The 71289-nt window shown below is 46.4% G+C and overlaps 1 protein-coding gene across 6 annotated transcripts; it reads right to left on the bottom strand.

Moving 5' to 3' along the window:
• Positions 1 to 4838: 4838 nt before the first annotated feature.
• On the bottom strand, positions 4839 to 33009 carry CXCL12 (C-X-C motif chemokine ligand 12). 6 transcript variants are annotated; one of them, XM_043476284.1, is made up of 4 exons: positions 32738 to 32997; positions 28611 to 28728; positions 26430 to 26516; positions 4839 to 5170 (listed from the first exon to the last, which is right to left on the bottom strand). In XM_043476284.1, the coding sequence occupies exons 1-4, from the start codon at positions 32796 to 32798 to the stop codon at positions 5086 to 5088; spliced, it is 351 nt and encodes a 116-aa protein (XP_043332219.1). In that variant the 5' UTR covers positions 32799 to 32997; the 3' UTR covers positions 4839 to 5085. The 6 variants fall into 6 exon arrangements, with proteins under 6 accessions (XP_043332219.1, XP_043332221.1, XP_043332222.1 ...); XM_043476286.1 differs by lacking the exon at positions 4839 to 5170 and adding an exon at positions 9992 to 10031 and having other exon boundaries at positions 32738 to 33001; XM_043476287.1 differs by lacking the exon at positions 4839 to 5170 and adding an exon at positions 17956 to 21177 and having other exon boundaries at positions 32738 to 32996.
• Positions 33010 to 71289: the final 38280 nt, after the last annotated feature.

Raw genomic sequence — 71289 nt, forward strand, 5'->3', positions numbered from 1 at the left:
TATGTATTACATCCCAGTGATGTATTTGTTATATGATTGAAGGTTTGTACCTCTTAATCCCCTTCCCCTATTTTATCACCCCCTCCCCTCTGACACCCATGCCTTGACCCTCTATATCTATGAATCTGTTCTTGTTTTTTCCCATTTGTTAGTTTTGTTTTTCAGATTCCACGTATAAGCGAAATCCTGCGGATTTCTTTGTCTTTCTCTATTTGATATATTTCACTTAGCTTAATATCTCCTAGGTCCATCCATGTTGCCACAAATGGCAATATTTCATTTCTCATGAATGAATAATAATCCAAGGTGTGTGTATGTATATACTACATCTTCTGTATCCATTTGCCTATTGGTGGGCAGTTAGGTAGCTTCCATATCTTGGCTATTGTAAGTAATGCTACAAAGAACCCTGGAGTTCATATAACTTTTCAAATCAGTGCCTTTGTTTTCTTTGGGTAAATACATAGAAGCAAAATGGTTGGATCATATGGCAGTTCTATTTTTAGTATTTTGAGGAATCTCTGTACTGTTTTCCACAGCTGTACCAATGGCAAGCCCACTAGTATTGCACAAGGGTTTCAGTTTTCCTCTTGTACATAGGGATGGGGAGAGACAGCGGCACCTGCCTAACGTGGTGACTTTGATGAGACTGTTCGCCCATGCATGTGAGATGTTTAGCACAGAGCTAGGCACACAGTAGGACATGTGCGTACACGTCAAGTATTAAAGCTTTGCTTGAGAAAGATTTAGCCAGCAAAATGTATTGGAGTGGAGAAGCTGAAGAGGGGGACACATAAAGATGCTACATGGCACAGTTCAAAGAAGAAGACTTGAATGGGGTAGCAGAGGAGGAACAGGGAGGGTGGCGGGGGTGGGGCTCACCGGGCTTCACCATGGAGTGATTTCCATTTAGGTGGGTGGTGACGTCTTTTACCAGTTCATTCACTCCATGAACAGCCACTGATCTCCAACTGCATTGAAGAACCTAGCAATGTGTGGGGAGGTGGAGGAATACTTCAGAATTACAAAACTGCTCCTCCAAAGCAATTCTATTTCTTATTTTAGATGTATTCTGTCTCTGTACATTACTTGATGCTCAGAGGCCAGATTTCGGTGAGTTTGAGGTAAATCCACAGGGCACCAGGCTGGAGATGATAATAGATAAGTTGAGACTGACTTTTGGAAGTGAAATGACGACAGAATGGAGATTTGGAAGCGATTTACCTGGAACAGTTGGGCCAGACGAGCTCCATGATGGAGACAGTGTAGGAAGCAGGGAAAAGAGGGCTGGAGAGACCTGTCAAGGATGGCGCTAAACTGCTTTATCTCTTCCCCACAGAGAGCACACACTAAAAACCGAATTTCTGAAGAGACCTGTTTCTCGAAGAACAGTGCTTCTGACTTGATGTTTGCAAGCAAGTTATCCACAGAAGTTCTAACCTATGAAATTTCATACACTGATCCCTTCAAAATACCTCTAGCTTTTTAAGGTTCCATTTTGTTTAGCTGATTTTACTTTAGAGAAATTATGTGATCACTCAGTTCTTCCTTTGCTTCTTCCTCCGTGTCTCACCCTCCCCTTCATTTCTTTCCTTATTTTCTTCCCCCTTTCACCCTTTTCCTCATGTATTCCTTGTCCCTCCCTCCCCTCTCCTCTTTTCAGTCGTTCTCTCTCCAAGCCCCCTGCCCACCCCCATCCCTCCCATAGTGATTGAGTCAGGAAGGAGGCAAGCATCTACACTTACCAGTTCATTTTCCTGCACCGGGGCTGTGGCTTCAAACCGATAGAGAAACTGTTTGGGAGAAAGAGACCTCCGAGGACTTGAGGACTCGACACTTATCAAACCACATCAGCATCTGGGCAGCGGCAGCGACTTCCTGTTTATACAGCTCTCCTCCTCCAGGGAGGCTCAGCTGAGCCTGGCCAGCTGTGGCCTGGGCAAGCCGCCTAGCGCAGAAGCCCAGCAGCCCACCAGTTGGTGTCGGGCCCAGGAGCACTGGAAACCCACTGTGTCCACACCTGCGGCCTAGTGCTCCGCACACTTGAACGTTCTCAGTTTCTCAACACCCTCCGTCTCCTCCCGTATCCTCAGCCTCTCTCCATCAGGTGCATGGTGGGGAGGGTGAACTCCTCACGAACCAGGCTGGGGCATCTCCTCCTGCCGCCATTTCCCTGTAGTACAGCCCATCCACAGCTGGCAAGGCTGCCTGGGCTTCTCCTGGGCCTTCTGGCCTGGAGCCAGGACCAGGCTCTAAACTGGAAGGCACCTGGGAAATCATTATTCATCCTCACATATTTATTAAATCCCTACTATGGTCTCTGCGAGAAGGAAATGGCAGCCCACTCCAGTATTCTTGCCTGGAAAATCCCATGGACTGAGGAGCCTGGTAGGCTACAGTCCATGGGGTCGCAAAGAGCTGGATACGACTGAGTGACTTCACTTTCACTTTTTCACTTTTTCATGGTCTCTGCAGGGTTCTAGGGTCCTGGTGATGGATGGAAATAGACAAGGTTCTCTGCTTTTATGGGGCTTCCTAGGTGGTTCAGTGGTACAGAATCCACCTGCTAATGCAGGTGACGTGGGTTTGATCCCTGGATTAGGAAGATCCCCTGGAGGAGGAAATGGCAACCTGCTTCTGTATTCTTGCCTGGGAGATCCCATGGACAGAGAAGTCTGGCAGGCTATAGTCCATGGGGTCACAGAAGAATCAGACATAATGTAGTGATTGAGCACAAGCCCAAGCTCTGCCTTTACACACTTACATTCACAGAAAGATGATGAGGGAGAAAATGTCAAATGATAAATGGGGTGGGATGCAGAGGCAAGACTGAGGAGGAGAGGGTGGTCTGCTTGGGGGATCCGAAGAGGCCCAGAGATGGAGGAATTTCTTTAAGTGTGGGAAGCAGGGACAGTGTGGGAAGATATAGGGACCAAGCAAGGGGACCCTCTGTGCAAACATCCTGGTCCTGAAAATGGAGCAAGGGGGGCTTGGTCGAGGGACAGGAAGTGGTGGGGAGAATGGATCACAGGAAACAGGTGACAGGGTGTTTTTTGATGAGCACGGGAAGGTAACCAAAGGCTGAGCTTCTTGGGCCTGTGGGTTCTAGAGAGATGCTTGAATTTTATTATTATAATAGCACAGAAAAAAAAATTGAAGTATTTTACTCCTGGAGAAGGATGTGAATAATTTTCATTTTAAAGATCAATTTGGCAGCTGCAAGCCTTTGGGTACCCAGTGGAGGGTCTGGTCCCATAGGGGACACACTGGCAGACACATGTTCTATAACTGGAGCTGGTAACTGCATACTGGACACCAGGAACTAAGGCCCAAGCCACAAAGATGCTACACCTGTGATCTCCATGATTCTCTTGCAGACCTGGGCTATAGATGAGCAGAGGGAGAGTGGCCAGGGCGGGACTGCAGTAAGAGTGTGGCACAGTCCATGGAGACCAACAGTCCTTCCCATGCCTCCCTGAAAGCCTCCGTTGCTAGCCTTTTCTCCCAGTCCATGAAGCTGGACAAGGAACTGGTTTTGCTCTTTCAGACCTGGAGACATATAGCTTCAGAGTGACTCCTACCTTCACATAATATGGCCCCCTGATGAACAGCATCAAACACTTTGTGCTTTTTATGCAAAGGTGTGGATGGGCCGTCTGACTGTGGCAGAGTGGTTGGATGGTCAGGAAGGACGGGGTGCCTTTATAGGGGAATTGTCCCATGTCCTCTTGCAGGCACTAAATTTGAATCCTATTTAGGAAAAGATTCTTACTGAAGAGCAAACATTTGAGATGGCGGGCCCAACACTGCAGTGAGTCAATTGCAAAGCCCTCAGTGACTGACAGCAAGATGCTTGTCCCAACCAACCACCCAGGCTGGCGGCCGGAGTCCTAGGAAACTGGTTGGAGGGAAGTTTTCTTCCTCAGACACCAGGTGGTAACACACCTGTGCATGAAGTGACCTTCTAATGATTGCAGACCTTCTGCCAACTAGGAGGAGGGCTTGCTATCCCAAAGCAGAGCCAGTTGGGCCACAGGTAATTTGGGACCCACAACTCAGAAAGGACAGACTAGGGGTTGAAGACCTTGAAGGAGCTCAGGCCAGACTGGGACCAAAATTACCTTGTTTCTATACATGTCTTATAGAAAACTAGAAGCAGGTAGCTCATTGCCCACCTTACTGTACTCACAATTGCTAAGTTATGAATACATTTATAGTAATTATATGAGAATTATCTCTGTGTTTTGAGGACGTGCTGGGTGTTCACTGTGCTAAATGTTGAAAATATATTATCTCAGTTATCCCCACAGAGAACTGACAAGGTTCTGCCAATGACAAGGTTGTTTTTCAGAGAGGTTAAGTGACTTCTCTGAGATCACACAGACCTGGACTGGACCCCAGGTCTGCCTAGCCCCAAAGAGATCTATAGCCTCTGAATTCGATGCAGACCATGAAATAAGTGTAGAATGAAGTTATAATACTCTGTTTCCAGAGTGTGAATTGAGTCATTACTGGCAAATCCTTTTGCACCATCATAATTTGCTGAATTAAAATCTTCCCCTGGGTATCGCATGCATAGATGCAGGGACCTGGGTCAGCTCTGTGTCCCCTTGGGGATGAAAACCTGGGCCCAGAGTGAGCCAGGTCAGGGAGCAGTTCCCTGCCCCTGCAGCATGCTGAATGCTGCCTTTCCTGATTCTTCTCTTTGCTGTTCACTTTTACTGTAGAAGTAACACCGGCTTGTTATAAGAAATGCAATCATGGGAAAAAATAATCTGAAAATATGAAAGTGAGTGTAGCAGTTATGGTACCAGCAGAGAAGAGACGGCACACTCCAGTTAGCGTCAGCTCAGAAGAGTTTATTAAAGGAACTAGTTACAAAAGTGCCGGCAGGACACAGAGTCACCTCCCCGGAAGCGGGGAGGGAGGGAGCAGTCAGTCACCAGATACAAAGTCAGGGAGTGACCCTGGACAGAGGGTCAGAGTTCCAAACTTCCATCAGCAGAAGCAGGAGCGGGGCAGGGGCAGGGGGTGTGCGTGGAATGACTTGGCTCAAAGTTCCAGGGAATCAACATCCCGTCGTCCTCAGCTCCCGCTGGTGATGCCGACAGTAGTGCTGGCCAGGTTGGTTCCCAGGGCAGAGGTCAGGCCCGAGAGAGTGGGACTGGGTCTGGAAGGTGACAGAAGATATTCCAAACAGTTCCCCCGAAATCCCATCCTATAAAGTAACCTCTGTTGGCAATGGAGTCTGTGAAGACCATTTTAGAAATGAGTCCTCAAGACATTCATAGAACCTGGATTGTTCCTCCCGCATCTCGCTTAGCCCTTAAGCTCTGCAGGGCACTGGGTGAGTGAGGAACAATCTGCCTTATACACTCCGAGAATCCTGCTAATAGAGTGAGAGCCACAGAAATTAATGAAGAGTAAGAGAAGCAGCCACACGGAGGCTGGTGGTCCATGGTGACAGGCTGACATGTGGAGGAGGAGGATGTCCAGGGCTTAAGGCAGCAAATGGGCAGGGCACCTGCTTCAGTGAGACTCCTGGACTGGCCCTGCCTCCGCCTCCTGACACCCCTTCCATCTCCACGTGCACTGATATCTTCATGTGCAGCCTGGAAACAGGTGTAACAAGCCTGGGGATCCCAGGGGCTGCGGGATTCTGTTAGAGAGTCTGATTTAGCTTTCAAACAATCCCTGCAGCTTTGTCTTTTCTCCAAAGCTAAGTATCCCAAGTCTAGAGTCCAGTTTCACTGTTGTCCTGTGTCCTGGGCCTGCAGCATCACAGCTCCTGGAACCCGTTAGAGATGCACCTGTTAGGTGCCACCCAGGCCTGCTGAGTCAGAAGCTCTGCGCTGCAGCCAAAAAACGTGTCCTAAGAAGCCCTCTGCTCACCTCTCAAACTCGAGCACCTCTGGTCTGGAGCAGCGATTTCCCCACCGTGAGGGTCCCCACAGAGCAAAACATACTGCCACGGGGACCCCACCCCCAGTCTCTGATTTTGTTGGCCACAGTCTGGGAACCCAGACTGAGCCCCTCGCCTGGACCTTCCCCCGTGAGGCCTCTGTTGTCTCTAGACTTCCCAGCTCTTTGCATTCCTATATTACTTTTACTAAATCCTCCTCTTGGATTTGCCTTCTAGCTGTCTCTATTTTTTTTTTTTCCATCTAATCACTGAAAATGAGTTAGGGTGATAATCTTCTTTCCAAACATTTACTGAGACAAAAAAAAAAAAAAAAGTGCCTCAACAAGATAGATTATTGTGAGCAAAGCCTCTGTCTGGGGATTTTGCACAAGTATGTTAAAAATAGTACGTTCCATTTTTCCTAATGCTTCAATCTATAGCCTTGGGGACTTACTGTGTTCCATATGAAACCTGCCAAATGAATTTTTTTAAATAAAATGAATACTATGGCTTATGTTAATATAGTAACATGCATTGCAAATGTAACCACATGAAAGTGTTTAGAGAAATATTAACTTGGCACATTATTCAAATTATGTCAAATTGACCAAAGCAAAGCCCTCAGGGCATGTGAGCAACAGCAAAAAAAAAAAGTACTGCTTTGTAAATAGTTAACAGGTGACAGACAGTTTTGCTGCCTTCCTTCTTGGGATAGTAGATCAGGCTTTGGCCAAAGAGCAGATAAACAAACATGGACTTGGCTGCATGATGGGAGATGTCTAAAACTTCCAGAGAGACAAGAATGAAGAATAGCAGCTCCCCTCAGAGGGTGTCCTAGCAGGGACAGCTGGGGGGTGGTGTGGAGGAGAAAGTCTGGTGGAGCTGGCAAGCAGAGGGAGGACAGACCCCAGAAACAGATACAGATAGGTGAACATGGGAGTGAAGATGTGCAGAGATCTGTGAGTTGTGAGGGAAACTGGGTGGAGCAGAAATGGTTCTCAGGAAGGCCTCTTGGTGGAGGGGTCAGTGCAGTTCAGTTCGGACCCTCAGTCGTGCCCGACTATTGTTGACCCCATGAACTGCAGTACGCCAGACCTCCCTACACATCACCAACTCCCAGAGCTTGCTCAAACTCATGTCCATCAGGTTGATGATGCCATCCAACCATCTCATCCCCTGTTGTCCTTTTCTCCTCCTGCCTGCTGTCTTTCCCAGCATGAGGGTCTTTTCCAATGAGTCAGTTCTTTGCATCAGGTGGCCGAAGTATTGGAGCTTCAGCTTCAGCATCAGTCCTTCCAATGAATATTCAGAATTGATTTCCTTTAGGATGAACTGGTTGGATCTCCTTGCAGTCCAAGAGACTCTCAAGAGTCTTTTCCAACACCATAGCTCAAAAGCATCAATTCTTCGGCACTCAGCTTTCTTTACAGTCCAACTCTCACATCCATACATGACTACTGGAAAAACCATAGCCTTGACGAGACGGACCTTTGCTGGCAAAGTAATGTCTCTGCTTTTTAATATGCTATCTAGGTTGGTCATAACTTTCCTTCCAAGGAGCAACTGTCTTTTAGTGTCATGGCTGCAGTCACCGTCTGCAGTGATTTGGAGCCCAAGAAAATAAAGTCTTTCACTGTTTCCATTATTGTTTCCCCATCTATTTGCCATGAAGTGATGGGACCAAACGCCATGATCTTAGTGTGGAGTTGGTTTTTTTTTTAACTAATTAATTTATTTTAATTGGGGGCTGATTATTTTACAATATTGTTGTGGTTTTTGCCATACATTGACATGAATCAGCCATAGGTGTACATGTGTCCCCCCTGTCCTGAATCCCTCTCCCTCCTCCCTTCCCATCTCATCCCTCTAGGTTGTTCCAGTGTACCAGCTTTGAGTGCCCTGTTTCATGGTTTGAACTTGTACTGGTCATCTATCTCACATATGATAAAATACAAGTTTCAATGCTATTCTCTCAAATCATCCCACCCTTGCCTTCCCCTACAGAGTCCAAAAGTCTGTTTCTGACATCTGTGTCTCTTCTGTTGCCTTGCATATAAAGTCGTCGTTACCATCTTTCTAAATTCCATATATATGCATTAATATACTGTATTGGTGTTTTTCTTTCTGATTTACTTCTCTCTGCATAATAGGCTTCAGTTTCATCTACCTCATTAGAACTGACTCAAATGTGTTCTTTTTAATGGCTGAGTAATATTCCATTGTGAATATGTACCACAGCTTTCTTAACCATTCATCTGCTGATGGACATCTAGGTTGTTTCTATGTCCTGGCTATTGTAAACAGTGCTGTGATGAACATTGGGGTGCATGTGTCTCTTTCAATTCTGGTTTCCTCAGTGTGTATGCCCAGCAGTGGGATTGCTGGGTTGTATGGCAGTTCTATTTCCAGTTTTTTACGGAATCTCCACACTGTTCTCCATAGTGGCTGTACTAGTTTGCATTCCCACCAGCAGTGTAAGAGGGTCCCCTTAGCTCCACACCCTCTCCAGCATTTATTGCTCGTAGACTTTTTGATGGCAGCCATTCTGACCAGCATGAGATGGTACCTCATTGTGGTTTTGATTTGCATTTCTCTGATAATGAGTGATGTTGAGCATCTCTTCATGTGTTTGTTAGTCATCTGTACCACTTCTTTGGAGAAATGTCTGTTTAGTTCTTTGGCCCATTTTTTGATTGGGTTTTTTATGTTTCTGGTATTGAGCTGCATGAGCTGCTTGTATATTTTGAAGATTAATTCTTTTGTCAGTTGTTTTGTTTGCTATTATTTTCTCCCACTCTGAAGGCTGTCTTTTCACCTTGCTTATAGTTTACTTTGCTGTGCAAAAGCTTTTAAGTTTAATTAGGTCTCATTTGTTTACTTTTGCTTTTATTTCCATTACTCTGGGTCATTAGAGGATCATTAGAAGATCTTGCTATGATTTATGTCAGAGAGTGTTCTGCCTATGTTTTCCTCTAGGAGTTTTATAGTTTATGGTCTTACATTTATATCTTTAACTCATTTTGAGTTTATTTTTGTGTATGGTGTTAGAAAGTGTTATAGTTTCATTCTTTTACAGGTGGTTGACCAGTTTTCCCAGCATGAATGTGGAGTTTTTAAGTCAGCTTTTTCTCTCACCTTTATCAAGAGGCTCTTTAGTTCCTCTTTACTTTATGCCTTAAGGATGATGTTGCCTACCTATCTGAGGTTATTGATATTTTTTCCTGGAAATCTTGATTCCAGCTTGTGCTTCATCCAGCCTGGCATTTGCATGATGTACTCTGCATATAAGTTAAATAAACAGGGTGACAATATAGAGCCTTGACGCACTCCTTTCCCAATTTGGAACCAGTACGTTGTTCCATGTCCAGTTCTAACTGTTGCTTCTTGACCTGCATACAGATTTCTCAGGAGGCAGGTCAGGTGGTCTGGTATTCCTATCTCTTTAAGAATTTTCCACGGTTTGTTGTGATCCACCCAGTCAAAGGCTTTAGCATAGTCAATGAAGCAGAAGTAGATGTTTTTCTAGAATTCTCTTGCTTTTTCTATGATCCAATGGATGTTGGCAATTTTACTGAGCCACATCAGTTCAGTTCAGTTCAGTCACTCAGTCATGTCCAACTCTTTGCGACCCCATGAATCACAGCACGCCAGGCCTCCCTGTCCATCACCAACTCCCAGAGCTTACTCAAACCCATGTCCATCGAATCGGTGATGCCATCCAACCATCTCATCCTCTGTCGTCCCCTTGTCCTCCTGCCCCCAATCCCTCCAAGCATCAGGGTCTTTTCCAATGAGCACATAGAGAACCCCAAAGCAAGGTGAAGCTGGTCTTTCTGCTCCAGCATCTAACATTTTCCTACCTTTGAGCTACTTTTCATTCTTCTGTAAGGAAAGACAGTTGAATCCAAGACCCAAAAATGTTCAAGACCATTGCAAAGGTTATCCTCACATTGTTTAAAACTAAATGTTTTTAATATTACTTTATAAATCATGTTTTTCTTCCATCCATTTCAATTTTTGTTTGTTTTTTCTCTTCAGGTTCATCTTAAATCGCTGCATATCTTTTCTTACTATGAATGACCTCCTTGGCCCACGTCCAGGGAGTCAGGAAGGCTCTTTGTTTCTCTTTCTGGATGGGAAATACAAAGTTCTGAGAACCTGCCTTCCCTTGTCCTAAGCATTAGGGACATACCCAAAGAGTCACAGAGCAGGCCAGATCTTCTCCCAAAGTCTGGCCCTGACTCATCCAGGTTGGATTTGGCTGGGTCCCTGAGATATGATTTCTCATAAGTGTCTTTAGTTCCTGCCACAATTCCAAGCCCAAACCTGCCAAAGATGCCTTTTTCTGTTTTGTTTTGTTTCAGTTTGATGCTGAATTGTGTGAGCATGTGAGAAAAAAACAATGGGATAGGTGCATTTCACTGCTGGAAACTTTACACCTTGTTCCACTTCTATCTGATTCTTATAAAAAAGCCCACAGTGTGTGTTGGGAGAAGAGGAGATTCAAGTCATTTTCAAGTTGCCTTGGACATCCTGCTAAGCAACCCCTGAGTGGGGACCAGGTTGTGCGGTGGGGGGTTTAGGTTGAGGGAACCAGGCAGAGGGCTCTATCTGTCTTATTTTATTTGAGAAACTTATTTTAAAAGTTAAAAAAAAAATCTTTTGTGCAGGAGGCCATCTGGCTGCACTTAAAGTGATCTACCTGTCTTTGTTACACTGGCATGAGGTGGTGCCAGGGCCCCCTGGCAGGACAGCTGATGAAATGAAATTGCTGAGGCTGGAACAATTGGGGTGAAGGATGAACACTGGAAATTTGAACCCCCAAGAACACGTATTTCAAACTGGAGATCTGTGGTTTGTGATCTCTCAGCAAAATTAAGAAATGGTGAAATCCAGATGAAAAAGTTTTCAGTTCACAGATAAAGGAGCAAATATGCTTTTCAAACCACACCCTCATCAGCAGCCTTATAATCAGATGTGCCCCGTGTGTGCTGAGATGTCACAGGGAGCTCCTAGGTCCAACCCAGACCACGATTGTCCCAACCCTTCCGGAGGTGCAAGTCAGGGAGCTGCAGCCAGTGGCAATTACATAACCTCAGGTGTTTTTGTTTAAATATTCTGTTCAACAAATAGTTAAAATTTTGCGCAATGAGTGAGTGGTGGCCCCAAGATGGAGATTGAGGAGTTGGAAATTTCCATGAAACTGGGCAGCTGCTGGTGACTCTTGGTGATGAACCCAGGGGAACAGGGGCCAAAGCCCCTGTGATTAGGAAATCTTGGAGGAGAGCTGAGCTAGGAGCTGGGGTCCCTGAGGATGGGTCTGAGACTGCAGACAGAGGCAGCATGGAGATGAGGAAGGGAGAAAGGAAGCAATGGGCTGAGCCCAGGGTGGGTGGGCTGTGGGCCTGTGTACCCTAAGGCCAAGGACAGAGCCTGAACATATGAATCTGGAACAATTCCTGAACCGGGGCTGCATGAGAACGTCCTGCCCTGGGTACTTCAAACAGCCCAGCAGGAGCACACTGGAGACAGGACTGAGGAAAAAGCTGAAGTAGGGGGGCTTCAACCCTTTATCCCAGCCTGGTCTTCTGCAAAGGAGCAACCTCACACAGACAGCCAAGAGACAAATATCACTAAGAGTGCCTGGCACTTCACTAAAACACAGGTTTGATTACAAATGGAGGACATAGGAGACATCGCTGAAAAATCAAAGAGCCTCATGATGGTGGTTTTGAGGGGCAAAACTAGGCAAGTGAAACCCTACTCAGCACTGCAGTCTCTGGAACCTGACATATTGAGCTGCAGAACCCCAACACGAGCCTGCCCACCCCTACCATGCAGATATGGGACAGATCTGGTCCTCCTCTGCTATTGATCCTGAGTATCCCTTCCTCCTGGGTATGTCAGGTCAAATGAGGTCCCTGATCTAGAGCAGCCAGCCCTGAGTCTGGCACTTAATCAGCATATGGATAACATTAGCTAGCATCCATTTTGTCCTCATTATTGATATTCCTGTTATTCTTTATCAGTCTCTGTCCTGGCTTTTGGAGGATGAAATGGCAATGCACTCCAGTATTCTTGCCTGGAGAATCACATGGACAGAGGAGCCTGGAGGGTTATAGTCCATGGGGTCACCAAGATTCGGACACAACTGAGCGACTAAACAGCAGTAGTCCTGGCTCCCTCCATGCCAACTGCTCAGGGCAAGGTCTAACTCTTCATTTTTCCAACACAAGAATGCAAGTCATTGACCCACGCTCCTGAGCCCATGGCTACACATGGCTGAGTGGGGGCATGTCAGTGCAGGAGACACTTCTGCATACCTCACGTGTGCAGGCCCTGTGAGAGTCATAGCGCCCAGCCCAGTGGATGGTGAAGGAGTGTCTAGTGACTTTTAGGTCAAAGTGACTCCCTCCTGTCACCACAGCCCCTCCCCATCCCAACACCTCCCTTCCATCCCTCCATGGCTGATGGTTACTTCTGAGACACATAGGATGAAGGACTAACTGGTGACACAGATGTGCAATAAAACATGTAGAGACTCAAGGTTCTGCTACTTTTACACACACGGCTTAGGAAAGTGCTGAACTATTTTTCTCATATGCAAAAGAGTAGCATCATCTCCCTTGCAGTGACTGTCTGTTAGTGTGTACTGTGTGTTGGGCACGAGGAAGGATGCAATGAATGCTAGGTCTGTACCCTTCCCTGCACTAAGGTGCCAGCCCTGCCCACCTCCAGGGCCATCCAGGGCAGTCCCTTCACCCTACTCTGTGAGTTCCAGATGAGGAACCACGGACAAGGAGATTGGGGCTCGGGGCGGTACACAGGCTTCCCTAGGTCCCCAGTGTGGTCTGTGGCACGTGGGCACTCACTACGGTTCCAGTGGTTCTTCAAAATTCTGTGCATTCTGATCTCTCCTCTTCCTAGGCCAGCTGCCGTATCTTGAACTTGGCCTCTGGGGAGAAAGAGGAGCCCAACGCTGGGCCAGGGAGCCACATGCCCCAAAAAGCAGCTCTGCTTTGGGTGAACAGAGATGAAGGCCAGGGGAGGACATGGGACAGGGACCTGAGTCTTGTTCAGCTTTTCTGAAGAGAGAGGAGGAGACAGAGGAGAAAAGGGCTGGGAGAAGCAGGGGTGAGCTTAGCAGAGTTCACAAACTCATTCATGCTTTGATAATTTATCATTCAAGCTAGGACATTTTGAGAGAGAAAGGATACTGTTAGTGATTTTGTTGGGACAACAGGCAGACACTGGGACTGTTTGGGCATATCCAGGTGTACTGTGACTCCATTTTTAAGAACTTTGAAAGGGCATCTTTATAGCATCACTGATGTCCTTGATTGTCCAGGTGATATTCCCTTTGATTTCCCTCTTTGGGAATCTTTGAGTTCAGGCTCTCTCCTTTCTGGGCCCCAGACCCCAGGTTCTTGCTCCTTGTGTCTTCCCGAGTGCAGACCAGGCTTTCGGAGGTCAGCTGGGGGCTACATGAGCCCCACCCTTTTGGAACTGGACTCCCCGGAAAGGTTTAATGACAGGATCTAGCTCCTGTCCTCCCTCCACTTGAGAACATGGGCTGGGAAAGTACCTGTGGGTTAGAACTGATTTGGTTATAAAAAAGCCTACAACTCTTTAAGAAAGGAAAAAGAGTAGTCATTTGATGCACACTGTTATTGTCAATGTATTCTGATTTTAGAAACATAAGGGTTTTTTTTGTTTTTTTTTTTTAAATTCTTTAAATCAAAGGAGTCTCCTATTATCCTCTGACTTCTTCCTTTGTACTCAGGGAGGGTGAGACCCATTAACCACTGGGGTTTATGTACACAGGACCAGTAATTATACTTGTGACCATCTACAAGAAAAATTGCATTTGACATTGTGAAACACACACAAACACACATACATGCAAATTGTTCTTCCCTTTAGTAAGTGTGATGTATGCCTGCCTGTGTTTTCCAATTTATCTTTTTTTTCTACTTGATACTATTTCATTTTTAAAAATTGCTGTTTCTGATAGGCTGTACTGACATTACACCCAGAGTTTGCCCAGCATTTCTTCCAAATGGTTTCTCATTTGAGATCTGAAAATATCCCAGAGTCATACAGGGCAGAACTGGATCTGAAGCCCAGCAGCCTCTGCCCACCGCCTCTTGCCTGGGGCTCCTCTCTGCAGATGGCAAGGACGACTTGTCTGGAGTCAAACAGCCCAGGATCAGATCAGGCCTCCCCGAGTCCCACCTCTGAGACACAAAGGCTCCATGCCCGTGCTGGACCCTGGTTCCTTGTCCATCAAGCGTGAGAGGGCTGGTCTCTTGAGGGACTGTTGAAAGGACAAGAAGATTGTGTCTAGAAAGTACTGTCAGGGCCCTGGTAGGCGCAGGCTGCCCTGCAAACATCAGCAGGATGGAAAGCGCCTGAACAAGGTGCTTGTTTGTTCTCGCTGGGAACTCTGTCCTGCCCACGTAAGGAAACACGCGGTGAATACATTAGCCTCCAGTTCCCCCTTGGCCTTCTGAGCAGGTGAACTATCAGTGGAAGAACTGGAAAGAGCTGGTCTCTCGCAGGCCTTGTTCCCAGGTGCTAAGGCCCCAGCATGGCTCTGGAGGTTCCCACAGCAGCTGGAAGGACGGTCACCTTCCCCAAAGCTCAGGAATGCCCAGAATGGTTGTTTCCTCACAGCCCTACAAGCCCCCATGACCCAGGCTGATGTTCCCACGTTCAGGAAAATGCCTAAGAAGAGGCCAGGACAAGGTGAGATCCCCATGGCTGCATCTGGGGCCTTCTAGACTGACCAAGCCTGGTCCCTCCTTCCTCTGGGGGACTTCCACAGCTGCAGTGCAGGGCTTGGCTGGGCTCAGGGGGGCTGAACACTGGATGCCAACCTTCCCGAGCCCTCGGCCACTGGCCTCACCTCCTCCACAGAGGGTCGGCCATCCTGCCTAGATCTGGCTGCCAGCATCTGTCTTGAGGCCAAGCCAGCAGCACCCAGCTGCTGCCAGGAAAGGCTTTGGGATCCGTATAGGTGAGTCAGGGGATCCCAGCGGTCATGGAGCTCAGACCTCCTCCAGTCTGTCACTCACTAGTGTCCATCTGTGGAAGGACACAGCTTCATTTCCCTGGAGCTGATCCCTGATTGTCCTTTTCTGTTCAGTATTTCTGGAATCACACTCTTCTAAGGGCCTGGCTGTATCCTAAGGTGTGACCAGCCATCCACTGCCTATGATGAAGCACCAGCAGCAGAGGTCCCATCCCCGGGGACCCACACTGACTGTGACACATGGAAGGCCTGCTGGTCCCTACAATGGGGAGGATGGAGGGACCTCTGGGGAGGGGGTGACTCGTGAGCCTGGACTCACAAGGAATGAACCACTATAGTTGGTCATGCGGTAGAGATTCCGGGGGAAGGAAGACTCTAGAGAAGAGACAATGTGTGTGAGCACTCATATACAGACATTAGAGTGAGATAAATTTGGGTCCAAATCACGACTTACCAGTGAGGCCTCGGGTGCACAAATGAATGCACAGTCTTGTGAGCATTGTTGTCTTTATTTTAGACATGAGCAAAGAAAGGGTCCAATGTGTTAGCATCTTGATTTATCAGGCAGTCATTCTAAACATTTTTCTTGAGTACCTTCTATGGACCAGCCACAAAGAATAAATAGTGAGTGAAAGAGGCCAGGCCCCTCTCTTCCTGTGTGGTGGTATTAATCCTCTCCTTCGGGGATGCGGTCAGCAAGGAAGTGAACAGGGAAGGTGGTGGGGACAAGCAGGATAAGGTGGCCAAGGCACATGCAGGTGAGGGGCCGCTCGCTATACAGGGTCGGGGGTCTGCAAAGCCATTTCTGACAAGGTGATGGCAATCAGAGATGGAAGGAAAGGAGGGGTAAACCATATGATTTCTAGGCAGAGGCCACTGAGTGCAAAAGTCCTCTACAGGGGCAGCCCTGGCCTATTCAAAGGCAAAAAGCCCAGTGTGGCTGGAGTATAGACGGGTGAGTTCAGAGACGTAACAGGGGCCGCAGGTATAAACCTCTGGCCACTGGAGGATCTGGGTAAGGGTGACACGGCAGGGCATGATGATCAGCCACTTTGGTTGCTGTGAGAGCAAGCAGCAGGACACGACGGTGAGCCAGCTAGGGGCCTGGTGTACTGGGTTCAGATAGATGGCTGTGGCTTGGATCGAAATGGGAGCATGAGGGGTGTTTGGGCTTTGGATGTATTTTGAAGGTAACTAATTGGGTTTGTTGATGGTTTAGCTGAGGGTTGTGAAATAATACAATAAATCAAAGATAACTAAAAGATTTTGGCCTGAGCCATGGGAAGACACAGAGTTGTTATTTGCATAAATGAGGATGGCAGGTAGGGGGAAAGTGGGAATTGGGAATTTCGTTTTGCATATGGTGCATTTCAGAGGAGGAGGTGGGAGTCTGGGAGAGAGATCCCTGGATTCCTTAGCCCTGGGCAGAATAAGTTTCCATTTCTAACTCACAGCAGGATACCACATGGGCTCACAATGGCAGTCCTCGGGGGTCAGTAGATCATCCCCTCCCTAGAGAGGTAGAGAAATAATCTACCTCTCTCAAGTCTTAGCTTCACCAGCACTGCTTTTAGGGAATCCTTGATGGTGCTCTAAGTTTCCATGATCCCTGGATGCACTCTGACATACACTTATCATGCTTTATGAAAATGCTCACTTCATTGCAAGTCATTCCCCGCCCCCACCCCTGACTGTAGGTTCTGTGAAGTCAGGGGACAAGCCGGCTTGCTCCCCACAGTATTCATACCACCTAGTAATGACCCTGACATGGCAGTTGTTGGCTGGCTAAATGAGCGCCATCAGTTGTGTAAAACATGGTAGGCCATGGACTTTTTTTTTCAATGCAACATCATTCTGAAGAGTCAATATCTTTCTGCGAAATGAACCCAGGGGTTAGGTTGTGGGTCCCTCCCTGGTGGTGGAGCATTCCGGGCCAGCACTGCACAGGCCCCAAGGCACCTACAAGACCGAGCTAAAAGGCTTTTCCCCATCAGTTGGCTAAGAGGGAGAAACTCAACTTTTAAGATCACTTTCAACTCCAGCTGGTATCCAAGCTTTGGCCAGAGTCTAAGCAGAGGCAGGCAGGGTCTCATCCCAACTCTGTAGACCCCAGGGAGCACCAGGGTGAGAGAGGGAGCAGGACGGCTTCCATGCACACCAGCCCAGCCTGATCCACGCAAGTGTGGGTGATGATAAGCTCCAGAGTTATGTGGGGAGGCTGAGACTCAGGCAAGGGTCTCAAATCACAGAGTGAGCAGAGAGAAGACCAGGATTCAAGAACTGGCCTGTCCCAGGACCCCACGGTGCCACTTGACATGGCCTCAAATCCTTCCTACTTCCTCCAGCCCATCTGCAGCTTGGTAACCGTATCACAGTCACTCTATAAATGACCGGGATGTACTGAGCACAGGAGTGACACAGTCACATGTGGGCCCACGGGCGAGAGAGTCTGGAGGACAGAACACTCTGGACTCAGGCATTCGGGGGCCTTTGTGCTGACTTCTCCTTTCCAGCATGATTGAGAGAAGGTAGTGGAAAGTGTGGAAGGCTGACCGACCTCTGTGTGGACAGAACCCAGTATCTGGCATCTATCAGGGGCCCTGAAGCAGGACAGAAAATAAGAAAGTGCTGGGTGTTTGGCCCTGCCATCTGGGACAGAGGCTCTGTTGCCTTCTACTAAGCCTGAGAAGTAGTAAGCCTGAGAAGTATCCCTCCCCATCGCTGATAGGCACTCAAGCCCTTACACAAAACTATCCCTTTGGGAGTAGAGGGCTGACTGGCCTTAAAGAAGGGCTTCTAACAAAACCAAGGGCATTCAGGGAAGAGGGCGTGCCTCTCCCCCTGCTAAGGATGCTCAACTAAAGGATGAAAGTCTGCCCCCCAATTCTTGTCTACGATGAGTGTTATTACTATGGCTTGTTTTCCACCAACTGTCGCAGCAGTGTGTGTTGGGTTTGAGGAAGAAAAACCAGGTCTGGAGAGCTCCACATGGTAAAACTAATTTCAAACCGTTGGCTGCTACATTTGAGTACATGTCTTTATTAGGAAAATTATAAGTGCATATACATCTTTTCATTGATATGATTTCAAAGTAGAAATTGTTGTTTCTCAAAAGGAGTTGTTACTTGTTTTTAAAAAAAAAAAAAAGCACACTGCATACAGGAAGCTGCCTTCTCCGGGACCATTTTCACATTTTGTGGGAGATGCCATTTAAACAATACAAAATACAGTATTTATCACATTTAACACTGAACCCATCACTGCTCAGAGACTGAGAGTCCAGCGAGGTTGCAGGATTACAATCTATGGGATTTTTCACCTTGGCAATGTCAGTGGTCTCCTTAGGGGACATGAAGGTTTTTCTAAGGGATATTTCCAAGGGATGGGAAATTTCCCAGCGAAGATGCATAGAGGGATCAGGACCCCACAATTCTCATCCAGCTCCAAAAGGGTGTACCACCTGGGAAAGGTGATAAACTCCCAGTGAGAGATCTCATAGTGATTACACCAGGCAGCAGTCAGAAAAGGAAGGTCAGACTGGATCCAGTGACAAGGCTTAAGTTCTCTGGACTTCACACAGGGGGACTACAACCTTTTGTTACTCAGGCCCTCTCCTCAAAGCTGGCCCTCCTTTCTCTGGAGGACCGGCAGATATGCAGAGGGCCCCTCCTGAGCCTCGCTGGGGTCTTAGCACCTGGCCAGAGTGGGGCAAAGAACAGTGCGAACAACACAAGGCACAGATTCAGATTCCAACACGCAGCACATCTGTGAGCTCAGTCCCCCCAGTCTTCCCTGCCCGGGTCCTGATGCAAAGGCTGGTGGTGGAGGACCACCCTGGAGGTTACACGGAGCACAAGGGAAGGTCAGAGAGGGGCAGCACTGGACCAGGAGGAACAGCTGGGTACTCCCTAATCAAAGTGATGCACAGGATTTGTATTTTGAAAGCAAAAGGGGATCAAGAGAGTCTTTTCCTGTGCAAATGGACTATTTAAATGCATATTTGCTTTAGCTGGGCAGTCTCCACTTAGGAGCACTGCAAGGAGAGGAATTGTCACACAAATCATTTTCCAGGCAGTTTCTCCTCTTATCTATTTTCCCCCCAATAGGGGAGAAACAAAAATCATTCTTTATTTAACTGCAGTCAAGATTTATTTAGGGCATATTAATTTTCTAAGAGAAAGAGATTTAATGGTTCTGGTTCATGGGTTCCAGGGGAAGATGCTTCTAAATTTTCCATGAGATTTTAAAAATATCTTGAATTACTTAGAAAATGATTCTCCCACTGACAATTCGATCATTTCATGTATAATTCAGGAGCCCTGTAGTGACAGGTTAATTTCAGAAGAGGGTTTTGAAACCAGTTCTGTATACCTTGTAACTAATAAAGGCCCCTCCATACTCTTTTTTTTATCAGTATAACAAAGCTGGTTTGACGATATGAATTTTTGTTTGGTTGATGGATTGGCCATATACCGTGAAGATCTAATTTAAAGGAATATTTATGGAAATGCCTAACACATGTTACTGATAACTCAAAGATTATTAAATCTGAGAACACCTACAATTCAAGATTATTTTACAACTATGTACTTTCTGCATGTTATTTACAGTTCCTGTCAATTGATACATTTCCTGGTTTGTCCTTTTTTTTTCTACTTTCTTAACTTAAAAAACTTTATTGGGAACTTTAACCAGAGTATTAGTGAGACCAAATGAAAAGCAAAACAAGCAAAAACCTTTCAAGTGCCTACCTTTCCAGAAAGTGAGATTTTTAAACTGTTTAATGCAACCATACAAACTGCTCTCAGTAAAGGGAAACACTCTAAATGTCAGGATTTGTAAGCTACTTTCCTAACCAGCCCATCGTTTTCTAAGAGGAATGCCCTGCTGGACATCCTGTAAGCACAAAATGACTGTGGCGGCAGAGAAGGTCCAGGGGCCACTGTGCAAGGTAAAAGATGACAGAATCATCAAATGGTGGAAAAGGTGAGTTTAGATTTTAATTGGGAAGGAATCTTCATGTTCAGCTTTGATTATTTTATGGGTCGGGCTTTCAAAACCAAAAAAAGTTGAAAAAAAGGTTTTTTGTTATTCCCCAAACAGTGCTGACACCACAGTGAGAAAATTCTCAGTAGTTCTGAGATATCAACAATTATAGAAGCCTTGAGGGTCTACATCCTCGGAGGTCCATACTGCTGCAAATTGAGTTCCCTTGGGCTCTGCTGATACCACCAGGGGTTCGTGATCATGGGGAAATCAAGGTTTCACCCAAACGGATCACAGCCCTAATCAGAAACCTGGTCAAAGGCCCCAAGGGGCACCTCTTCACTCTCAGCCTTTGCATACGAGGAACTGACAGCGCATGCACCAAGGACATTGGCTTTGAACAAAAACACAGGATTGGACGCTGGACAGTATTTCAAACAAGACATAGATGTGCACAGTGATTCCAGGACCAGGTAACACAAGACATTTTGGGTTGCTTCTTGGTGCCCAGTTTAAAGTAAAGCTTTGGTCTTGAGAGAGTCCTTTTCCGGGGTCACGGAGACAGTCTTGGATACACATGACGATGGATGAGAGAGAGAATGATGAGAAGGACGTGATGGGATGTAGAAGAGAGCTCGGGATGAAGGGTGCATCTCACCCTACCCTGGTCTCACACTCCTGCCTGCTCAGCTCAGGGAAGCCCTGCAGTGCTCACCAAAAAGGCCCACCCCTGCTCTCACCCCAGAGAAGGGTGAGCCTCCTGCCTGGCCCCCTAGAACCTACCTCCTCCACCACTCGCACAGGGCAGCCTTCACTAGAATCTGCCCAGGCTGGCTGGCGCGGACCCCTCCTGGAGGCTCTCCACCCTGGACATGGTGATGTGGGCAAGTCTCCCTCCTTCTGGGGTTCTGGGGTTCCCGCCTGCACAGCTCAGGAACCTCCGGCCAGATAAGGGGTTCCGTGGGAAAGATACAACAAAGCAGGTAATAGAATGGTCTTAATCTAAGTTCCTATCTGTTACCAGTGACATTGGATAATCAAACTAAATGAGAAATAAACACCATATATTCTGCTACATAATCAAATGGTGAAGTAAGGCAAACTGCGAGACAAGGCCCTCGGAAATGCACTCAGCCCCGCCTGGGTGCAGGGGGTGGCCACAAGCCCTTCCTAACACTGGTTTCAGACCCGGGCTCCTACTGTAAGGTTTCCTCAGGCGTCTGACCCAACCTGCGCCTCTCACATCTTGAACCTCCTGTTAACAAGAACAGAGGGAGACACCATTAAGGCGGGTTCCCGCAGTGGCGGGGCAGCACGCTTGAGACGCGAGACCCGCTCCAGCCGGGGACCGCCCCCCACTCTTGATTTCCCAATCGCTGCGGGGCTTCTCCCTTCCGAGACCCTGAGCGAGGAGACTGAAGTGAGAGAGACAGATGGAAGAGGCGAGGGACGGATGGAAGGCGGGAAGCGAAAAGGGCAGGAGGGCAGAGCAAGCACAGTGCGGAAGGACGAACGAGGGCATGGCACAGCGGTCACACGACAGGACGAGGCGCGATGCCTTAGCCCAGCTTAGGCATCAGCCCGGGTCACACAGCGCCCCGCCCCAGGACCTCTGGGCTGGCGCGGCGCGTTGGTCCTGGAGCGCGGAGCTCCAGCCGCTGGGCAGCGCTGGGACTGCGCATGCGCACCTGGTGGCAAACGCCTGAGCGCCGCCTAAAGTTTCAACCCACAATGGAATGGAGGTCCGGCTCTTCGGCTCTTCCACGGCGACCCTGTCTTCAGTGGGGCTGGGGCTGTGCCCGCTGGTCAGATACAGTGTGGCCCCAGGGCCAGTGGGGTAATCTAAGGGCAGACAGAGGCTTGCCTATGTGTCTTAATGGGGGAGGGAGGGCAACTCTCTGAGTCCCCACAGCTTGCGCTGACCCGGGGCTAGGTGGCTGGTGCTGTCTTCCCGAGCACTGCAGAAAGCAGTTTGCCACCTCAGGGAAGCAACAGCTTGACCCACAGCTGCCACAGGCCAAACAGCTCTCCCAGAACAGACCTGTCACCCTCTTTGGCACAAAGATATCCTGTTCCTGAGGTGTGAAGAAGGGAGCATGGAGGCACGTGTCTGGCCCACTTTTTTGTAACAGTAGTGCTACCCTGGCCGAGGTCTCGCAGACCACTGCTGCTGGTTTCCACAGAAAGGACCGCAACCCTAGACAGTCCAGCAACCAGCCAGAGGCCTTCAGAGGCACCGAGGGCCCGACGAGGTAGATGGGCAACCCACACACTCGGAAGTAGGCCTACCATTACCCCCCTCCCCTGCAAGAGGGGTACAGGCTGGGGGAGTTAGCCAGATACAAGGGATGCAGTGGGAAGTAAAAAGTCCTTGGCCACAGTGCCCTAGGAGGTACACTCCTCCAATGGGGAAAAGTAATGACTGTAATTCCTATGCCGTAAAACAAGAGGAGGACACAGTGCTCTGTGACCCAGGTGACAGGCAAGGACTCTGAGTTTCTTTGCTTGAAATCCATGTGCTCCATCCTTCAACCATGTCATCTTTCTGGATCTGTGTACTGAAATTATGATCAGGGGTCTGGGGAGCAGGGTGCCTGTGTGACCATGTGTGATGGGGGATAGGGAAAATAGTATATATATTCACGGTTTCCCTTTTCAAAGTATCACTGAAATCAGTCTCTCTCTCCCCTGGGATCCCCCCTCCTCCCAGTCCAAATTAGAGACTTGGGAAGAAATCTCAGCCATAAATCTGTGTGTGTATATGTGTTGGATTGGGGGCTGGTGAATGAGGACTGAGACAGCTGTGTCCCGGAACCTAATCACTCAAGGTCATGCAGAAGCGGGGGAGGGGACATGGTAGGAGTCCCCAGAGCTACAGGCGCTTCACACAACTCCTCTGCATCAGGGACTCCGGACCCGTTGAAAGAATCTACAAAGTGAATTAACTGCCCTGCAAAGAGGCTCCCTGAGAAGCATTTCCACAGCTGCTCTCTGGAAATGCAGAGCTGCCAGCCATTTTCCCCACATAGTCTGAAGAAACCCACCTGAGCTTGGAGGTAAAGCCACTCACACGGTCCCAGGCCCAGGGGAAAAGTCCTGTCTCCCATGGCAGAGTGGTGGAGGACCAGGCAACAGGCACTTGGGGCAAGGTTTCAGTTATCACCTGCAAATGTCATGACCACAGCCAGCTCTACTCCACAAAGGCAGGGATGCCCCAGGCAGGGGGCCAAACGAGAGGGTATAAGGTACATGCCTCTCGCTGGCTGTCTTCAGACACCCCTGCTGGACTAGCAGACTGCTCTGTGCAGAGTTCAGGTGGCCACACGCTGCCCTCAGACAGGAATGCAAATTGTAAGAGTGTGGAGCTGTGTCAGCTCTGCGCGATCCTGACCATGGGCCTTCCGAGAGAGGGAGTGGAGGGCTAGGTGGGAGGCTTATCAGCCCAGGGTGATGCTGGAGAGAGATGCCAGGTCACTCTAGATGGAGCCCTGAACCATTCTAGAGTCCGCTGTTCTAGATGGAGTCCTGAGCACACGGGCTCTGCATCACAGACCCCAACCCCCATCTCTGCAGAACTACTTTCTTCTTAACTTAGCAGACCAGGAAGGACCCTGAAAAGCACATAAATACAGGAGCCAGTGTGGCCACAGAGGCGGCAAAGCACTGCTCCCCCATGGAAGTCTGAGAGCCTGCCCCAGGAGGCAGGGGGGCTCTGCCCTGGAGGAGGCTGAGAGCAAATTTACAAAGCGCCGGGAGCAGAGTGCACTGCGGTCCATCTCGAAGTGGCAGATAACTAGTTTTTCCTTTTCTGAGCAGCCTTTCTCTTCTTCTGTCGCTTCTTTTTTCCTATCTTTTCTTTTTTCCCCACTTTTTCTTCTCTGCTCCCCCTTAGATAGAATTAGTAGAACCATTAATAATGTTGAAATAAACAGCAGTACATGTCAGTCTGTGCAATATTTAAAACTGGCCCGTGTATTTGTTTAACCCTGTCTTTAGTCTCAGGCCTGGAGGCTCCTGGGCAAAGTACTGTCTGTCAGTATTTCATTAAAATAAATCAGACATTTCCCCCAATTCCAAAAAAATATTACACGGGCTTCCAGAACACCGATACTTGTGAACTGGTTATAGCCATGATCCATTGGCCAGCTTGACCCCAGTTCCCCCTATTGCCTGAGGCTTCCAACAGGGACCAGGACTTGATATCTGTAAGGGTGGGAAGGCAGGCCCAGGGCCAGACTGTGTCACCCTAACCTGCTCTCCTAGAGCTTCTTTACATCTCAATGCAGAGCTGAACTCCCTGCTTTATCTTAAACATCTCTGCATTTCAAATAGAATAAAGGAGGCTGGAGGACCAAGGTTTGGATGACCATCCAAGAGAAAAAGAAGGCAGCCCGACCCCACCTTCTTTCTGGATGCCCGTGGACACCCCTGGAAATGACTGGGATTGTTCTGGAGAGCAAGGGAGAGAGCTGGTTAGCAGGATTTTATTAGAGCAACTTTATTAGAGCAATTGGCTCTTGACTGTCATATTAACATGATTCAAGCTGAATGGTATTTAATGATTTATGGGGTAAGGCCACCTGTTCTTGAGAAAGCTTGATATTAACCATGGGCTGGAATTATGGGATTTTTACATGGGAAAATGTGAAAGCTGGGTATTATGAGGGTTGAGTCTCTGGAGATTACATGGGGATGTTAGGAGAACCAGGGTGGAGGAGGAAGGGGAAGAGGAATTAGTGAGTCAAATATTATTCTTCAGAAAACTAGCACCACTGATTCCACTGCTTAAAAAAAAAACAACAACGCAAAAGCTTGAGTTGCAGATCTAACCTGCTCCTGAGCAAGGCCCATGTACTGTCACTTGCAATGTGAACTCAGCAGAAGGGATGCAAGGCACCTGACCAGCAGGCCAGTTTATGTTTATAAATACCAGAAATGTGTGTGAGCCCCATGTCTGACAATTAGTGGATTTTAGCTCAGGTAAATAAATTCCCACATACAGTAGGAGGTTTATACCATGAAACAACGAGCATTTTATTGCTAGTACATATAATGTCACATTTGATACAATTTTAGTACAAGTGAAAAAATACACTGTGGGTAACATTAAAAAGCTGCAATCACACTTATATATCATATATATTTCTTTACAAATTGCCAGTAGTTTACGATAATAGAGAAATGTAACCTACTGACATTCATATGGCTCCACTTCAAATATAGGAATTGTTTGACTATAAATATATTTTGAAATACATTTGTCTACTAAAGAAACGTTTAAAAAATTGTGCACGAAAATATATATAAAAAATGCCTTGCAAAAAGTTACAAATACCACCAGGCCCATCTGTGGATCCCATTTATGCATGGGAATTTCATCTTGCCAACATTTCTGATTGGAACCTGAAACTGTGCTGTGGCTTCAGGAGGAGGGGTTAGTGGTCAGAGGCTGTCTATTCATCTATTTTTTTCACTTCTGATTTCAGAAACCTCAGAATTTGTAGAGCCTCCATGGCCTACATAGGCTTCAGAGGCAATCGCAAAAACCAAATTCCTCAAAGCAAACCCTCAGATTGAAAACTGCATTTGATTTTGCAAAGACTGTCTTTCATGGGAAGGCGGAGACATGATCTCATACCCCCAGCAGAGGGCCAGCCCCATTCTGGAGAAGGCCAGAGAAGGATCTCACAGAGGGCCTGCGGAAGAGGTGTGGGCAAAGGGAGGAGGGGGGCTGCAGAGCTGGAGCCCCTGCAGTCACCCTCCTCCAGCTGGGTGCGTACAGAAATGAGAAGCAGAAGCAAGATGAAAGCATGCTCTGGGAAGCAGGGAGAGGCTGGGAATGATCCAGAAAGGGTCTCTGAGCACAGTCCCCAGTGATGGCAGTTCTACATGGAGCTCTCCTCTAATCACTGAGCTTGAACCAGGAGGTGTAAGGTAGTGGCCACTGCCGAGCACCAGCCAGCATCTGGGTTGTCATTCTAGTAGTGGTTCCTGCTGCCGGAGCTGCCCAGTCTTCCTCCCAGCCTCAGCGTCTGGAGGAAGAATGCTTTTCTCAGCTCCCTGCTTGGCCATCACCTGACTGTGCTCAGACTCCCCAGGGGAGAAAAGGAGAATCTCCAAAACAAACCAAATACAGAGCTTGAAGTAATTATCAATTTAAAAAAGGATAATGAGTGATGATGACTGTGATGATCATGAGGTAACTGACTGGTGGGAAATGCTGATGGAATGATATAATTTCTTAGAAAAACCCCAGTTATAAAACGGCCAATGTGAAGAGTATGGATGAATACACGCTGCAATATTGTACCATGTGCTATAAATGCAGTTGTCTACATACTGGGCAAACCTCACGTCCATCCCCAGGTCAATGCACTGCCCCCCAGGCATACCTGGTCCTCACCATTCAGCCCTTCTTCCCCCCATACCTTTGCCCTCTCATCTCATTCAGGTTTAGCTTTCCTCAGGTGGATCTAGTGGAAAGTCCTTTTTGGTTGTTGTGCTTACTTGTTTAAAGCTTTGTCCAAGTATTCCTGAATCCACTTCAGTTTCGGGTCAATGCACACTTGCCTATTGTTGTTCTTCAGCCTTGCCCTGTCAAAACAGAAGAGGCGACAGTGTGCAGCTGAACGGAAGGGGGCATGGCTGTGACCTGGGCCACTGCTCATCTGATACCCAGGTTTGGACCCGACTGGAGCCTCCCAGCTGACTCAGGCTTGGAAGGAACCCTAGATGTGCTAGGGAGACGAAGCTAGCCATGTTGCAGGTTTCACGCCAGAGATACTGGGAAGAGAAGGAAAGTCTTTAAGGAGTCCAGAGAGAATTCACACACAGAACATCTGAGTTGGCTTCTGAAGGATAAGTAGGAGTGGGCAAGTAAAGGGGGAAAGAAAAGTAGGAGCAAATACCCCAGGGGGTTGACAGTGCAGAGAGGATGTGGAGGAATTGGAGAGACAGGACACTGAAGAAGCCTGTGGCCAGGTGTAAGGAGCAAAGAAGTGGTGTTTTATCTGCAATTTTGTTTGTGATGGGAACCCGTGGGGACTTTGAACTGGAGGGTGGCAGAAGCCAATTTTTATTTTGATGGGTCATCTTGACAGTACATGGAAGACAGACTTACGAGTAAGCCTGGGGGCTTGGAGACCTACAGAGAAGTATGAGCAATAGTCTGGGGGATGGGAGAGGTGAGAGTGCAGTAGGGGGAGGGACAGTGTACGGGTGGGAGGGATGGGGAAGGGGGTGAGGGAGAGGAAGTGTAGGTAGTTTGCCAGAAAATGGTTTCCAGAGAGTATTTACAAGTTCATTGAATGTTCATGGTCTCATTTGTTCTCTGAAAGTTTGGTCTGCACCCTATCACCTCCATTCATAACCTCCCTCCCTAAAGACTTCTGGAGGAGAGCCTGGACTTATCTCTGGATCCCTCTCCATAAAACCCTGGTACCAGGTAATGTCAAGTAGCCTGAGGACACTACCACCCCCCAGCCACTCGGCAACTATGAGGACACCTGAGGCCAGCACAGTGGCTTGGCGACACTCACAGGAGTCTTCACATAGCCTGCCTGTTGAGCCAATGAGCTGTGCAGAGGGCCAGTCTCAGAGCAAGGTGGACTGAGCTCCAGTTCTGGGGTCTGCTGTTTTTTAATGTTGTGTTTGTGCAAACAGACCTGAGGACTCTATTTGGCTTCTTCCAACTCGAGATGCAGTTCCAGGCAGGAAATCTCCACTGCAAAGTGGCCCATCCTCACTGAATTCAATATCTGATTAAATACTTCTCAAATGAGAGAGTATTTTATTACAAGCAAAGAAAAAAATTCATCTTCTAGTGCCCTAAAACATAGTGTAAATGACAAATACATTCAAGGCAGGAAAGGCTAGGAAAAAAAGACAAAGAAAAATCAAACCTAAAACCAGTTGCTGTTGGGTGGAAAGTCGTCAGGTAGCTTTTGTTCCACCTGTTGTGTCCCCCACCAAGCTCACTGCAAGTGAGCACGGGGACACGTGGGCACTGGAGGTCTGAGCAATTGACAACCACGTGTGGCTTTCTTTCTGCACCCGGCCCAGCCTCCTGCACTCCAGGAGAGATCTTTGTCTTCTGCATATGTGATTTTGGTGTGTCTCGTTTCCCACATGAATGAAATCAAATGTTAGCAGCTGCCATCAACACCAGCAAAATAAAAACCTTGTGTGTTGGGTTTCAGAAAATGTAGTTAAGTGAGCTGGTGATTTTGAGTTTCACCAAACAGTTTAATGATGGCTTCAGCTGCATTTGGGTCTTGGGATTTTGTGCTGTGTAATAAAGGATTAAATGAGGGCACCAAAGCCCTGAAATTGGTAGAACTATTACTAGCAAGGGGCTGGTTAGTTTACTGTATTTCAGCCGAAAGAAAGTTTGGTGAAGTTCATGTTCCTCCAGTCTAAGGGGCACATCTGAATGTGCTCCCATCTCTTACACTAAAGGGAGGGAGCTTGGAAAGAGGAGGTAAGGACCTGTGGGAGCATGGAACCCAGGCTTTAGGGCACCAGGGCTAAGAGCAGCTTTTGAAACCCCTTCCTGGTGGTAATGTCAGCTGCTGCTAGTCATGCCAGGTTCGAGGTTAGACACTCGGCAGGTGTCATTTCCCTAGCTTTAACATGTCTACGGGTGAGGTGTCACTATGCCCATTTCTGGAGGATGACATTGAGACTTACACGATCTGAAGGGCGCAGTTTGGAGTGTTGAGGATCTTGAGGTGCTTGACGTTGGCTTTGGCGACATGACTCTCAAAGAATCGGCAAGGGCATCTGTAGCTCAGGCTGACCGGTTTCGCTGGAGAGGGAAATGAGAACAAGGCAGCTTGTTATTTTCCTGCTGGGCCTTGGGGATACAAGGGTGTCTGAGTCTACAGCCGAGGGATCAGGTGGTGGTTTGCTGGGGAGCAATGGGAGGAGTCATGGGTGCCTCGTGGCAGAGACCTTCACCTTGGGTGGCACAGGGAACTCTGAGTGGGCTTGGGCTCAGCTTCAACAAGGCAAGAGGCCAGAAGGACCTAAGGAGGCTAGACCCTAAGGGGTTAGGGAAGCTAACATAAGAAGCCTCCTGCTAGGGTGTCTCAAAAAAGGGCATGAATTACAGGAGAGGACTGTTTCAGTCCAAGGCACTGAGGTTCCCAGTTATTCTGTGCAAAATCAACTCCTCCAGGGCCTATTGAGAAAGACTTCCCCTTTCAGGGAAAAACAAGAGGGAAGAAAGAGGCTCCAGGCTTGCTCTCTCCTCCTCCTCCCCCGGAGAAGCCACTACAGCATCCCTGGGAATGCTGCCCTCCCCCACCTGCGGTCTTCTCTCCCCTCACATTTACCTTAAGCTCAGGCAAACCACAAAAGAATCCCAACTGGCTTCCTCCCTGGGAATCCCCAGAGGGCAGGCAAGGGCCCACCTTCTCCCCTGCACTTGCAAGGCTGAGGCACAAGGATGCTCCAACCTCCTGGGTTGTATTCCATCTTTGTTTGCCAATTCACCAATTTGCAAAATGCCATAATTGACACTCATTAGTGTAAATTAGCAAAGGGCTCCTGCAGAACCCACAGCTCACCCTGTAAGTCTAGAATTGCCAGCCCAGGAGTGGGGGGTGGGGGGGGAGGGTTTCGGGTGGCGGGTAGGGTTGGGAGGAGTGGATCCTAGGATTTGTGTGTGTGTGTCTGTGTGTGCATTTTCTGCAGATTTTATCCAAGCCCTTAATACCCCCAAATTATTTGAATTTGTGAATCCTTTCATCAGGGATTAAATGTATGTCTGAGAATATTTAGTACAGAGATTTTTATTTTTTAAGTTTGCCTGTTTACAGAGCTCCCAGAAGCCTCCTGATGGTTCTAAAGTTCCATGTTTTGGGACAAGATAGCTGGGGAAGCTTATGAGCAAGGGATTTTTTTTTTTTTCTTCTTCTAAAGGCCTAATTTAGTTGAGAGAGGGCATGGCCACCAAGTTAAGGGGGAAGCAGACCACCTGGCCCCTCCCAAGATCAAACTCGACTCCCTGAAAACCAGGAAGAAGAAAGCCTGGTTTCCAGGCGCTGGGTGACTGTGGCGCTAGGGAGCCCGGAGCAGCCTTCAGGTTTACACCTGGGCTGACTCCAGAAAGGCGCTGCTGGGGCCGGGCTTTTAGCAACCGCATCAGGTCCCCGCACAAGTCTGCCTCGCTCTGTAACCAGAGCACCTGGGAAAGTGGCCTGGAGCTGGGGGCTGGGCTGCCTGAGTGAAGGAAGAGTCAAAGTCCCCCTATTGAGTGTCCTGTGACCAGGTCCCAACTGAGCAGAACCAGACTGTGGGTCCCAGTGGTGAGGCAGGATTGGTCCCAATCCCAGCGCGTCAAGCCGGAAGGTGCACAGCGTGACAGCTGCTGGGGCGATGCTGTGGATGCTGGGGGCTGCTCCTCGCCCCTGTCCCCCAGACGCGGCTTGGACTCCATTAACCAAGCAGTGAGATCAGGCCAGAAATCAGAGCCCATTCTAAGCTCAAAACACAAGCTTTCTCTTTTTCTCCTCTCCCCTCTCCAACCCCCTGGGATTATCCGTTTCCTTCAAAGGCAATTTTTCATTCGTGCTCCCAGGACCCAGTTGCCTGCCTATCAAGTGGAGAATTTCAACAGGTTTTTTAAAGTGACAGAGCCCCAAGCGTTCTTACCAAGAGAGCTAGGTGCTGTGTCCACCTGGTGACCTTCCTGCCAGCTTTTTACCAATATTACTAACTTTTCCAACTGGTTTGCATATGTACAGGCAAGAGGCCTGACTGGCCCAGATGTTACCCAGGATTGGGGTGAACTTGGCTTCTGGTGAAGTTGGCATCTGGTGAACTGGGCTCTGCTCGGCAGCAGTCCTTCCACACTAATGCAGAGACAAGAGCCCCTGAGTTAGCCCCCCCAACCAGGCCTGGGACTGGGACCCAGCCTGGCTTTAACCCCTAGAAGCCCAGGGCATTCAGGAACCCAGCTTTGTGGTTGAGGTCAACCAGTGGAAGGAGGATAGAAGCCAGAGAGTCAGAGCCTGAACATGGGGACTCAGTGGGAGCACCCAGCCTCTCGGTGGTCACAAAGTGCCTCCTGACCTATGCATGCAAGGAAAGCATGACCATCCTGACCTGGCCACTCAACTGCCAAGAGGGCAACTCAGATGGGCAAGCAACCAACACTTGCCAGAGTTAGAAGGAACCTGTGAACGAGGCCCCCACTCCTTCTGTGTTCCCCAGGGTCAGCTGAGCCCAGGACTCCAAGACCTGGGTCCCTGCATTCCAGTCATTTCTGCAGTTCCCCAGGGGAGGTGGCAGCCAGAGGAAGCACCATTTCCTCCTCCAACAGCTGGATGGTAACACCTCCACTTTCGCCCAACCACTCAAATGTTAACATGCTCAAACCAGAGCATTCCCCATGACCTGGGGCCAGGACTGTGTAAAGAAAAGGCTAGGTTACTTTTTCACCTTACAGAAAATAAAAAAAAAAAATCTAAATCCCCCTTGGGGGCAGTTCCACTGTAGCTTTGACCAGCAACTTGCTACACTTTTAAGGAACACTTCCCAGGTGGTCATTCACTAGCCATGCAGAATGCAGCCTGTGGTCTTCTGTGGGAACCCAGCTGACTGCTCCAGGGTCTGAGCCCCCAAACAGACCTCAGCTGCAGGGAGCTCTCAGTATCCTTCAACCCTCTGCAGGATTGGTTAGAAACTTCACAGCCAAGAACTCTCAGCAGGGCCTGACCAGGCTGACATGGTTTTGTTTTGTGTGTTCAGAGGCAACGGTTTATTTTGGTTTGCAGCAGTGGTGTCCTGTAACAGGACAGTGAGTTTTCTCTTAAGCCTCAAAAGGAAAAAACGCTCTCTCCCTCTCACAGTGAAATGGGACACCACCTTTCCCCGTGGCCTAAGGCCTTGGAGATTGAATTTTGCAGCAGCGCTCAGCTCACTTCGAAGTAGAGAGCTCAGTCGGCTGGTGACAAAGGAGCCTGTCTGCAGGTGTGCTTGGGGGGCTGGGTAGGAGCATGCATGACCCGGATGGCGCCTGGGTCTCTCCTGGGTGACCCCAGGAACAGGCAGGGAAGGCACTGGCTGGATGCGCGTCCAGCTTCGCCGCGTGGCTGCGGACCGCACTACGGGTACGGAAGCGCAGCCAGGCGTTTGGCTCAAACCCGACAGCTGCTCGGAACGAGACGCCCGCGGAGCCCCACTTAGGTGGGTGCAGAGAGAGGGTAGTTCTCGCGTGAATGGGACGCCGCGCAGCTGACCAGATAGCATCGCCACCACAAACAAGTCGCGGTGCCAGACAGGCTTTGCAAAGTGCTCTCTCCATCACGAACCGCAGATCGCATGTCCGGTGCGATGCGCTGCTGGGCCTCGGAGCCCATTCGCTTCTGGAAACTCAACTGCGCTAGAGAAGGCACTAATCTGGGAGGTGGGTAGTCAAGGGCCAGGGACCCGCGGTTCCCGGTTCAGCTCCACATCTCTGCGCCCTCCCTAGCCGACTCCGAAAGCGCCCAGGGCGCGCTCGCACCCAATTATCCTGAGCGATCTCGCTCTGCAGCCCGCCCGAGGTCGGCCGGCTGCTCCCGGGTCCCGGAACCCGAGCCCTGTCGCGGAGTGCGAAGCCTCAGAGCTGGGAGCGCCAGGCGGGGGACTTCGAACACCGCACGCCGAGGGAGTGCGCCCCGCGAAGTGGGCTGCCTCAACCTCCGGGGTGCAAAGCGGCTAGAGTTGGGCTCGCTCGGGACGGCTCGGGCTGGGGCAGAAGAGCCGGGGCCCCGCACCGAGCCCGGAGCCCAGCGCCTGCCCACGCCTCGGTCGCTGGGCGCACTCACCGTCGCTGAGGCACAGCGCAGTCAGCACGAGGGCCAGCACGACGAAGACCTTGGCATCCATGGCACTAGCCGGCGGCGGGCGGACGGAGGCCGGACACAGAGGGGATGAGGCGGCGGAGAGTGAAAGTGCGGCAGCAAGAGGCGCGCGCCCGGCACTTTAGAGGCGAGAGCGGGGCGGGGCGGGCGCGCGGCGAGGGGCGGGCCTGGAGCTGAATCCGGGCTGTGGCAGGGGGCTTGGACCGGAGTCCCCTCCCAGCCGGCCGCTCCCCCGTCCCCTCCTTTCTCACTCCTGCCCCAGCGCTGGATGCTCCCGGGACTGCGGCGAGCTCCAGCTTTTGACCTCTCAGTTGCACTGGGCCCTGCTTTGGAAATGTGACCTGCACCGAGGAAGCCGGGGCCCAGGGAGGGGTGAGGACAGGGCTGGTAACTGTTCCCATTATGCAGATGGAGAGATTGAGTCCCAGAGGCTAGAACTGAATGAGAACTAAGGGAAAACAAACAGGTCGGTCCCAGAGGTAAGGGCCAGCTAGGCCAGTGGCAGCCTGAGTAAGCTAATAGCGTCCTGTTTTGGGAGTGCAGGACCTGGAAGTGACCACCGGCCTCGGCTTGCTGCACTGCGGCCGGGTTAACTGGAACCAAGGACACCAAACTGGTCTTTGTATCAGAGCTTCTCTGATTCCAAGCCAAAGCTATCACTTATGTATTAGCCAAGTCTCCCTTTTCTCAAGTATGAGGTTGAATCTTTAAAATAGAATACCGTGCCGTCAAAAGGAAATAATGCCAGTTCGCCCCGGAGGCTTTTAGTAACCACCATGCATTTATTCAGCGCTTTGCACCTGCTCTTCAACTGAGAAATGGGTTACTTCCCACCCTGCGAAGGGGAACTATGGAAATTGACTTGAGACCACCGCGAAGTGCTCAGCATTCAGTCTGGCACATAGTCAGTACTCAAGAAACGTAAGCTGTTTACACTTCAGTATTTTCTCCCTCGTCCCATCAGATGTCCTTACCACCCGAAACAATGAGAGAACTCTCCTCTCCTCCCCACACCCAGGACGGTGCTCCTGGAGATGGTCTTTTTAGTTTAGAGACTATACCAATAGGGTCGTCCCTCGGCGGTGTCCAGCCCTCCCAGCAGGCTGCTGCGCCCCAACCTGGACACATGAGAAGGTCCCGAAGTGGACAGGGGTGCAAGCAGGCGGTCTGGAAGGCGCGGGGGTGAGAAGAGTGCCCTTTTGATCCTCTCTAGTGATCACAAGCCTCTCCGGCCACCTCCCTCTGTTCTTTCCCTCATAACCTGACAGTGGAGTGGATTCTGTCCGCGCGTCCATCCAAGGGGCGCTTGCTCGGTGGGGACAAGTCTCTGGAGTCCCGAATCTCTGGCCTTGGGGGAGTGGGCGGGGCCTGCCGGGTCTGGGCTCAATTGCTCAAACGGGGGGCCAAGGGAAGGGGCAATCAGCAAGAAACAGCGAGAGCTCCGGGATTCCAGTCGTGGGGATGGGTGTCTTTTGTTTTGTTTTTCCAAACTACTGTCGCGCACAATTTGATGCCTTGTGAATCCGTGTTCATTCATTCATTCATTCATTCACTCCCGGCCGAGCTCACTTCTGGGTACTGGGCGTTGAGCCGGGAATCTCACTGACTTGATCTCTGCCCTTAAAGAATTACCAATCCAATGGGTAATACAGTCCTCGGGCATCCCCCGGCCGGCCATCGCCTCCTCTCGGGAAAGCTGAAGCAGATAATCTCCAAATTCCCGAGCCCTAGCCGACTGCGAGCAAGCTAGAGCGCAGCGGCCGAGCTCGGGCGCCCTCTGGTGACGAAGTCTCTCATTTCCCCTTCTACCCCTCCCCCATGCCCCTGGGGTCCGAGGGGACCAAGTCTCGCCAGCCCCAGATCCCTGAGCAGACTGGTAAAGCTGCAAGGTTCAGTCTTAAACGGGCGGCGGGGACTTAGGGGCCACATCGTGGAGCCTAGAGCCCGGCGAGAGATGCGCGGGTGGAGTTTTACTTGCAAGACCGGCCAAAGCCAATGTTAAAACCTCTTGCTTGTTTCCTTTTTGTCACAAAATCAATAGCTGCTCCCAGAGTTTAAGGGAGTCACTGGGAGGGATCTGCGTGGACTGGTGGGAAACCAGGGCCTTCTGCCTGGCTGCTTCCCGCTGTCCCAGAACAGACATCAGTGTGGACAGACATCATTGACCCTTCACTTCCTCTATTAATTCATTACAGTTCTTCCTGAGCACCTGTTACGTTCCAGATACGAATAAGTGTTTGATGTGTTAGTAAAGGAGGTACAAACAAACAAACAAACGAAACAACCCAAACCCCTGTCCTCCTGGAGTTTACATCCTGGGAGGTGGGGGAAAGAAAATGCACACTACAGGTAAGTAACTAAGCACATTATCTATAGAAAATCATCAGTTCAGTTCAGTTCAGTTGCTCAGTCGTGTCCAACTCTTTGTGACCCCATGAATCGCAGCGCGCCAGGCCTCCCTGTCCATCACCAACTCCCGGAGTCCACCCAAACCCATGTCCATCAAGTCGGTGATGCCATCCAGCCATCTCATCCTCTGTCGTCCCCTTCTCCTCCTGCCCCCAATCCTTCCCAGCATTAGGGTCTTTCCCAATGAGTCAACTCTTCGCATGAGGTGGCCAAAGTATTGGAGTTTCAGCTTCAAACATCAGTCCTTCCAATGAACACCCGGGACTGATCGCCTTTAGGATGGACTGGTTAGATCTTCTTGCAGTCCAAGGGACTTCTCCAACACCACAGTTCAAAAGCATCAATTCTTCTGCACTCAGCTTTCTTCACCATCCAACTCTCACATCCATACATGACTACTGGAAAATCATCAAGTGGTAGAAAATCTTTAAGTAAAAAAGTGGACCAGAAGAAAGGCGAGTGAGTTAATTTTAAATAGGGAAGCCAAGGATCTGTAAAATCCTGTAATCCACAGTTTATAAGTTGGCAAGCTATTTAAATTTAAAACTCTGTGCAAGTCAACACTCCGGGGACCAGGGACATCAGACTGTCTACCCTTTTAACCTGGGCTCTGTGCTCTGTCCCAGGGACCCCTCCCAAATTCAAGGCAGCAGGGCACACCACCCTTTCTCTGTCCTTTGCTTATGACACTATCCCTGCATAAAAGGCTCCACTTTCTTTCTCTGCCGGGAAACTCGGTTTCCTATCAAGGCCCAAAGCAATGCCACCTTCCCTGTGAGATCTCACACACACTCAGCACTCAGAGTTGCAGCTCCTCAAGGACACCTCCGTCAAGAGGAGTTCAAGGTTAGAAAGAGGCAGAGGTCTGGCTGTTGAGTTAACAGACAGATATATCTCCAAGACTATGGACTCTGGACCCCTGGTGGGTCTAGAGCCTCTCTGTGGCTCTCTGCCCAGCCTGGGCTGTTCATACCTTCAGAATTCAGTGGCGGGGATTTTGGAGGAGGACCTTAGCACAGGGTTGAAGGTTGGCACCCAATCATTGTTTCCCAGTGTGAAACCATCAAGGTGACTTTAGGTGGTACTCTGAAAACATTATTTTGAAAACCATGGATTTATATATTTATTTTTTTAAAGAGATAAGAAAAAAGTATAACTAGCAACTTAAAGCAGGCATTTAAGATATTGCTCAAGACATTTCATTTTAAAATATATGATTTAAGTTTTTAAAAATAAATAGATTTAAACTAACAAAGCATTCAATGATATAGGTGGTTGGGGAAAGAGCAAAACATCAGTGATACAAAAAGATCTGAAGTTTGAAAATAAATAAAGAACATTTTAAAATTACTTGATACTCCCCCCCTTTTTAAAAACAAACTGTTTGGTCTTAAAGTGGTAAAACCAAATCATACAAGGGAGATATGGCATCTTCACTCTTGCCATCCAGACAAGATCAGAAGGTGCTCACCCAGGAGTGCTCACTCAGGTTGGCAATCTATGAGATCCCAAACTCTGGCCCTGGAGACCCATAGCCCTCCCGCTTCAGTCATGAGTCTCCCTTCGCACATCTCTGAGTGTGGGCCTGAGGGGCTCAGCCAGGGGACAACTGCATGTGCTGCACCCGACCCCCGCCCCGCTCTCCTATCACTGACATCTAGCATTGGGGTTCATCAGGATGTGTCCCAGTCTGCGAACCAGCAGGCCAAGGGAAAAAGACAAAGCTTCAGAGCCTGCTGTCATCTGTGGAATGGGTCTATTAGCCCTCCCGTTGGCTTTGGGATTTACTAGGCGTGAAAGAAAGCCCTTGGCACAGAGAAGGCCCTCGGGAGGTATTAACACAGGACTTCAGTTTGGTTCTCTGCATTTGTCACATTTGGTTCTTACAAAGACGACACCTGCAGAAGAAACCCTAATACCTCAGTTTTGTAGACAGGAGGCTAAAGTTCAGAGCAGTTCAAGGCCTTGGCCAACCTGGCAGAGCTGGACAAAGACAAAGGCACAACTCTCTGGACCCGTGTCTCTGGGTTCTGAAACATCAGCGTATGTGGGGATGGAGGTCATTTTCGTGACAGGTGTCTAGGGAAACCTCTTATAGTCCTATACCCAAAGCCCACACTCAGAATCTGTCAGACTGACTCTATTTTCCTTGACTGGACCCTAAATTGGCCTCAGGAGCCAGTTCCAGGAGCCCCAGTCCATCCCGGAGGGAAGGACCCAGGGAGGCTGAGGCAGGGCTCCTGTATGGGGGGTGCTCATTCAGTGCTGGGTCCTGGCGGGCTTTGGGATCCACACGCGAGCAGGGCTCACCCTAGGTGAGGGTGCACCTCCTGTGAGTCAGATCTCCTGTGGGAGGCGCTGGACCCAGACTCTCCCTCCATGAACACTCCTAAAGCAGGGGTGGTATTTTCTGGGACATCTGCATGCCTCCAGCCCACACACGCCAACACAACTCTGCCTGCACCCATTGCCCAAATCAGTGGAGTCAAGTCCAGATTTGCTCTGCTGATCCTAATGCTTCCCCTCTTCTTCCTGTGTCCAGGGTAGCCTCTGGGCAGACAGGGCTCAGCATCTGGAGCTCCATAAAGTTTCTGGGACTGGAGTGTACCCCAACCTCTACCATAAACCCCTGGATGATAGGAAGTGTGAGCTCTGGGGGATAAACAATGCTTACACAGGAGTTCCTCAGTGTTGTTACCTTTATCCTCACATCTCCCTATGAGGCAGGTTCAATGTTAACCTCCATTCCCAAGATTCAGGAACTAAGGTCACAGAGCTACTCTTCGGCAAAGCCAGGATTCAAATCAACTCTGCCTGGCTCTGAAGGGGCTGTTCTTGGTGAAGGATGGAAGGGTGGGTTTGTCACATAAAATATAGGACACCCCATTAAATTTGAATTTCAGATAAATGTCTCTTTTTTTTTAGTATAAATATGTTCCAAATATTGCATGGGACATACTTACACTAAAAAGAATTATTCCTTGTTCATCTGAAATTCAAGTTTAACTAGGTGTGCAGGATTTTTATTTGTTGAGTCTGGTAACCCGGCTTGAGAGTCTACACTCTTCTCAGTACCATGAAGCCCCTCTTTGGCAGGCTCCCTGCCTGGGAATTGAGGACATGTGGGCAGAGGGTGGGAAGAGTATTGGGAAGGCAACTTCTGAAATCATCCACTTTCTCAGTGAAGGGATTTCTTGAATTTTATTACAACGGAGTTTTATTATGCTGGAAAGTGATGCATTAAAGCAATATGGGAATGATCTTTTCTGTTTTCCTTTCTGCTGTGAATAGTTTAATGAGTTGCTAACCCCAACTCTGACCTTCCAGAAATCGTCCTGCTCGTGCCTCAGGCCTCTTCTCTCCAGCATCCCCAGTCCTCCTCTTCCTCTGGTCTGTATGTGATGCATGGTCTGAAGATGTATGTGAAGCCCAGTTACTGACACCCTTTCTGTGTTTCAGGTGGCCTGAGCTGTGTATGGGGGAGGAGGTGGAGCCATCATCCCAGGAATGAGCATCACATGGGCAGTATCCTATCTAGAGGGATTTGCAGATGAAGAAAGAGGTCAAGAGCTGCTACGGTTCATGGAGGAGGAGCTGGGCCTACTGCCCACACAGCTGGTCCCCTAGTCAGAGAAGCCAGGATCCCAACCCACTGACCCTCCCTGTTCAGAGAAAGGACTTGAACATCTTTCCCCACCTTACATCCCCGTGGCCAGAGTCTGAAGTCTTTCTTCACAGATGTGCTGGACAAGACCGCACATGGAGGCTGCCCAGAGAGCCTTTCAAGGCTGAGTGCAAAGGCAGGCTGCACTGGCAGCCAAGTCCAGGGGATATAAGTGGGAGATGGACTTGGGTGGGGAGACTTGCCAGCACCTCTAAGGTATGTAACACCCACCCCACTGCTCAGAAACAGACTGAGGAGATTAAACAAATGGATCATTAAAAGATTTTTGTTGTTGTTTGGGAATAATTTATCAATTAAACTTTGTAAATTAGGGATGGCGGTGTTGTTTTTAGACAAGCCAGATCCAAGATCTTGACTGGGAATTTGGGTCTCTTCCATGACACCTCACTGGCTTCCAGCTTCTAGCAGCCTTTCTCTTCTTAAGTTCCAGGAATGAAGTTCCTATGTTTGCAGCCAAGTTGACTGATCCCGGGTGCGCCCCTTGTCTCTGTGGAGTACCCAAGTTTTGCCTCATAGCCCTAGGCTTGCCACCAAGAGGTGCTATACTTCCTCCATAAATCTGCAATCCAACCTTCCATCCATCCATCCATTCCTCCATATACCCACTCATCCACTCATCTGTTCATCATCCACCCACCAATACATCCACCCATTTGTCCCCTCATCCATCTATCCATCCATCCATTCATCTACTCAACCAGCCATCCACCCATCAATCCATCCTTCTGGCTCTTCCCTTCAACCACTCACCAATTCTCTCCAGGTACTACTCTAGCCCTGAGATGCCTTTTGCACCAGGAAAAGAAAGATGCACCTCCTGCTTTCTGGACCATGGGGGAAGATGAATCAAGCATCAAAGGCCGGAAACCTAGAGGTCACCCAGAAAGACCTCACCTTGATACAGATCAAAACCTTTGCTTTCTCCTCACCGAAGGAGTAACCTCTGTGAAAGGCAGGGAGGGCTTCCTGGCTTCCTACCCAGGCAGGAGCTAAGGAGGGACAACATCTGAGTACTCTTCACCCTTACTGCCCATCTCATGATTTTCTTCCATAAATTACAAAAAAAAAAAAAACAAAGCAAAGCAAAAAATAGCAAAGAAACAAATCTTTATTTCTCTGTTTACTCCTTTGCATTTAATGAGCAGTTGTTAACATGACTGAAACCATCTGATGATTTTTGCCAAATGGAAAAATCTCCCTACAGGGGCAATAAAACAAATATTCAGGATAGAGAGAGGCAGTCATAAAAGGCATTACCCGGTTGTAAACAGAGGCGGGTGGTGGTGATGTATTACCCCTGCTTCGGCAGCTTTCAACAAAGTTCAGAGATTCCAGGAGGGGCTCTGACCCGAGGCAATATTTACTTCTGTGGCTTCTTCCGCAGGTCAGTACGGGTATAATTCTGTCTACCAGTTGACTGCAGTTGAGGTTTGAGCAGGAAGCTCCAACCCTGAGCACTCATAACTCAGTAGGATTCACTCCCCCCTGCCCAGAACACACCAAGAAAAGCCCATTGTACTGTCCTGGCCAGGTGGGGTGAGGGTCTCTGCACACCCTGGATGGATGTGCAGAGCTGGATGGCTTTAGTTTGTACCTGGTCCATTAGAACCACTTGTCTGCCACACTGAAAGCTGTATTTTGTCCCAGTGTGCTCAGAAGGCCCGTGCTTTTCTGATGTTCCATCATGCAGAGATGGCAGTCTTAACAACCTCATGGTTTGGTAGAAAGAGCCCACTAGACTTCGTGCAGATCTTAAAGTCTGAAGTCAAAGCAAAATTTAAACTATGAGTTTAAGAACAGGAGTCCTACCATTGGGTCCAAGCACCAACCTGCCTTGTGAGGCTGCACTTAGCCTGTAGGTCTGTATGGTGACAACTGCAGTATAAACGAGAGTCAGACAGATCCTGACAATTCCAGAGATGGGTCACATGGCCCTCTGACAGCAGCATGGAAGGGTAAGTAAGCATGCTTGTCCTGGACTTCAGGTATAACCACTAATGCCCAGAGAGTAAAGGGGCTTCCCACCCCCTGCCGAGCTGGCAGTGCAGACCAGACTCCACCCAGAGCTCCTGCGATGGCCCCTGTGTTCCCATCATGCTCCAGTCTGGGTGTGGAGGTGCCCACCTTTGGTCACTTTGGACTTAGAAGATCAGCTTCCCCCAACCTAGAGCCCCTTTCCAGGAGCACTGACTGGTGTGCAGTAGGGTCTGAAGCCTCATTGTTAGGCTCTACCCTACAGCCAAGAGGATGCAGCTTAATAAATTTAACCATAGCTGACCTCGAAGAGCAGAATGAAGTCTGGTCTGTGTCTGATGCCTGCCGTGGGGTCTCCAGAGTCTCAGAGGCCCAGGCTGGCTGGGAACCCCAGTGTGGGCCATGGGCTCCCCTGTTTCATACCCCACTGACTCCTTCCCAGGGGACTCAAAGGGTCCCTAAGAGGCACCCCCTCACCCCTGCCCTAGCAGATCTGAAATCCTCATAGCTAAGGTCATGCCCAGGAACCAGCTTCTTAGGACAGAGGAGTCATTACTGGGGCTGGAAGAGGGGATGGGATCTGCTCTTCCCTTCCACTGGAGCCAGAAGCTGGGAGAGTGGCACTCTTCCATTCTGTATGTGCAGGGAGTGCCAGAATGTAATCTTATTTACATCTTCCCAGTTTACGCCTCTTGTTTTATGAGGCAGTTCTCACATCTATTTATCTCTCCCACCAAACTAGGGGTTCTCATCCCTATTTTGCTACCAAAGAATGAATCCAGGATTTAAAGACTTGAGGGAGGTTGCTCAGGTGATGGGTAGAGATGCAGGGTCCCAGGGGGTGCCATGCCCTCAGCTGCAGCACCTTAAGGATGATTGGGAAGTGCTGTCGGGCAGAAGCAGCTCATACAGGGGTGAAGGTGCACCTGCTTAAGCAGATTTGACCTTAGCAAGGTGTTGGGAAAACAATTCATTGCCCATAGTCACTGCCGCCACCGCAGTTCTAACAGGAGGCTTCTCAGGCAGGTATCTGCTCCCTGGGTCAGACCTGATAGCAAGAAAAACAGGTTTTAAGCTCCCACCCCTCATCCCTGCCCCCTTGCTGCTTTCATCCTGGTCCCTAAACATGCTCTTAAGTGGGAGCTTATTTTCTGCAAGCTCCAGCCCCTGGAATTTGGGCAATCATGGTTTCTGGGAGAACCAGCCAGCTCCAGCCTAGGAACTGATAGGAGATGGGAGTGAAGATAAATTGATCTCTTTACCCAGGGCCAGCTTCCCATCAGCACTGGGGAAGGGGAGGGGGAAATGGAAGGAGACAGAAGGAAGGTGGGAAAAGACAGCTGTACTGAGGTCCCAGGAGAGAGGGCACTTCCCAGGAGTGGCATCTTGGTGGGAGGAAGAGGGTGCCCATGTGGACCCATCAGTCATCCTCTCTGGAGCAAGCCTCCAGTTCCAGGATCCCAGGAAGTACAGTGAGCACAGGGCCAGGCTGGGGTGGGCTGCCACCCACCTGTCCACCCTCCACCCTGAACAAGAGGAGGCATTTTCCACCCAGGCCACAGTTAAGACCTGCCTTTTCCCTCCTCTCATTCAGGTGTGTCCAGCCCGGGTGTGTCCTTACCCCAGAGTACTTCTGGGGCCAGGAGGTGGCCGGGGCTGAGAACAGCTCGATCAGTTCTGAAAATGACCCTGGACCAAGAGAGGGGAAAAAAGAAAAAAACTTGTTTATTTAGGCGGAAATGCTTTGTGTGTGCAAAATTTGACCTCCATCTCCCCTCTCCAGGTTGCCAGATGGTAGATGTGTTTAGTTTGCAGATAAGATAAAGGCAGAAACTGGACTGGATGGAGAATTACCTGTCAGGCTTCTCTGTGGCCCGCTGCCCACTTCAGGCTCCCCTTAGTCTGTGCCCAGTGAGGAGGGGCACCAGTAGGTGGCATGACCCAGTGTGTCCCAGGAAAGATCCTTAACCTCCCTAACCTGGCCCCGTCCACCTTCCCAGCCCCACCTGCAATGTCTACTGTAGGACCCTGTGAACTGCTCAGCCAAGGCTGAGTTCAACTCAGACCACAGCGGAGGAGGGAAGAGATGCACTCAACACTTCAGGCAGGCAGCCGGAGTCTCCACCCAACACCCAGGCACCTTGGACAGAACCCATTTGGCTCCGGTAGCTGCAGATTGGGATGCTTTGCAGCTTAGCATGGGTGTGAGCCCCACACTTTCCACCCCTGGCAGGTCGGCTCAGGGAGGGTGGGTTAATGGTGAGGAGGCTAGCCAGCAGCCACGAAGGCGCTGTGTTCCTGCCCAATAAGCCCCCTGCCTCCTGGGATCCATTTGGGGAAAGAATCTGGAAAGGCACCTCTACTCCTGTCCCCGGGGCGCTCAACAGCCTCCTGTCCCATCTCCCCACTCTCTGCATGACCCTGAGATGCTTCCCCCGAGTGACCAACAAACCGAGTCGTCTCAGCAATGCCTCACCTCCAAGCCCCATGGTCACACCTGGGTGCGGGACTCACCCTCCCGGGCACCCAGCACTGCCCGCAGACATTCCTGGCTTCCAGCCTGCCCTGCAGTGGTGAGGGTGACTCCTCCCCTGGCGTCCCCTGGATTCTTCGTCCTCCCTCCCTTTCATAGGCAGAGACTGGAGGGCCTGGTGGAGGCTGATCCCCAAGGGTTTGGCTTCCAGGCAGAAGCTGAGTGAGCAACCCAAACTCGCCGGAACCCCTCTGCTGCCTGGAAGAGGTGTCCTTGGGGCTCACCAGGTGCCTCCACGTTGTTGCTCTTCCCTCATTGCAGACGAGGAAACAGGCTCAGGGAGTTGGTCTCAAGTAAATGGGAAAGAAGGGATCTGAACTCACACTCAACCACAAACCCCAGATCCTCCCTTCCTGTTTGCTGCACACACCCTCTCGGGGCAGGAGGAAGGGGGTAGCTCATCAAGATGGGCCTGGAGTCTTGAGCTACAACGAGGAGGGGTGAGGGCAGAGGAGAAGCACATCGTGGGGGAAATTTTAAAAGCTGGATGAAGGAGAGGGTTTTTGAGCTAAGTGCTGAAGATTAAAAGATCTAAAAACTAAAGATAAGACAGGTGGAAGGAGAGGGCGAGGGACACAAAAAAGAGGGTGAGGATGCTGGGGGCATGCAGAGGGCACCAGGGAGCATGATAAGGGGAAAGCGGTATCAGGTGAGGAGAGGATTATCACAGGGCTAAATAGGGAGGGCAGGTTGTGACCAGGTCACAAAGACCTCGAGTGCCTAACCAAGTTTTCCCACCTTTTCCAGCCCGTGGGCACAAATGGGCTTCATCTGCAGGAAAAGTCGCTCTCCTGCCTTTCACTGGAGCCCCTGCCCTCACAAAGCCCCTGCACCCAGAGCATATGATTGCAGCCAGTCATCTCATGGCCAGCCCACACAGCTATGTGAGAACACGCTGACATTGGCCCTACTGCTGGGACTGACCTAAAGCCACGGTGGGTCCACTGAGTGAGCCTACCAGCTCCAGCTGCCGAGGTGAAGGCAATGCTCCTCTCTGTGCCGGCTGCAGCAGCCCCTGTTTGTCCACTGCACCACACTCCACCCCACAGAGCTCCCATCTGCCCACAGTCCATCCTCAACCGTCTCAGACCTCCTCAGGGGGCTTGACCAGGAGCCAGAATGCTCTCTGGTCCTGCCACCTACAGCTTCACATCGCTGTTTTTCTCTCCAGACACCTTCTCAGCCATCTGAGTCCAGCCCATCCATCCATGACACCCAGGATGACCTGAACCCCATGAGTGGCCTCATCAAACCATGGCTGGGATTCCTGCAGAGCTCTGGAGGATAAAGGGTGTCCCCAAAAATATTGGAGCCCAGAACTAATAGGATCAGAGTCGATGTCTTTATCTGTGTACTATGTTAAGACACAGGGAATTTATTCTGGAGTGCTCCCAGGGTTGATAACCTGTGGAAGGGGAGAGAAGGAAGCAGGATTGAGCAGAGGAAGACATTAAGTGGTGGTGTAGCTTTAAAAGGATTCACAGGTGGCTTGATAGTAAAGAATCTACCTGCCAGTGCAGAAGATGCAGGAGACGTGGGTTCAGTCCCTGGGTCAGGAAGATGTCCTGGAGGAGGAAATGGCAACCCACTCCAGTATTCTTGCCTGGAGAAACCCATGGACAGAGGAGCCTGGCAGGTTACAGTCCATGGTGTCACAAAGAGACAGAGAGGTCTAAGCATGCATCTAAGAACATAGCCTTAAAAAGGTTCCAGTTAAGAGCCCTGGCTGAAAAAAGTGTCCCTCATGCTCCCACCCTGGTGTTGCTGGTGCTGTGGCCCAAGGAAGGATATGTCTGTGGCTGAATCTGTTCCCCTCAGCAGAGGACAGTTTCTGATGGGGTGGCCTTCAACTGATGGCACTCCCAGCATTTGTAAGAAACAAGTGCTTCAGGTCAGAAACGGGATGTGGTAGCCCATCACACATCACAGCCTCTACTACAATCCACCCCTTGCCTTGCCAAGCCCTATCTTTCAGGGAGAGTTTTCTGTTAGAAGAGGACCTGACTGGTTAAGGTGCTGGACTTAGACAATGATAAGAACCCACACATGCAGGAGGCTCTTGGGTGTGGGTGGTCTGTTTGGACAAGCCAGGTGGACAAGTCCTCTGAACTCTCAGGGTGCCTGATTGGAGTTTCTTGGGTCACCTTTCAGAGTAGCGGTTTGGCTTGGTTTCAGATGAAGTGTAATTTTAAGAAATTTTATAATGGAAACAGCAGGGACATAAAAATTCCACCAGCTTGTAAGAACAGAATGTCTACAAACCTTCTGCAAGGGTTCTTGTATCAGCCAATTTTTACAGTCACAAGTGACTAAAACCCAACTGAGTAAACTCAGAGTGGGGAGGGGGAATTTACTATTTCTCATAAATAGGCAGAGGAAAGGAAGGGTGGACCTGCCTCTGGGAAGATTAAATCTCAGGTTCTCTCCCCCTTTGCATATTTAAAGTGGAAAATGAGCATTTGCTCCAGAGAAGTGGATGCAGTCCCCCTCCAGTCTTTCATGTCTGGGCTTGGTCCTGAGGCTTGGGGTGGGGGTGGGGATGGGGGGCTCAGTGGGCCCCTGAGCAGGGAGAGGTAGGAGCAGGGTGGAGGAGGCCTGGGAATGCTCCCCAGAGAGCCTGGGCAGCCCAGCCCCAGCGGTTCAGCCAGGGGTGCCGTAGATCTAGGGCTTGTGGCTGCTGTCCGATCCTGGTGGAGGCTCCTTCCCTCCACTCCCCTTTCCTCCCCAGCTGCTGGGGTACAGATGAGGCCAGGCCCAGAATGGGGAACTAGCAGGAGCTAGAAGCAGGGGGTTGGCAGGGCTTGGAATTCCACTAGACTCTTAGAGCTGGCTTTTTCCTTCTTTATTTCTTACTGCTGGATTTTTTTTCAAAGTCTAGTAGGATACTCAGGACGTGTGGTCTGAGGCAATAATAACCCTTCCTCTGAGTCCTATGGCCTGGCAAGATCCCGAGTGGGTGAGGAGCGACATTGCAGGGACTCACAGGGGTGCTTTGAGGGGTTTGGTCTGCACAGGACCCTTAATCCTGAGCTCAGAGGAGAGAGTGCCAGACAAGGAGAGCATGGAGGACACCAGCCCCAGGTGGCCCAAGAGCTGGGCCTGGGGATCACTGGCATTCAGACAGATGTGCCAGCAAGTGCACGAATTAACCATTCTCTTCTGGTTACTACTCTCTGTTCACATCTGTGCAATACCTACAGTTCAGGAAGCACAGTAGTGAGAGAAGTGAGGAGGTGAACTTAGTTCTAGTGAGTATCTACTAAATGCTATCCTGCTCCTGGGAAATAGACATATGTCAGATTTTTAGTTGACACAGGAATTCTATAAACAGGCAATCTTATTGCCATTTGTTAACCTAGGAAAAATACAGACATAGGAGACATAAATAACTTGCCCAACCCTAGAACTGGTGAGTGGCCAGGATTAAAATCTGGGTTGTCTGATTGAAGCCTGGGAGGGCCACACTGCCTGTCTGTATCAGGCAACACTCTCCTGTGTTCTAGGGAAAGTCACTTTCACAATGCTGAGCACTTTCAGCAGTTTCACAGTGCTGCACCTCTATGCTAGCATCTGCACTTGCAAATAGGGTTGACCAAAGCCTTTGGCTGCAAAGAATACATTTATGTGAAAGTGCTCTGTAAACTGTGATGTGGTGTGCACATTGCACCTCAAGATGTCACAATTCTTACTCTCTCATCTGGTCACAACACAGCTCCATCAAGTTTACAAGGGTACAACTGTTTATTTGCTTTTTATTGATTTACAAATACCTCAGAGGGTGACAGGAACACTGATTTCCTCATTCCATTAACATAGTCCTCGGCCTGTTGTTTTCTGCAGTTAGGGGCTGAATGTGAAGCTCAGAAGGTGTGCTAGACCTCAAAATCACTGGGGTCTTCAGTCTCTGCTTTCCCGATCTTAGGACCCTGATACCCAGTGGATGCAAAGCACCGAGGACCCTTCTGCGAGGCTGTTCCAGGAAGCGCTTGATAAATGGACTGAGAGATTGATGGGAAGAGAGATTAGGTGACCTGTCCTAAGTCAGTAAGCCTGGGGATCTGACCCCAAGTCTCCTGATGGCCCGTGTGGGCAGATTTGACCAGGAGAGCTGTCAAAATAGAGGGAGTTGAGCCCCCAAACATTTTTTTTTTTAATTAATCCTGGTGGGCCCAGCAATGGAAGGACCTGAGTTCCCTGTTACAAAGATCTCAGCAAGCCCACTCCTTCTTCCCATTGATCTGCAAACACCAAGAGCTCAGAGGCATCATAGGTGCCTGAAGTTCCTCCTCCTCAATGCGGCCTGGGGAGCTCTTTTCCTTCAAGGAAGGCAGAGCCCAGGCATGCTTCAAGGTAGATATTTCTATTTGTTTCTTCCCCCAAGAAAAGCACAACGAAAGGCGCCAATGCATTCCACACCCTCTTCTCAAGGCCTATTAATAAGGAGCCTGGGGCCAGATCATAAACATGGCAAACTCTGTAACCACCAAGGCCAGCAGAACGAGGGCTGCATTAAAAGGGGGAATTTCAGCAAAATGCTGCACAGGTCCTAAATTCGTACCAGATGAGTTCCAGAAGATTAAAGTTATTATAATAAAGCCCCAGGGAATCAATCATGCTCTGCCATGGAACCTTCTCGCTTTACCTCATCGTTCACACACATCACTTTCTCTAGGGCCTCGAGGAGGATGTGGAATTCGTGGAGTTAAATGTGGCAAAGGGCAGAGGGATAAGCTTCACCGGTTCAGAAGACCCTGGGCCGTTTCAAGCTGTGCTGAACTTCAGACTGGAAAGCCCCAACAGTGGGGAGGACTTGGCCTGGATGGGTGGCTGGGGCTGACTTGTGGCTTATTTTGTGACTCATCATAGTTGGGGGGCAGGGGAGGGCACAGGAGGGGAAGGATATTCTTCCCAACTTCTCAGCCTGCCTGGAAATGATCATTGCCCAAACCTTGATAAGCAACAGGCTAAAAGCGGCAAAGAGGCTTAGTACGTTGTGAAACATGGCTCGGTTCTCTTTGTCTTTTGATGCTACTTTGATGTTTTCCCTTTTTCACTTTTATTTTTCTCAAAGTTCCTCCCTGCCATCTGAGATTAACCTCCTGTGTGCCCAGAAACTGTGAGTCCCCTGGCTCTGGGCTCCAGGTTCCTGTCTTGCAGAAGACCCTGTTCCCACTTGGAGGAGAGTTCTGTCTCCCAGAGGCCACCGTGGGCATGCCACACTCCTTCACCTCTGTCCTGGAGTGGAAGCCCAACACTCATTCCCCACTGAACCTCTGAGACCAGGTGTCAATACTCACCGCCACTTTCCAGCAGAGTCCTAGAACAGTTCACAGAGAAGATGCAACCTCTCAGACTCAGACCCGCCTAGAATCTCTGCCTGGCACTTGCATCTTGCTCCAGCCCAGTCCTCTACAAACATCCCTAGCTTGGCCACACACCAAAGGACCTGGGTCCAAGTGCTCTGTCCCATATTCACTCCTGCTTCATGATGCTGAGTGGGACATTTCATTCTCTTTAGATAAGACCCAGCTTTCAGCCTCAGAAACATATTTGGATCCCAGTGACCAAGCCAGGTACTCACAAATTGACCACCCTTGCCACGTTGCCTGACTTCTCATTTATGCATCCTTACTTAAGCCAATATCTAACAGGATTTGTGCATCAGTATCTGGGAGAGTTTTCTGTACTTTTCTTTTTTCTGTGCTATCTCTTTTAGTTTATGTGTCAGAATTGTGTTAGCTTTCCAAACAAGAATTGAGAGACTTCCCCACCTGCCATTTCTGAACTCTGGATCAGCTTAAACTCAGTGTTTGAAAAAAGTTCATCTAGAAAAAAGTTTGGATCAGATGTTTTACGGGGTGTAGTTCTTTGAAAACTGTTTGGGTTTTCTCTTTAGGCTTTCCTATCTCTTCTTGAGTCAATTTTGATCATTTGTATTTTCCTAGAAAAGAGGACATTTTAGTCAGGCTTTCAGAGTCACTAATATGTTTGCATAATTCTGTTTCTTCTTTTTAATACTCAAGTTTGGATATTTGTATGTTCTCTTACTCTATTTTTTCCCCATCTTCCTTTCTTCTTCTTCTTTTTTTTTTCCTTTATTAGTTTATTTTTGTCTTTCTTGACTAGACTAATAAATATTCTATTCTAGTCTGTTCTATTCTCCTTCTTCTCCCAAAGAAACACCTTTTGTATCATGATTAACTAATTATATGTTGCTATTCTGTGTTAACTTCTTAATTTGCTTATACTTTGTTTAATACCTTTTGTTAGCAAATTTAATTTTTTGAAATTTATTGAATAGAATTCTCAATTCATTTGTTTTTGCTTTGTCATATTTATTACTAAAATATTAATGGCTGTCCATTTTCTCAAGATTACAGTTATAAACAAAATCCCAAAAATTTTATAAGGAGTTTTGTTTTGAGAAAGTTCTGTGAGCTATCTTAAGTTTTCTTGACCAAAGTATTGTTTGGGAAAGGGTTTTTGAAATTGCAAAATTGTTCCTTGTTATTATTGGCAATGACTAACCTTTGTTATGTATTTCTAGTTTGACTCTATTGATGTTATAGAAAATAATTTCTGCTATTTTTTCACTTTATTTTTTAATCTGAGATCTTCATGAAATAATATAAAAAGTGGACTATAGAAAAGAATGTAAACTTTCTGTCTGCAGTGCATGGAGACCTATTCATATAAATAAACACATGTGTGTGCTCAGTCACTTCAATCGTGTCTGACTCTGCGACCCCATGGACTGTAGCCTGCAAGGCCCACTCTGTTCATGGAATTTTCCAGGCAAGAATACTGGAGTGGGTGGCCATGCCCTCCTCCAGAGAAATAAACGTATGTTTATATAAATATATGTTTGTGTTATGTGTATGATCAATCTAATCAGTTATATTATTTAGATTCTTAGTATTTTACTCATCCTTAATTTCTTGACTTAGTGGTTTGAATGAGAGAGCTATATTAAAATCTTCTAAAGATTTTGTGTTTTGCCAAGTTTATACTTCTGTTTACTCTGGCTTTTGCTGTGTTTATTAGTGCTATGCTATTTAATAAAAATCATTAAAAATATTAACAAAAATATTTTTATGTGAATATTTATGCTGAGTACAATATTTTTATATTGAATACAGTTCAATATTATTATGACATACTCCTCTTTTTTGGTCTTCAATGTTAACTATGTATGACACTAACACCCAGACTTCTATTTATGTACAGTGGACTGGAATATTTTTGCTCTTCTCTTTGCTTTCAACCTTCCTAATTTCCTTTATTTTAATTGCATATTTTTATAGAATGCCTGAGATTTGTTTTGGTCCTGACTGAGATAAGCCTTTCTTTTATGAGTTAAGTTTATACATTTGTATTTATTGCTTAAGATAGATGCTGTAAGACATGACTTTGGGGTTCCATTTTAATGCTTCCTTGATGTTTTTAATTTTTTTCTGTCCTTTGAGTTCTGGCTTTTCTTCCACCTCTAAAACCATCGTCAGGAATTTGGAAGGGATATAGTTGATTTTTAGTTTTATTGTATAACTTAAAACTTTAAAAAAAATTCAATAAATTACTATATCGTAAGGATTGATATGTTAGTACAAAGTCAGGTTGGAAATATGTGTTGTGGCTAGAGAACTTTCCGTGATTTGACTTCAGTATTTTGTTGTTTTTTTCTCTACAAAGTTTCTTGTTATAAAATCAGATGTCTTCTCATCCTCTCACCTCACCCCTCCTGTGAAACGTGGTCACAGACAATAAAAACCCTATTTGGTAATATGCTTCTCTAGTCCTTCTGCCCATGCTCACCAGGCCTGGTTGGGAAAAGCTAATTGGGGTTGACCCTCTAGTCTCAAGGGTGTACCAGCCACTGGCCTTCACCCTTGTCATTGGAGGGCACTGGGACACTCCCTCAGCCAGACAGCACTGTCGTGGGGTTGCTCATTTTGTGATGTGACAACCTCTGTCCCTGAGCTGTCTCAATTGTGGTGTGTCAGCCTGTCTGCCCTCTGATGGAGAAGGATAAGAGGCTTATGGAAGCTTCCTGATGGGAGACTGACTGAGGGGGAATCTGGGTCTTGTTCTGATGGGAGGGGCCATGATCAGTAAATCTTTAGCCCAATTTTCTGTTGATGGGTGGAGCTGTGCTCCCTTCCTGTTATTTACCTGGGGCCAAACTATGGTGGAGGTAATGAAGATAATGAGAAATAAGATATTAAGAAATGAAATAATAAGAATAAGAATGAAAATAATAAGAAATTTAGAAAACTCAGAAGTGGACACAGGACTGGAAAAGATCAGTTTTCATTCCAATCCCAAAGAAAAGCAATGCCAAAGATTGCTCAAACTACCGCACAATTGCACTCATCTCACACTATGAGATAGTGTGTAAAGTAGTAAAAGTAGTAAAAGCTAGGAAAGTAATGCTCAAAATTCTCCAAGCCAGTCTTCAGTAACACATGAACCGTGAACTTCCAGGTGTTCAAGCTGGTTTTAGAAAAGGCAGTGGAACCAGAGATCAAATTGCCAACATCCACTGGATCATCGAAAAAGCAAGAGAGTTCCAGAAAAACATTTATTTCTGCTTTACTGACTATGCCAAAGCCTTTGACTGTGTGGATCACAATAAACTGTGGAAAATTCTGAAAGAGATGGGAATACCAGACCACCTGATCTGCCTCTTGAGAAACCTGTATGCAGATCAGGAAGCAACAGTTAGGACTGGACATGGAACAACAGACTGGTTCCAAATAGGAAAAGGAGTACGTCAAGGCTATATATTGTCACCCTGCTTATTTAACTTATATGCAGAGTACATCATGAGAAACACTGGGCTGGAAGAAGCACAAGCTGGAATCAAGACTGCCAGGAGAAATATCAATAACCTCAGATATGCAGATGACACCAACCTTATGGCAGAAAGTGAAGAACTAAAGAACCTCTTAATGAAAATGAAAGACAAGAGTGAAAAAGTTGGTTTAAAACTCAACATTCAGAAAACTAAGATCATGGCATCCAGTCCCATCACTTCATGGCAAATAGATGGGAAGACAGTGGCAGACTTTATTTTTTGGGACCCCAAAATCACTGCAGATGGTGACTACAGCCATGAAATTAAAAGACACTTACTCTTTGAAAGGAAAGTTGTGACCAACCTAGACAGCATATTAAAAAGCAGAGACATTACTTTGCCAACAAAAGTCGGTCTAGCCAAGGCTATGGTTTTTTCAGTAGTCATGTATGGATGTGCGAGTTGGCCTATAAGAAAAAGCTGAGTGCTGAAGAATTGATGTTTTTGAACTGTGATGCTGGAGAAGACTCTTGAGAGTTCCTTGGGCTGCAAGGAGATCAAACCAGTCCATTCTAAAGGAAATCGGTCCTAAATATTCATTGAAAGGACCGATGCTGAAGGTGAAACTCCAATACTTTGGCCACCTGATGTAAAGAGCTGATTCATTTGAAAAGACCCAGATGCTTGGAAAGATGGAAGGCGTGAAGAGAAGGGGACGACAGAGGATGAGATGGTTGGATGGCATTACCGACTCAATGGACATGAGTTTGAGTAAACTCTGGAAGTTGGTAATGGACAGGGAGGCCTGGTGTGCTGCAGCTCATGGGGTTGCAAAGAGTCAGACATGACTGAGTGACTGAAATGACTCAACAAGGCCGAGGCTAATTTGCAGAGAATGTGGAATGAGGCAGGATAATCAAGGATTATTTTTCCTTTTTCCTAGATTGAGTTCTTTTGGTTCATTTGAGAAATTACTGAGCAGGAGGCTTGGCTACATTTTCTTGAAATGCTTTTTTAAATGCCATCTAAGTCCGTCTGTCTTCTTCCCTAGGCCGTGACATTTAGAGGAGGAGGAGTATCTTTTTCACGTTTGGGGCTCTAGCACTCATTTAGCTCCTGGCACGCAGGACTTGAGGAGTGTTTGTGGAGCCTGTACCTTGACAGTGTGCAGGTTGGACTGGCCAACAGAAGCTTCCAGTCTGCTGCACAAACAACTGATGGTCAAGTTGATTCCCACCACAGTTGCTACCAGCCAGGCCATATGCCCTCCCTTTGTTATAAAAACCCAATTTGGACAATGCGACCCTTTGTCTCACTCTTATCTTTATTGTAGCTAATTGTACTGTTTTGAGATAAGAACCCTAGTGCATTATATTAAGTGAAATAAGCCAGACACAAGGACAAGTACCATATGTGGATTTTTTTTTTTAAGTCAAATTCATGGAAGTAGAAGGGAGAATGGTAGTTGCCATAAGCTGGGGGTAGGGGGAGCGGGGGGCGGTGGGGAGAATGGGGAGATGTTGGTCAAAGAGTACAAAATTTCAGTTGTGTGGGATACATAGATTCTAGAGATGTAACTTATACCATGGTGACTATGGTTAAAAATATAGTGATGGATACTTGAAGTTTGCTAAGACAGTAGATTTCAGGTGTTCTTACCACACACATAAAAAATGATAACTAGATGAGGAAGTTGGATATGTTAATTAACTTGACTGTATCATTTTACTATGTATAGGTATATCAAAATATCATATATTAGACCTTAAATATATACATTTTTAAAATTTTAAAATAACTAGAAAATTCCAAATACCTCACCAGATAAAAGAAAGCTTTCTTTTTTGAAAAGGAAAGATCTACTGTTTAAACAAGCATTAAAAAAATTTTAGGGTGCATTTTCTCATGATCTTGATTTGTTATATAAAAAAAATAATTAATGACCAAAGTTCTAAATGGAAAGTTTAACTTTCATTGAAGAAGAATCATTTTCAAATTCATTTAGGCAGTAAATTAGCCTCGGGAACAAAAATGCTGTCCTCAAGAGTCTTAACCATCTGGAGAAGTGGTTTCCATGTAAAAATTTACAGTTGCTTGATTACATTTTAGTGCTTTTAGTTTGATTTCTCTTGAGAAATTTCCTTTCAGTTACGTTACTTGAATTTCAATATGGCTTGCACGATGATCATAGTTTTAGATTCTCATTATAAGAGAGTCAATGCCTTGTCTATATGTAGATCCCTCCTTTTGATAGAATTTAATCTGAAAATGGATGTCTATTTTTTCTAAAATAAATTGCTAAATAAATTTCTAAATTATTATTTCTAGCATTCTATTATTCTAAATTATTTCTAATAAATTGCTAAATAAATTTCTAAATTTCTAAAATAAATTGCTAAAATAAAGTAGTCAAATTGAATTGACTATTTCCAGATTCTATTTCAATAGCACTGACAAATGCTGGTATAGAAGTCACTTTCCTTCTTCTTTTCCCTCTTCCCCTCTCTATCTTTCTCTTCTCTCTGTTTTTGTGGTCATGAGTGATCGATGGATTAGTAAATTTAAAGGATTTGATGTTGTATGAGTAAGAAGATAATTGAGTACATGCCTGTGTCCCTGTTCGGTCATTTTTCATTGTTTAGAAGTGAAAGATAGATAAACACATAAAAACTAGCAATCTAACATAGAATATTAGAAACAGTGTCTCTTGCTATTAATAAGTATGCCACATTATATAGGTTTTGTTTTTATCAATAAAGTTTTGTCAAACATGTCTCATTTTTATTGCAATCCCTTGGCCATTTTTAACATAAAGGACTAGATACAAATCTGAAAAGTAAAGAAAATTATTCAGTAAAATCATTCTGTGAATGGAAAACTTGTCTAGTAACAAAAGGGAGTACTCATTTTTGCATAAACTAAGGGGGAAATGGCAGTCATAGACACTAGGTTTCAAGCAATATGCTTGTTTTCACTTGAGTGATCATCCCTCTACCCAAGACTCCACCTCCTTCCAACTCTGGTTCCCTCCGTGCCTTTCAGTTGAAAGAAATCCTCACCTAATCTGTTCCTAGTTCATGTTTTTGATCTAAGTACATTTATATCCATACCCTTTAAAAATTGATTAGTCATTGCATTGCAATGCTAAGTCAGTCCAGCTGTGTCTGACTGTGACCCTTTGGACTATAGTCCATAGCCAGGCTCTTCTGTCCAAGGGATTCTCCAGTCAAGAATACTGGAGTGAGCTGCCATTTCCTTCTCCAGGGGGTCTTCCCTACCCAGAGATCAAACCCTTGTCTCACATGTCTCCTGCATTGGCAGGCAGGTTCTTTACCACTAGTGCCATCCAGGATCCCAGTAGTTGCATTGGAGTTCATTTAAGATAATCTGAGTTTGCTTTCCAACAATATACCACCTCACATGTTGTATAAGGGTCTTTATTCCCAACTTTCCTCCCATCTTTAGTGCTATTATTGTCATATAATTTACTTTTTCATAAGCTATAAGTACACTGTACATAATACTTTAAAGATATTCCATTATCCTTTAGCACAATCAAAACTAATGAATTTTATCTTTCATTTATTCTATTTCTAATGCTCTTCATTTCTTGTGTAGATTCTGTTTTCTAACCAATGTCATATTCCTCCTTAGTGAAGGGCTTTCATTTTCTATAAGGGTTTTAAAAATATCACTTCATGGTAACAGTTTCTAATGAGAAGTTTGTTTTAATTTTTATTCTTGCTCTTCTGTAAGTAAAATGACTTTTATTCTGATCACCTTTAAGATTTTCTCTCTGTATTTGGTTTTTAGTGATCTGCATGTAAGTTTATGGGTTTTTTTGTTTGTTTGTTTCTTGTGTGTTGTTTTAGTGTTATCCTGTTTGGTGTTCTGTGAGCTTCTTGGATCTGTGGTTTGGTATCTGCCATTAATTTGAGAAAATTCTTGTTCTTGGAACTATTTCCTCAAATATTTCTTCTACTCCGTTGCCTCTCTTCTCCTGGCATTGCAACTATGTTTGTCTTAAAATATTTGATATTGTCCCACAGCACTTTAATGTGCTGTGTTTGTGTTTTTTTTATTCTTTCTTTCTCCTTGTATTTAAGGTTAACTGACTTCTATCAGCTTATCTTCAGATTCATTGATTAATTCCTCAGCTATCTCGTATCCATTGGTATCATACTCCCACTGAAGGCATTCTTCATCTTTTATTATATTTTGCATTTCTAGCATCTCTGTTGAATTTTTTCTTAAAATGTCTCCTTTCTGATATTGCCCATCTGTTTTTGTATGTTGTACTTGTTCCACTAGAACCTTTTACATATTAGTCATAGCTTTGAATTTTTTAAATTTATTTTTTATTGAAGGATAATTGCTTTATAGAATTTTGTTGTTTTCTGTCAAACCTCTACAAGAATCAGCCAAGGGTATACACATATCCCCTCCCCCCTGAACTTCCCTCACATCTCCCGCCCCTTCCCAACCCTCCAGATTGACACAGAGCACCTGTTTGAGATTCCTGGGCCATAGAGCAAATTCCCTTTGGTCATCTATTTTACACACGATAATGTAAGTTTCCATTCTACTCTTTTCCATACATCTCACCCTCTCCTCCACTCTCCCCATGTCCATAAGTCTATTCTCTCTGTCTGTTTCTCCATTGCTGCCCTGTAAATAAATTCCTCAGTACCATTTTCCTAGATTCTGTATATATATGTATTAGAATACAATATTTATCTTTCAGTTTCTGACTCATGTCACTCTGTATAATAGACTCTAGGTTCATCCACCTCATCAGAACTGATTCAAATTCATTTCTTTTTAAGGTTGAAAAATATTCTATTGTGTATGTATACCACATCTTCTTTATCCGTTCATCTGTCGATGGACATCTAGGTTGCTTCCATGTTCTAGCTGTTCTACATAGTGCTTCAATGAACAATGGGATACAAGTGTCTTTTTCAATTTTGGTTTCCTCAGTGTTTATGCCTAGGAGTGGGATTGCTGGGTCAAATGGTAGTTTTATTCCTAGTTTTTTTAAGGAATCTCCATACCATCTTCCGTAGTGGCTGTATCAATTTACATTCCCACCAAAAGTGCAAGAGCATTACCTTTTCTCCACACCCTCTTCAGCATTTATTGTTTGTAGACTTTTTGATGATGGCCATCCTGACTGGTGTAAGGTGATAATCTCATCGTAGCTTTTTTTTTTTTTTTTTTAATCTAAGGTAAATCTTATTTTTTATTTATTATTTTTTTTTCATTTATTTTTATTAGTTGGAGGCTAATTACTTTACAATATTGTAGTGGGTTTTGTCATACATTGACATGAATCAGCCATGGATTTACATGTATTCCCCATCCTGATCCCCCCTCCCACCTCCCTCTCTACCCAATCCCTCTGAGTCTTCCCAGTGCACCAGGCCCGAGCACTTGTCTCATGCATCCAACCTGGGCTGATGATCTGTTTCACCATAGATAATATACATGTTTTGATGCTGTTCTCTCAAAACATCCCACCTTCGCCTTCTCCCACAGAGTCCAAAACTCTGTTCTGTACATCTGTGTCTCTTTTTCTGTTTTGCATATAGGGTTATCATTACCATCTTTCTAAATTCCATATATATGTGTTAGTATGCTGTAATGTTCTTTATCTTTCTGGCTTACTTCACTCTGTATAATGGGCTCCAGTTTCATCTATCTCATTAGAACTGATTCAAATGAATTCTTTTTAGTGAGTAATATTCCATGGTGTATATGTACCACAGCTTCTTTATCCATTCATCTGCTGATGGGCATCTAGGTTGCTTCCATGTCCTGGCTATTATAAACAGTGCTGTGATGAACATTGGGGTGCACGTGTCTCTTTCAGATCTGGTTTCCTCAGTGTGTATGCCCAGAAGTGGTATTGCTGGGTCATATGGCAGTTCTATTTCCAGTTTTTTAAGAAATATCCACACTGTTCTCCATAGCGGCTGTACTAGTTTGCATTCCCACCAACAGTGTAAGAGGATTCCCTTTTCTCCACACCCTCTCTAGCATTTATTGCTTATAGACTTTTGAATAGCAGCCATCCTGTCTGGCGTGTAATGGTACCTCATTGTGGTTTTGATTTACATTTCTCCAATAATGAGTGATGTTGAGCATCTTTTCATGTGTTTGTTAGCCATCTGTATGTCTTCTTTGGATGAATGTCTGTTTAGGTCTTTTCCCCACTTTTTGATTGGGTTGCTTGTTTTTTGGCATTGAGTTGTATGAGCTGCTTGTATATTTTGGAAATTAATCCTTTGTCAGTTGTTTCATTTGCTATCATTTTCTCCCATTCTGAGGGCTGTCTTTTCACCTTGCTCATAGTTTCCTTTGCTGTGCAAAAACTTTTAAGTGTAATCAGGTCCCACTTGTTTACTTTGGTTTTTATTTCCGTTACTCTAGGAAGTGGGTCATAGAGGATCTTGCTTTGATTTATGTCATTGAGTGTTCTGCCTGTTTTCCTTAAAGAGTTTTATAGTTTCTGGTCTTACATTTAGGTCTTTAATTCATTTTGAGTTTATTTTGGTGTATGGTGTTAGGAAGCATTCTAATTTCATTCTTTTACATGTAGCTGTCCAGTTTTCCCAGCACCATTTATTGAAAACGCTGTCTTTGCCCCATTGTATATTCTTGCCTCCTTTTTCAAAAATAAGGTACCCATAGGTGCATGGGTTTATTTCTGGGCTTTCTATCTTGTTCCATTGGTCTGTATTTCTGTTTTTGTACCCTAATACTATACTGTCTTGATGACTGTAGCTTTATAGTATAATCCAAAGTCAGGAAGGTTGATTCCTCCAGCTTCATTCTTCTTTCTCAAGACTACTTTGGCTATCCAGGGTCTTTTGTGTTTCCATATGAATTGTGAATTTTTTTGTTCTAGTTCTGTGTAAAATGCTATTGGTAATTTGATAGGGATCACATTGAACCTGTAGACTGCATTTGGTAGTATAGTTGTTTTCACAATATTTGATTCTTCATATCCAGGAACATGGAGTATCTCTCCATCTGTTTAGGTCATCTTTGATTTCTTTCATTAGTGTCTTATAATTCTGTGTACAGTTCTTTTGTCTCCTTATGTAAGTTTATTTCTAGATATTTAATTCTTTTTGTTGTAATGGTGAATGGGATTGACTTCTTAATTTCTTTCTCTGATTTTTCATTGTTAGTATATAGAAATGCAAGTGCTTTCTGTGTATTGATTTTGTACCCTGCAACTTTGCTAAATTTACTGATTAGCTCTAGTAATTTTTTGATACTATCTTTAGGCTTTTCTATGTACAGTATCATGTCATCTGCAAACAATGAGAGCTTTACTTCTTCTTTTTTGATCCAGATTTCTTTAATTTGTTTTTCTTCTCTGATTACTGTAGCTAGGGCTTCCAGAACTATGTTGAATTATAGTGGTGAAAGTGGACACCCTTGTTTTGTTCCTGATCTTAGGGGGAATGTTTTCACTTTTTCACTATTGAGAATAATGTTTGCTGTAGGCTTATCATATATGGCCTTTACTATGTTGAGGTAGGTTCCTTCTATGCCCATTTTTGGAAGAGTTTTAATCATAAATGGGTGCTGAAAATTGTCAAAGGCTTTTTCTGCATCTATTGAAATTATCATATGGTTTTTATCTTTCAATTTGTTAATATAGTGTATTACATTTATTGATTTGCACATATTGGAGAATCCTTGCATTCCTGAAGTAAACCCAACTTGATCATGGTATATGAGCTTTTTGATGTGTTGCTGAATCCTGTTTGCTAAAATTTTGTTGAAGACTTTTGCATCTGTGTTCATCAGTGATATTGCCCTGCAGTTTTCTTTTTTGTATGTTGTCTTTGTCTGGTTTTGGTATCGGAGTGATGGTGGCCTCTTAGAATGAGTTTGGAAGTGTTCATTCGTCTGCAATTTTTTGAAAGAGTTTTAGAAGGATAGGCATTAGCTCTTCTCTAAATGTTTGATAGAATTCTCCTGTGAAGCCATCTGGTCCTGGGCTTTTGTTTTTTGGGAGATTTTTGATCACAGCTTCAATTTCAGTGCTTGTAACAGGGTTGTTCATAATTTCTATTTCTTCCTGCTTCAGTCTTGGAAGATTGAACTTTTCTAAGAATCTGTCCATTTCTTCCAGGTTATCCATTTTATTGCCATATAGTTGTTCATAATAGTCTCTTATAATCCTTTGTATTTCTGCATTGTCTGTTGTAACCTCTCCTTTTTCATTTATAATTTTGTTGATTTGATTCTTATTTTTTTCTTGATGAATCTGGCTAAAGACTGGTCAATTTTGTTTATCTTCTCAAAGAACCAACTTTTACTTTTATTAATCTTTACTATTGCTTTTTTCATTTCTTTTTCATTTATTTCTGCTGAGATCTTCACGATTTCTTTCCTTCTAGTAATTTTGGGCTTTCTTTGTTCTTTTTTTTTTTTTGCAGTTTGTTTTAGGTGTAAAGTTAGGTTGTTTATTTGATGTTTTTCTTGTTTCTTGAGATAGGATTGTATTGCTATAAATTTCCCTGTTAGAACTGCTTTTGCTGCATCCCATAGGTTTTGAATTGTTGTGTTTTCATTGTCATTTGTTTCTAGAAATTTTTTGACTTCCCTTTTGATTTCTTCAATAAACTGTTGGTTATTTAGAAATGTGTCCATGTATTTGTGTTTCTTATAATTTTTTTTCTTGTAATTGATATCTAGTCTCATAGCTTTGTGATCAGAGAAGATGCTTGATATGATTTCAATTTTCTTAAACTTACTGAGGTTTGATTTATGACCTAAGATGTGGTCTGTCCTGGAGAATGTTACATGTGCACTTGAGAAGAAGGTGTATTCTTCTGCATTTGGATGGAACATCCTGAAGATATAAATGAGATCCATCTCACCTAATGTATCATTTTAAGACTTGTGTTTCCTTATTAATTTTCTGTTTTGATGATATGTCCATTTGAGTGAGAGGGGTGTTAAAGTCTCCTACTGTTATTGTGTTACTGTCAATTTCTCCTTTCATGTCTGTTAGTGTTTGTCTTATGTATTGATGTGCTCTTATGTTGGGTGCATAGATATTTATAATTGTTATGTCTACCTCTTGGATTGATCTCTTGATCATTATGTAGTTTCCTTCCTTATCTCTTGTAATCGTCTATATTTTAAGGTCTATTTTGTCTGATATGAGTATTGCTACTCCAGCTTTCTTTTGCTTCCCATTTGCAAGGAATATATTTTTCCATCCTCTCACTTTCAATCTATATGTGTCTTTAGGTCAGTAGTGGGTTTCTTGTAGACAGAATATATATGTCTTGTCCTTGTATCCATTCAGTCAGTTTGTGTTTTGGTTGGAGCATTTGATCCATTTACATTTAAATTAATTATTGATATATATGTTCCTATTGCCATTTTCTTAATCCTTTGGGTTAATTTTGTAGATTTTTTTTCTTCTGTTGTATTTCTTGACTATATAAGTCCCTTTAACATTTGTTGTAAAGCTGGTTTGTTGTTACTGAATTCTCTTAACTTTTGCTTGTCTGAAAAACTTTTTATTTTTCCATCAGTTTTGAATGAGATCCTTGCTGGGTACTGTAATCTTGGCTGTAGATTTTTCTCTTTCAATACTTTAAATATATCTTGCCATTCCCTTCTGGCCTTCGGAGTTTCTGCTGAAAGATCATCTGTTAAATGTATGGGGTTTCCCTTGTATGTTACTTGTTGCTTCTCCCGTGCTGCTTTAGTATTCTTTCTTTGTGTTTAGTCTTTTTTCATTTGATTAGTATGTGTTCTGGTGTGTTTCTCCTTGGGTTTATCCTGTATGGGACTCTGCACCTCTTGGACTTGATTGACAATTTCCTTTTCCATGTTGGGGAAATTTTCAACTATAATCTCTTCAAAAATTTTCTAATACCCTAACTTTTTCTCTTCTTCTTCTGGGACACCCCCCCCCCCCATAATTCACATGTTGGGGCATTTGATATTGTCCCAGAGGTCTCTGAGACTGTCCTCAGCTCTTTACATTGTTTTTACTTTATTCTGCTCTTCAGAAGTCATTTCCAGCATTTTATCTTCCAGCTCACTGCTGGAAGAATATCTGCTTCAGCTTTCTGCTATTGATTCCTTCTAGAGTATTTTTAATTTCAGTAATTGTGTTGTTTGTCTCTGTATGTTTTTTCTTTAATTCTTCTAGGTCTTTGTTAATTGATTCTTGCATTTTCTCCATTTTGTTTTCAAGGTTTGTGATCATCTTTTCTCTCATTATTCTGAATTCTTTTTCAGGTAGTTTGCCTATTACCTCTTCATTTATTTGGGCTTCTGTGTTGCTAGTTTGCTCCTTCATTTGTGTAGTATTTCTCTGCCTTTTCATCATTTTTTTTTAACTTATTATGTTTGAGGTCTCCTTTTCCCAGCCTTCAAGGTTGAATTCTTTCTTCCTTTTGGTTTCTGCCCTCCTAAAGTTGGTCTGCTGGATCATCAAAAAAGCAAGAGAGTTCCAGAAAAACATCTATTTCTGCTTTACTGACTATGCCAAAGCCTTTGACTGTGTGGATCACAATAAACTGTGGAAAATTCTGAAAGAGATGAAAATACCAGACCACCTGACCTGCCTCTTGAGAAACCTGTATACAGGTCAGGAAGCAACAGTTAGAACTGGACATGGAACAACAGACTGGTTCCAAATAGGAAAAGGAGTACGTCAAGGCTGTATATTGTCACCCTGCTTATTTAACTTATATGCAGAGTACATCATGAGAAACACTGGGCTGGAAGAAGCACAAGCTGGAATCAAGATTGCCGGAAGAAATATCAGTAACCTCAGATATGCAGATGACACCACCCTTATGGCAGAAAGTGAAGAGAACTAAAAAGCCTCTTGATGAAAGTGAAAGAGGAGAGTGAAATAGTTGGCTTAAAGCTTAACGTTCAGAAAACTAAGATCATGGCATCTGGTCCCATCACCTCATGGGAAATAGATGGGGAGACAGTAGAAACAGTGTCAGACTTTACTTTTTTGGGCCCCCAAATCACTGCAGATAGTGATTGCAGCCATGAAATTAAAAGACGCTTACTCCTTGGAAGGAAAGTTATGACCAAACTAGATCGCTTATTAAAAAGCAGAGACATTACCTTGCCAAGAAAGGTCCATCTGGTCAAGGCTATGGTTTTTCCAGTAGTCATGTATGGATGTGAGAGTTGGACTGTGAAGAAAGCTGAGCACTGAAAAATTGCTGCTTTTCAACTATGGTGTTGGAGAAGACTCTTGAGAGTCCCTTGGACTGCAAGGAGATCCAACCAGTCCATCCTAAAGGGGATCAGTCCTCGGTGTTCATTGGAAAGACTGATATTGAAGCTGAAACTCCAATACTTTGGCCACCTGATGCAAAGAGTTAACTCGTTGGAAAAGACCCTGATGCTGGGAGGGATTGGGGGCAGGAGGAGAAGGGGACGACAGAGGATGAGATGGCTGGATGGCATCACTGACTCGATGGGCATGAGTCTGAGTAAACTGCGGGAGTTTGTGATGGACAGGGAGGCCTGGTGTGCTGCGACTCACGGGGTCGTAAAGAGTCGGACACGACTGAGCGACTGAACTGAACTGAAAGTTGGTGCAGTGGTTTGTGTAAGCTTTGTATAGGGTGAGATTTGTGCTGAGTTTTTGTTTGTTTGTTTTTCCTCTGATGGGCAAGGCTGAGTGAGATGGTAATCCAGTCTGCTGATGATTGGGTTTGTATTTTTGTTTTGTTTGTTGTTTAGATGAGGCGTCCTGCACAGGGTGCTACTGGTCGTTGGGTGATGCCTGGTCTTGTAGTCAAGTCATTTCCTTTGTGTGAGTTCCCACTATTTGTTACTCCCTAGGGTTAGTTCTCTGGTAGTCTAGGGTCTTGGAATCAGTGCTCCCACTCCAAAGGCTCAGGGTTTGATCTCTGCTCAGATCAAAGATTCCACAAGTGGTTTGTTATGGCATTAAGTGAGATTAAAACAAACATACAAAAATAAGAAACCAAAGATGAACCCCAGACAAATGGCAGTTACAAAATCAGGCAAATAATAATCAAAATAATGAAATGTACACACATATATATACACCCATGAGCAAAGTCAAAACAGTCCAACATAAATAAAGTACAGTAGATTGACCTGGTGAACAAAGGAAATCAAAAATTATATTTACCAGTTAAGAACAAAACTAACTAAAGCACAAACTGGAAAACAAAACTAAAGCAAGGTGCCAAGTGGAAAATAAAGCAATGAAAACAAAACTAACAAAATACTGAGAGGAAAGAAAAGAAAGAAAAGATAGAATATATGCAAAGTTAAACAGAGGTAGATGAAGAAGGTTTATATACATTAAAGATTAACTGCAAGTGTAAAAAAAAAAACATAGGAGAGGGAAATAAAGGAATAGATGTAGAAAAAATAATAGGTTTTAAAAAATTAAAATTATAAAAAAGAGAAAAGAAAAAAATGGAAGAAGAAAGAAAACAGGAAAAAGAAAAGCATAACTCCACAGAACTGCAAAAGCCCAAAATAGACGCAGATGTTTATAACAACAATAAAAAATGTGACTGAAGGAAAAACAAAAAAGCTCAAAAGCTTAATTAGATTTCATAGTGCCAATAAAATTGACAACTACAATAGAGGGGGGAAAAGGGGAAAAAATTAAAAAATCCCAAAGAATCTACAGAACAAGTCAACATAAGAATAATAAATGTTCTTCATGAGTCACAGCTCTCAGAGTTCTTTCTCTTGCTGAGAGTCACAGTCCACCTCACCTCCCTAGGATGCCCTCCAACACCGGGCTGATCTCTGCACCTGCTGTGGGGGCAGCTCAGATTCTAATCTGGTCCTACGCCTCTGTGTTCCTGCCTCCAATGTCCACAGCTATCAGAACTAGTGCCTTTTCTTTTGTGGGAGCTCTCAGAGACCTATTATATATTCCATAGACACAGAGTCTGCCTAGTTGATCATGTGGATTTAATCTTGTACATCTGGTGGGAAGGTTTTGGGTCTTCTTCCTTAGCCTAACTGCCCCTGAGTTTCAGTTGTGGTTTTATTTCCACATCTACATGTGGGTCATCCACTGGAGTTTGCTCCTGAGGCTGCCCTGGAGGACTTGGGTTTGCCCCTGTGAGGGCCAGGTGTGGAGGTGGTGCAGCTACTTGGGTCGCAGAGATTCTGGCAGCAGCAGGTACTCAGGGGGGTTGGCAGCTAGGGCAGCAGGAAATACAGTGCTCTAAAAGGTATGGCAACCAGTGTTGGCCAATACGCTCCAGTATTCTTGCCTGGAGAACTCCCTTCCCTGACAGAGAAGACTGGCAGGCCGCAGTATACAGGGTCACAAAGAGTTGGAGATCACCAAAGTGACCCTGCTCGCATAGACACAAGAATTTTTTTGCCTGTGGCAGCTCTGCCCCAGTGAGAGTTGAGCATAAAGGTGGCACAACTGCTTGGCTTGCAGGGACCCTGGCCGCGCCAAGTGTGCCGGGACGCAGACTGCCTCCACTGCAGGAGTCATCGCCCTATCAGGTTCTTTTTTCAAGCCCCCTTGAGGCTGGCGATCAGAAGGCCTCTCTGGCCAGTCTTTCTCTGTAGCTCTGCCCGTTCAGGCCCTTGGAAAGTTCCCTTGCCTAGGGTCCTTCTCTGTTGTTCTGCACGTCAGGCACACAGAGGGCCCCCTTGGCTGGGGTCCTACTCTGTAGATCGCAGGTCAGTCACTTAAAGGGGCACCCTGGGTGGGTCCTACTCTGTAGTTCAGTGCATCAGGCACCTGATGGGCCAGCCTCTCTATTGTTCAGCTGCCAATGCTGGCGTGTGGGAAAAGAGAGGCTATGGTGATGGCTCCATCCCCTACATGTGACTCAGCAGTACTGCCTTGCTTCCATGGCTGCCCGGCTTCCCTCCACAGGCATTTCCCACCACAATCTCCTCCCTCCTCTCGAACTGTCTCTCGAAGTCAACAGCAGCCCTCACCCTGGGATTGCTCCACAATCCCCAAACGCCAGCTCCCAGGCACTGCACCTTCCAGGGCACCCGCGTCCCTGTCCAGGGTATGTTTGGCTGCAGCAAGGACTGTCTGATTCTCATTCCTTTAGGCTGCCACAGATCAGCTGTTTCACTCTCAGCCTTAAATGTTTCTCCTCTGACTCAGACAATTGCCCCAATGTGGGGATTGGTCCCCTGCTTCATTTCCCCCACCCACCGAGGGCAGGTCCAGTCCTACTAACACTCCTATTTTTCCCCCTAGTTCCTTTGTCTTATGGAGTTTTGTGTGGTTCTATATATTCTTTTCTTCTGGTCAGGTCCTCCTGTCCGCTCTCAGTTGGTGTTCTGCATGCACTTCTGTGTCTGAAGGTGTATTCCTGATGTATCCGTGGAGAAAGATGTACTACACATCCACCTACTCCTCAGTCATCTTGTTCACCCCACCAGTTTTGAATTTCTTGTTTGACAGTTCCAACTTCTGTGTCATATATAAATCTGGTTCTGATGCTTGCTTTGTCTCCTGCAGGATATTATTTTGTCTTTTTATATGCCTCCTGTTTTTGTTGTTGTTATTGAAAGTTGGACATCTTATGTATGATAGTAGTTACTGAGGTGGCTCAGATAGTAAAGAATTTGCCTGCAGTGTGGGAGACCGGATTTGGTCCCTGGGTTGGAAAGATTCCCTGGAGAAGGGAATGGCTACCCACTCCAGTTTTCTTGCCCGGAGAGTCCCATAGTCAGAGGAGCCTGGCAGGCTATAGTCCATGGGGTTGCAAAGAGTTGGACACGACTGAGCAACTAACACTCACTTTTTCATGATTTTATTCTTGAATATGAGCATGCCTCTCCTTCTGCTAGGCTTTCTGTTTGAGAGTTTGTGTTAATATACTTAGGAGTTGGGTTGTATTTGAAGTTAGTTGTTGGGCTGGCTACTGTCAGTGTTCCAGAGACCAGAGACGTCAGATTCCTCTGGTAATACTTTGTGTTCAGGGTGTAGGTTTATTTTCCAAAGGATTTTTCACACTGTCTGCACCGTGCTTGGCTTGGGGTCCAGCTGGTCGGAGTTCAGTCCTCACTCTGTTGCTTCCTAGAAAGTCTGCTCATTGTCACTCTCCAAGTGATGTCCGCTGTTATATTTACTTGATGTTTATTATCATGGTGTTGGGGAAAGGGGAAAAGGGCAACCTCTGCTGCTCTGGTTAAGCCTGAGTCTCAGGCAGGCATAGTGCTGCTGGGTGTCAAGAAGTGAAGTCGATCAGTCATGTCCAACTCTTTGCGACCCCATGGACTGTAGCTCGCCAGGCTCCTATGTCCATGGGATTTCCAGGCAAGAGTACTGGAGTGGATGGGTCCTCCTTTCCCTCCTTCAGCTATAACACTGGGCCTAGGACATTTTTTTGGCCTTCTCCAAGCATAAAGATTTAATTTAGCTGTTCCCTCCTCCCACATGCACTGGGCTTCTCCCAGTGCCCTACGGTGGCCATGTTTGTTGCTCTTATTCTGAAGATTAAGTCTGTTGTTACCTTTCCCCATTCATCACAGTTCAGTAAAACTACTTCAGGATTTTCCAGATCTTCCCTTTGAGTACGTGGTGGTGGCTTCAAGAACAAAAAGCTTGCCAGAGGCTGCCAAAGCCCCTATATCTTTATTTACCACCCCCTCTCCAGGAGTTTCATTTCCTCATGCTAGCCCACAGGTGGCACTTATCAACTTATCAAAATGTTTTGGTTGAATCTCCTTACCAGTTTATTTGACACCAGGTGGTGTCTGCACCAGGTAAGCAAACACTCAAATCCTGTTTCTCCCTGAATGCATCTGTCTCTCCCTAGATTTGGGGTTAGTTGGTTGACCTGTGACCTAAGTTCTCTGATGGGCTTAAGCAATGCCATTGATTTGCAAATTGTCTCTTGTGAGATTGTTGCTTTTCTCAGCTCTGCATCTCTCCAGCTGAACCTGGAAGCCCCTTCCCAGATCTAAACCCACAAAGAGCAACACTTTCTCAGATATGTGAGCCAGAGCTACAGCTTGCTTCTTTTCCTGGAGAGAGGGCCCGTGTGAACTGGCTTGTGAGGCCCTGCTCTTGTTTTGAAAAACACATCTGCACATATTTGTATTTGCCAAAAACCTCAAGTCGTTCAGTCAGTCTCCAGAGCACTATAGTTTTCCCATTTTGGAAAAAGCTTTGGAAAATGGGAATGAAGATTAAGTTGTGCTTTAATCAGGGCTTATTTATCCCAACAGGAGGGGTGCCAACTTTGAGAATCTTTATGGATGGAATGGGGCCAAAGCAGAAACCAAGCTGGACCATCGGGATTGTCAAGGTAAGCCCTGGAGGGACTTCTCAGTGCCCTGGTGCTGGAAGGGCTCTCAGCTCCCTGGGGAAGTTTTTGTAATAGTGGTTTGAGAGAGGAAGTGAAAGCTTCCTCTCATAAGCCATGTCATAAACTCCTTCCACCAAGTTGTTTGTGTGAAGTGGTAGAACAATATTATTTAAGGAACAGTGTGGAGAGATTAGGACTCTGTCCAGCCAAGGAATTTAAGCTCACCTGAAAGGGATGTGACTATGTACAGTTGCTAAAGAATGTTAAGTAAGCCAGCTTAGAAAGTGACCTGAACTGTTTGCCACATATTCTTCCCAAGGGAGATAGATGATGAGATGGTTGGATGGCAACACCGACTTGATGCATTTGAGTTTGAGCAAACTCTGGGAGATAGTGAGGGACAGGGAAGCCTGGTGTGCTGCAGTCCACAGGGTTACAAGGAGTCAGACATAACTGAGCGACTGAACAGCAACTCCACAAGGGAATGATGGAAAGTGCCCTTCCTATAGGACCAGTGGAGAGGAGAAACTGGGGAGTCATAGACAGCAATTTGGAGATCATCACATTCACCATTTCGATTACTTTGTTAAAGCCACAGCAACGAAGAATCACAGATTTAGTGGTCAAAACAACAGAAATTGTCTCACAGTTCTTGAGGCTAGAAAGTGTGAAACTGAAGTGCGGACAGTTTTTTTCCTTCTGAGGTCTGTGAAGGAAAGATCTATTCCAGAGCTTTCTCTTTGGCTTGAAGACGGCCATCTTCTCTCTATGTCTTCATGCTATCTTCCCTCTATATCTGTCTTTCTGTGTCCAAACTTCCCCTTTTTATAAGGACACCAGTCATATTGGATTAGGCTTCCCAGGTGGCTCAGTGGTAAAGAATCTGCCTGCCAATGCAGGAGACATAAGAAAGAGATGTGGGTTCGATCCCCGGGTGGAGAAGATCCCCAGGAGAAGGAAATGACAGCCCACTCCAGTATTCTTGCCTGGAGAATCCCACGGACAGAGGACCCTGGTGGGCTACAGTCCATGGAGTCTCAAAGAGTCGAACACTACTGAGTGACTGATCACGAGCACCAGTCGTTTTGGATTGGGGCCTGTCCTGCTCCAGCATGACCTTGTGTTGATTTAATGAATTCCATCTGCAAAGACCCAATTTCCAAATAAGGCCACATACTGAAGTACTGGGGATTAGGACTTCAACATACGGATTTTTGGAAGGCACAATTTAATCCATAACACTCTTCATTTTAGAGACAGGCTGTTGAGACTAAGAAGGGGGAGTGAAGGGGGAGAGAGGCATTCAACAACAGATTGTCATTGAGGGCCAGCTGTATGGCATTGTCTGGAGCTACTGCCATGGTAAAATCTAACCTGATTCCTATTCTGTGGACTTCATGTTGTAGTGAGAAGATGGAAATTTCCCCCATCCACAAAACAAGCAAATAAAACAAACAAACAAAACCCCAGGCAAATGAATTAAAAAAAACACACAAAAAAAACCCAAAGGCAATTCCAGGGAGGGATAGGTATTTTGAAAAATATTAATGAGGATGATGCCCTAGATCTAGAGATTACCTGGATGGGTGTGTTTTGGGGAAGAGCCCCTTCAACTAGGAGTGGCCATGGAGACCCTGGTGAGGAGTGAGTTTAAGCTGAGATCTGAATCATGGTGAGGAGAGAGCCACAAAATGGTGTGGCAGAAAGGTGTTGCTGAGAGTGGAAACATCTCGTGCAAAGGTCCAAAGGTGGGAACATGCTTGGTGTGTTTGAGAGAAAGAAAGAAGGGCAGCCTTGCTGTAGCAGATAAGATGGACAGAGGTGTGGTAGGAGAGGTCACCGGAATCCAGGTCACACAGAGACACAGGGGCAAAGGGCAGGAACATGAGTGACATGCTAAGTGCCCAGGGAGCCAGTGGAGGGGTTTGAATGTGGTGGTTACTTGATATTATTTGCTTCTAAAGAAGATCATTCTGATGGTTAAGGGGCATGCACAGACACAACGGTCCATAAGCTCCCTTCTAGCCCTCAAATTCTGTGTTTCATCATATCTACCCTTGCAGATCAAGGTAATGGGCATTAGGCTCCTTCTGTTTCCACCTGTCTCAAAATATTACCCATCCTTTAGGTATCCTTTAGTCTCAGCCTCAATGGCACTTTTGTTATTGGGTCAACGCTGGTTTCCCTGCTGAAGATTGGGTCCTTTCTCCATGATTCCCCGAGACCTTGGTGGGTTCTCCTTCCTGGCACTTTTACATCCTGCCATGTGCTGGGGTTATGTGCATGGTTCACCCTCCCCAGAGGGAGGCATCTTTATGGCTTGGCTCTGCATTGCACAGGATCTTGCTTGTATTCCTTCACATAGTAGGGGATGGATCAGTGTTTGAGAAACAGAGGAAAGAAAAAAGGGGGGAAGGAGGAAATAAATAAGGAGAAAGGAAGGAAAAAGCACTGCTATTTAAATACCATGGTCTTGTTACAGGTATTAACAAGTTACAGGTATTAATGTAGATGCTCTCAGCGAGCATCTACGAAGCGTGGAGGGTGGGGTGAGAGGGGAAGGGTGTGGAGTATGATGTCTTCCTGCCTAGAAGACTCTTGAGAGTCCCTTGGACTGCAAGGAGATCCAACTAGTCCACCCTAAAGGAGATCAGTCTTGGGTGTTCATTGGCAGGACTGATGTTGAAGCTGAAACTCCAACACTTTGGCCACCTGATGTGAAGAGCTGACTCCTTTGAAAAGATCCTGATGCTGGGAAAGATTAAGGGCAGGAGGAGAAGGGGACAACAGAGGATGAGATGGTTAGAAGGC

This window comes from Cervus canadensis, chromosome 8 (assembly GCF_019320065.1).
Source record: "Cervus canadensis isolate Bull #8, Minnesota chromosome 8, ASM1932006v1, whole genome shotgun sequence".
Classification (NCBI taxonomy): Eukaryota; Metazoa; Chordata; class Mammalia; order Artiodactyla; family Cervidae; genus Cervus; species Cervus canadensis.

Coding starts and splice junctions, on each gene's coding strand:
- CXCL12 (XM_043476283.1), bottom strand. CDS start 32,798: ATGGATGCCAAGGTCTTCGTCGTGCTGGCCCTCGTGCTGACTGCGCTG. Junction 26,517..28,610: donor AACTGCGCCCTTCAGATCGT/GTAAGTCTCAAT, acceptor CTGTTTTGACAG/GGCAAGGCTGAAGAACAACA. Junction 23,810..26,429: donor TTGGACAAAGCTTTAAACAA/GTAAGCACAACA, acceptor ATTCTATCTAAG/GGGGAGCAGAGAAGAAAAAG.